Source organism: Corylus avellana, chromosome 2 (genome assembly GCF_965113065.1).
Source record: "Corylus avellana chromosome 2, dhCorAvel1.hap1.2, whole genome shotgun sequence".
NCBI lineage: Eukaryota > Viridiplantae > Streptophyta > Magnoliopsida > Fagales > Betulaceae > Corylus > Corylus avellana.
In genome coordinates this window covers 15130335-15191282 of record NC_142491.1, presented here as the reverse complement: position 1 = coordinate 15191282, position 60948 = coordinate 15130335, and the positions used below count along the sequence as shown (strand labels likewise).

The 60948-nt window shown below is 35.6% G+C and overlaps 3 protein-coding genes and 2 pseudogenes across 9 annotated transcripts; 4 read left to right on the top strand and 1 right to left on the bottom strand.

Annotated features, from left to right (window-relative positions):
• Positions 1-5868: 5868 nt before the first annotated feature.
• LOC132183973 (uncharacterized) lies at positions 5869-15489 on the top strand. 3 transcript variants are annotated; one of them, XM_059597453.2, is made up of 5 exons: positions 5869-6404; positions 8608-9322; positions 10566-10935; positions 14572-14975; positions 15141-15489. In XM_059597453.2, exons 1-4 carry the CDS (start codon positions 6134-6136, stop codon positions 14620-14622), a joined length of 1407 nt encoding a protein of 468 aa, XP_059453436.2. In that variant the 5' UTR covers positions 5869-6133; the 3' UTR covers positions 14623-14975; positions 15141-15489. The 3 variants fall into 3 exon arrangements, with proteins under 3 accessions (XP_059453436.2, XP_059453444.2, XP_059453450.2); XM_059597461.2 differs by having other exon boundaries at positions 15081-15489; XM_059597467.2 differs by lacking the exon at positions 5869-6404 and adding an exon at positions 7413-7550.
• Positions 15490-15895: 406 nt separating this feature from the next.
• On the top strand, positions 15896-16829 carry LOC148587398 (protein LITTLE ZIPPER 4 pseudogene; annotated as a pseudogene). Its single transcript, XR_015911493.1, has 2 exons — positions 15896-16489; positions 16590-16829. The product of XR_015911493.1 is annotated as a protein LITTLE ZIPPER 4 pseudogene (transcript).
• On the bottom strand, positions 16820-31475 carry LOC132190402 (Zn-dependent exopeptidases superfamily protein). 3 transcript variants are annotated; one of them, XM_059605382.2, is made up of 10 exons: positions 31209-31475; positions 31042-31132; positions 28601-28736; positions 27929-28201; positions 24558-24702; positions 21841-22080; positions 21133-21265; positions 19150-19331; positions 18180-18292; positions 16820-17223 (listed from the first exon to the last, which is right to left on the bottom strand). In XM_059605382.2, the coding sequence occupies exons 1-10, from the start codon at positions 31377-31379 to the stop codon at positions 17115-17117; spliced, it is 1593 nt and encodes a 530-aa protein (XP_059461365.2). In that variant the 5' UTR covers positions 31380-31475; the 3' UTR covers positions 16820-17114. The 3 variants fall into 3 exon arrangements, with proteins under 3 accessions (XP_059461365.2, XP_088369730.1, XP_059461372.2); XM_088513604.1 differs by lacking the exon at positions 21841-22080; XM_059605389.2 differs by lacking the exon at positions 31209-31475 and having other exon boundaries at positions 27929-28209; positions 31042-31131.
• Positions 31476-32023: 548 nt separating this feature from the next.
• LOC132187169 (oligomeric golgi complex subunit) lies at positions 32024-37631 on the top strand. 2 transcript variants are annotated; one of them, XM_059601389.2, is made up of 10 exons: positions 32024-32355; positions 32451-32577; positions 32678-32785; positions 33556-33623; positions 34378-34501; positions 34605-34751; positions 34878-35141; positions 35219-35494; positions 36432-36578; positions 36899-37631. In XM_059601389.2, the coding sequence occupies exons 1-10, from the start codon at positions 32078-32080 to the stop codon at positions 37418-37420; spliced, it is 2061 nt and encodes a 686-aa protein (XP_059457372.2). In that variant the 5' UTR covers positions 32024-32077; the 3' UTR covers positions 37421-37631. The 2 variants fall into 2 exon arrangements, with proteins under 2 accessions (XP_059457372.2, XP_059457363.2); XM_059601380.2 differs by having other exon boundaries at positions 32430-32577.
• A 17990-nt stretch (positions 37632-55621) lies between these two features.
• LOC132184157 (allene oxide synthase 1, chloroplastic pseudogene) lies at positions 55622-57398 on the top strand (annotated as a pseudogene).
• Positions 57399-60948: the final 3550 nt, after the last annotated feature.

Sequence of the window (60948 nt, the reverse complement as noted above, 5' to 3'; positions counted from 1 at the left end):
AACGTCAAGGACGTTGAAGGCCACAAGAAAGTGGCTCTGATACTATGTTAAATATATAACTTTGATACCATGTTGAAATAATGATGATGTGGGAATATTGAGCGGAAGCAAGAGAGAGAATGAACACAAAGAATTTACAGGTAGTCCGATGTTAGACACCTACATCCATCACTGGGAATATCCCTAAGGGCTACATTGTGCTCATTAATTTTTATTTGTCTACAATACAAAGGTCCCTATTTATAGAATAATGTCTAAATACAAGTATAGTAATCAAATCCCGTTGATTTGATTACAATCCCAATATATGATTACAATCAACAAATAAATAGAAAATATTTCAATATCAATGTAATTATGGAATATACGGAAAATATTATATATTTTCCATATATTCTAACAATAAGTATATCTACTCAATTTACTAATAATATATGTAATAATATCAGGGCATATACAATTTGTCAGAACATCAAACTATCAATGGTTTGTGCATATTTTTCTTGCAAAAACACCATCATCATGATTCTTAACCAAGTGTATTTTTGAATCATATGGTGTAGAGTCTATAGACATAGGTGTATAATAAAAGTGCTCAAATCTTTTAAGCATATTTTCGACATAATACATCCAAGATAAAATAATGCAATCTAATTCTCTTAACTTTAATGTCCAACATGAAATTACATTTACCTATGTCTTACATATCAAAATTAGATGAAAGAAATATTTTAGTTTCATGCACAACATCAATGTTAGTTCAAAAAATAAGCAAGCTATCAATATATCAAAAACAAATAATGACACATTCATTATTGTAAAACTTGCGATGCATTTACTTGCACCATTAATCAAATATGCATTAGACAACATCACCTTGTCAAGCTTGTCTTGCCATTGTTTAGGAGCTTGCTTTTATCCATACAAGGATTTCACCATTTTGCATATTTTGTGTTTTTTACCGTGGATGACTAGTCCTTCGGGCAGATCTATATATATAAATCTCTTCGCTACTTAAAAAAGCAACTTTGACATCCATTTAATGTACAACAAATTTATAAATATAAGTAATGACAAATCACATTCTAATCGATGCAATTTTAGTAACCGAAAAATAATTATAAAATAATCAACATTATGCATTTACTTGTAGTTTTTAGCTACCAAATCTACCATGTACTTATCTATTGTATCATTCGGTTCAAACTTCTTCTTAAACACCTATTTACAACCAAATAGTTTGGTCTTAGGATGTAACTCAATGAGATCCCAAGTTTAGTTAGACATAATTGACTCCAATTCAATATTTATAGTTTCTAACCAAAAATGCATCAAATAGATTTAATTGCTTCATCATAATATGTTGGATCATCATCAACAATATAAGCAATAAAATCATTACCGAGATTCCTTCCGTTCTAGCTCGCTTACTTCTTCTCAATTCTTACACATCATCAACAATTTATTAGAAGTAACAGAAAATTCATGAAATAATTTTTCCTTATTTTTCAAATGAAACACATGCTCAAGGAAAATAGCATTTTAGATTTAGTAATAGTATTGTAATCTAAAACACCACTCTTGATAATAAGGAATATATAGCATGAGCTATTACAAACAAAACCAATAAATCCCAATCACAAGTTCTAGAACCAAGTTTCCTCTTTTTAGGCCCAGGTAATATAACATCTGCCAAACACCCCCACACTTTGAGGTATTCCAAACAATGCTTATAAATGACAAACAAAATAATGGCTTCCCTCCATACTTTGTTGAATAGCCAAAAATTGACAATCATTGCATTCATCATTTATTTCAATATTCTAATTTCTTTTCATTCCCTTGATGTAGCCAAGATTTACATGTGTAAATCTATGATGCTAAATATTAATGGAATAAACCAATTAATCACAAGAAGATATATTTCCAATAATAGCACACAAATGCTTTAAGAAATGACTTTCATGAGATCATATTTCTCTAAGTATGATATGTCATTTACTATTCTTTCTTTTCTGTTAATTGAAAGATTTGTAAAGCTATTAAAAAAAAAAAAATACTAATCATCACTTGTGATTTTTAAACATAGTTCTTATATATAGGAGTCGCATATCACAAATTCAATCAAGATATTAAAATAAACTCTTTTTAAAGCTATCATGCTCAACCATATAATAATCAACTATTATTGGCTCATTGTCATAAATATGACATTGGTATCAATCTAATAATATGATAAATTTATTAAATATGAAATGAGACTTAATATATAAGAACATCAATAGTCACATATATTTTATTATGAATTAGCATGTCAGAGAAACTTGAAAGCTAAATGATCTAAAGATGAAGAATTACCAAATACTTTAAAGTATTTATGCCAATCTAACATGCCAGAGCTAACATAAATGCTAGATACTATTTCTTCTTTGAAATAGATAAATCAATAGAGGGCCACCACTTATCAGATACAATATTTATATAATTATAAAATTCAATTCAATCAAGGAGGACCTTCATCACTTGATTTATCTTTTAATAAATGAAATTATATATTATGTCTTAAAAAAAAAAAAAAAAAAAAGACCTATGAATCAGAGTTTAAAACTTACAGTGGAGTCAACAGCTTTACTCCAATATCTTCCAAAATAGTTTGTTGCCACCACACACCAATTAGTTGTCATGAGAACCGATTGACTCAATACACGCTACGTCTTTTCTCCTACAATATGCTTATCTGCAAGAAGCTTCAACAAAAATTGTATTCTCTGCACACAATTAGTAATGCCTATGTATTTTCTGCATCACAACATGAGTAACCACTCTTTTTGTTTTTATTATTATTATTAATCGACGAAAATGTTCTCTAACAAATGCAGCATATCACAATAGAAATTGCTAAGTTCTAAAAATCAGAAAAGCTCAACTCTTTTTGTTGCAAGATTCATAACCCAAAAATAAAAAATTATTTGACAATCAATAAATTGAGTTCAAATAATTGAAAACTCTTTCAATCAAAATATTTTCACTTTCAATAACTACATATGAAATTAAATTCTTTTTCTGATAAATGAATAAATTATCAGATATTTTTTCACAACAAAATTTTTCCACTCAATATTTGATTTCATCTTTCTCATATGTGAATTGCATACTGCAAACTCTTATACTATTTGACTTCTCATAAGTTTAAATACTATTGTCATGGTCTAATCAAAATATTTGTGCAACCATCACGAACTCAACCTTTAAGGTTATTGGAAATAATTTTGAATGGTGCACAAATTCCCATTGATATAAAATAATTACAATCTGAAAAATAAATAAAATATAAGATATGAAAAGTAGAGTATAGAAAGATCTTACAATATGCTATAGAATCACGTAAGAGAGTTGTCCTTAAAGGTTGATTCATACCTCCGGGAGTATATAATTCGGTGCGATCGGATCCTTTGACACGCAACCTCCTAGGATTAGACTATAACGTCTACCTTCGTTAAGGACATACTTCCAATAACGAAGAGTAATAGAACGACCCTTTTGATCAATGTGAATTATAAAATGCAACAGCAAAAAAATCGTTGCTAGTGGGACAAAAACAGAGAAAGAAAACAAAGATAAAAACCAAATATATGTAGCCAATATATCAAATCATTTGAACCAAAGAAGTAATTCTATATAATATTCTTTTGGTGATATATATAAATAAGAGTAATGCTAGGTACCATCTTTTTATGCTACTAAAATCCTTCTAAAGCTAATGTGGCTTTCAAAATCACCATTGGATCAGAATTCAAGTACGATTCATCTAAAATTTAATGGTGATTTTAAAAGCCATATCAACTTTAGAAGGATTTTAAAAGGATAAAAATATGGTACCTATCATTACTTTATAAATAAACATGATGTGGTTATCTTAAAAGTCATTAATAAGACAAAATAATTAATGACCATATCAATTAAAGAATCAAAAGCCATAAAATATTTTATTGACCATCGGTCATAAACGGTTAAAGTGAAAATCAATGGATTTGATGACTCATTGTAAAAACGTATGAAAAAAATTAAATGCTCCTTAATGACCAAACTATCACAAAATTATTTCTAGAAAACCACTTGCTGGATATTAAATAAATAATAAAAGGGTTTGAAAATAAAAGAAAAGAAAACAATTATTTTTAACACATATATTACAACATGTTCGAATATAACAATCCCTACTGTTCGAATAGGAACCCATAAGATCTATATATTCTATGTAAAACTTCTCCAGATCCTATTTCTACAAATCCCAAACTCTCCATACATATTAAACACCAAAAACAACCTATACACAATATCAAAACAACTTCTAGAACAATAAAAATCTCATTTTTGTATCGAAACTCAAACTTCCACTTTACATTTTCTTTTCTCCAAATCACAAAACCACTACAACAACGGCTTCACACACTCCATTAAGACAACACAACTCAACCAATCAACCCCAAATGATCACAATGAAAAACCACAACAAAATCAAATCCTAATATTACAACAACACACTATACCTTCAAAATCACAACCTTAAACATAATAACAACACTATTACCGTTCATACTCACCAAAATTGTAATGCCTCCAAAATTAATTGGTAATTAAATCGGTGCGCCTTCCTGAACCTATTTAGAAGTGAATAAGCCCCAAGTGATACATCTACTCCTCAAAAAGATAAAATTAAGTAGCAAAAACATGTGATTTTTCTTTTATTCCATTAACATTAATCATTACAACCAAAGTATTTACTAAGAATCATCATATTAACTTAAATCATTACATTATACACGTCATCAATATAAAGAAGATCCATTTTAAACATTAATAAAGAAATGCATCTCAAAACACTTAAGTGTGTAGTGTCACTTGAAAATATTGATTACCATGACTAGCTTGCGAAATTCTGCAATAAGTCCTCAAGTGATAACCAAATCAATATTATTACACCAAATGACCGCATCTGCCTCAAGGTCTTTCTTGCTCAAGCCATAGCTGACAGGTAGAAAGATTAAAGCATAAGTCCACAACTTAGTAATAAGAAAGCTAGTACTAGTGTGTAACTATGAACATTTCATCATTTAGATAGAAGTAGTTTTAATGCAACGTACTTTTCTAAAACTAACCTTTAGAAATATTTATCTTAAAAAAATTTACTCAAATAAAATTCCAGCAGGATACTAATAATCCACCCACATGTGAATGCTTTCCCCATCCCCTACCTCATATTTAAGAAAACCTTTAGCAATATCCCTCAGCTTGAAGATTTTTCTCTGGCCTCAAGAACTATTTTGAGGAACTCCAACACTCTAAAAACTTATTCCTTGCAACAAATTATCTTTAACCTAAGCCACCCAAATGGAACTTGACCGAACAAAAAAACTGCATACATGCAAATCCAAATCCCTTTCTTTCTTTTGTTTTGTGTTCTTGTTATTTCCCTTTTCCCTTCCCCAATCGAATAGAAAAAAAAAAAAAAAAAAAACCCTTCTTTCTTAGGAATTATTCCATTCACTGTTGTAAGAATTGAATAAAAAATTTTAACAAATAATATTTAAATAAAATAGATAATATAATAGAAAATTTATTACACTGTGTATTAAAAAAAAGTAATTAAAGTAAAAGTTTTTACTTTTTCAATAGTTATACTTATTTAATATTTGAAGAACCGTAACGAAAGACCAAAACAAGAACAAGGTATTGCGTAGAGTATCGAATGGATCTCAATCGTATGAGTGCATCCGAAGCGACCCAATACGCGCCGCACCCACCCAAACCTCTTCCTACTAATAAAGCATCGGAACCCCCACGCGCCAGAACGCGTGAGACGTATACCACGCGCTCACCCAAAAAAACGCCATCGTCAAACCCTATCCCAGTCTCTCATTCTCTCTCGTCTCTCCTCCTGATCACTATCTCTTCCTCTCAAAAAATCCTAAACCCTAACCCTAGATTTCTCATGAAGTTCGTCAAACCCTTCGACGACCCTAGGGTTTTCCTGTCGAAACCAGACGTCATTTGATGGTTTCTTCGGCACCCTCCAAACCCTAGGTTTTTTTCTTTTTGTGTTGTGTTTTTCTGTTTTCTTTAATCTGAGGCTATGGAGGGCTCTGTGGAGGATCTCGGAGCCCCGGAGTCGTGGGAGGTCGCCGATTTGGACGAGTCCATGAGCCGCCTCATACTCTCCTCCAAGAAAGACTCCAAGCCGGTTCAAGAGCTGAGCGATAGCTCAGCTTCAGTTTCGGCTTCATCGGCTTCTGTTGCTTCGAATTCGGTTTCGGCCGGTGGTGAGGATGCCTCCGACGATGTAATCAATCAGGTCGATCAGTTCCTTCGAGAAGCTCTGCAGAATCCTCGTGAGCGCTTGTCAAGTAAGCCCATACGCGTAAATTTGTTTTTGTAAGTGTGTGTGTACGTAGCGTTGGAAGTTCGTAATTCGTTCTGTTGTTTTCCATGGTTTTCGAAACATGAATTTTATTTTGTTTGGTTGGTTAGTTAGTGTTGCGTAAGCTGCGATGCTGTTATTTGACAAGAATGTAGGATTTTGAGGTTTCTGTAGCTTGTATTAGTGAGTTATTTTACGATGTTGAATGGTGAAGAGTGGTTGTATAAGTCTTATGTTAAAAGAAATGTATGTATATGTATGAGTTTTTTTTTTTTGATAAGTAAATGTATATGTATGAGTATATGTGTGTAGGAGTTCTGTATTGTGTTTTTGTGGTTTGTCTCAAGAATTTTGTGCCAAAATGATCTGTTTCATTAGAATAGGGTAATATTTTGGGTACTTGCTATGTTTTACAGGTTGTGAATGGTATAAAGTCTGTTGGTGGGTTGATTCTGGTTATTGTGGTTTTGTTTTGTGGTCTTCTAATGCTGCATGTTTATCAGTAGAAATTAGGACTACGACTCTGGGATGTTTGGTTCTACTATTCTAGGCAGCTTAAATAAGGATCATTATGCCTCAATCAGCTTAGGATGTAACATAAGATTGTCATGATGCTATGACCAGGAAGTGTCTAGCAGTCGGAGAAGCAGCTTCATATGGAACCTACCATTAGTGTCTCTTGTTTATCTTGCTTGATGTCTGTTGATCCTAGAATAATTTTTAGTCTAATTAATGGAATACTGTGATGTAGGTTTGTTGAGTGTTTAGCTGATGAGCTCTAAGCACAAATGGCAACCCTCCCCTTCTTAGAACACGGTAGAGGGTGAGGTCGTGAGTTCAAGAGCCATAGAGAGCTATTGTAAATTACTGAGCTAAAATTGTTTAGTGTTTGGTTGGTGGGTTTTTTTTTTTTTTTTAAAGATTATACTTGTTTTGTACTTAATGGATTTATTACTTTGCTGAAAGGTCGTGTTGTAGGTGAAGTCAAAAGTTCTTGAATGGTTACTTTGAATGAAGTAAGGCTTTACTTGAAGATTTTACCGTAAAAGAAGGAAACCTAAGGAAATTCTGGTGCCAGAACAAGTATTGTCGCTCAAATGAAGCAAGCTCAGTCCAAAGAATCCATGATGAAGTAATGTTATCGAAGTGAAAAAAGGTTCAATTGTGCTAGGATAGGAATATAAATTTAGAAATATGGAAAGAATATAGCCATTATTCTAACAGATGTGGAAGTTGAATGATAGAATTCAATTTGTCGTGCTTTTGAATGTCTTGGTCTTGAAAATAAATGTTATTGACAAAAAGTATGCATAACTTAACCCCAAGGGTTTGCCCAAGTGGTGAAGGCCTTGGCCTTGAGGGTTTGCTCCCTTCAAGGTCCAAGGTTCAACACCTCATGGGTGCAAACAATCCCTTGGGGCCACACCTCCTAGTGAAAAACCAGTGATTTAACCAGTTCAGTGTAGGAAAACTTCCGAGGGTGCGGTGCACAGGACCGGGATTTACTCTGCAGGGGTGGGTCCGAAGGGCCCTGCCTTGGAGAGGTTCCCTGACATTAAAAAAAAAAAAAGTATGCATAACTTTGCGAGGGACCCCCTGCCGGTAGGGAAGGGGAGGAATTAAATATGAGTCTAATTTTAGGCTCATGATGTTTAGGCTTGCAAACAGGATTACAGAAGAAAATTTGATGAACTTATAGGAATAGGCAAACAGTAAGGGCGAAGACTGTTCAAAATTGTCAGGGAAAATAAGAGAAAACTAATGAGTAAAGTTATCTATCCTGGAAGCATGAGGAAATAGAAGAATGGGGTGAATTTTCTTCAGGGAGGAAAAAAAGGGTCTACTAAGTATTATGTAAAATTAGCTCAGTTGAATGGTTGGCTTAATGGCTTTTTTATTTTCATTTTCACTCTATCTATATGTTCAGTGATGTGATTGTAGTTTTCACGCATATTCGGTTTTTGAGTGCATATAAGTCAATATCGTTATCATTTTAGTTGGTTATGCGTTATCATCATCGCCTTCATTGACAGTATTTTCATTTGTCATGTTGTTTTGAACATGATACATATCTATGTTTTGATATTCTAGTGTTCAAGAACGCTTTTCAATGCATCAGAATTAGATTTGTTTATTACCATTGCCTTTTACCTTCTCACTGAAAAAGACTTGTAATTTCCTTTGCTCAGTTTTACGGATGGAGCAAGATGTTGAAAAGTTTATTCGTGATCCTACTCAACAGCAATTTGAGTTCCCACAGCTGCCTACATCCTATTTACGGTTGGCTGCACACCGTGTGGCACAGCATTACTCGCTGCAGTCAATGGTTTTATTGGACAATAGTTTGCCTGACGGTACAGGTTCCAGAATTATTGTTCGCAAAACTTCTGAGTGCCGGCTTCCTCTGATTCGACTTGCAGATATCCCTATCAATTTACCATCAGAAGAGAGTGGTGTTATTAAGGTTGCAATCAAACAGAGACCACAGAAACGGTCACAGACTGTCAACAATGCAAATTCAAATTCTTTAAAGTCGGGCAATTCCAAAAGCGTCGAGGAAAGAAAAGAGGAGTATAACAGGGCTCGTGCTAGAATATTTAACTCCAGTAATAGTATTAGCAGTGTTGTAAGTGGGAAACCGGAAAATGAACCAAGGCTGCTGGAGAATTCCCAGCATGGTTACTTGGGGATTCCGAGGATAGAAGAGAAATCTGTTTCGGCCATTACTGATGTAAATTCTAGTAGAGGTCTGATCGATTCTTCGACAAGTAGCAGTAGATCAGCTAGAAGTAGAACAGAGAAGGAGCCACCAATTGGTCGGAACAAACCAAATAGTAGGGTGGCTATATTTAGGGACCGTGAGGTTGATCGTAAGGATCCTGATTATGATCGGAATTATGACAGGTATGCCGCTATTTTTTTTATTTTATTTTATTTTTTTTATTTGCCTTATCTGATCTTTCTATTGCCCTGCTGGGCCAACATGGGGGAGGGATTTGGGTCTCTTAATTGGCTCAAGTGGTAAGGACCTTGGTCCGGGTGGCATTTCCATAAGGTCTAAGGTTCGAAACCCTTGGGTGCAAACAATTCTTTGGGGGCCAATCCACCGGTGAAGCCTGAGTATTACCCAATCCATGTTAGATTGAGCGCTTTGCATGGGTCCAATATTTACCCGATAGGGGTAGGTACACGAAGTGACCATATCTTGGAAGGGTTCCTTGTCATAAAAAAAATGTACTGGAAAAATCTCATATGTTCTAATATAAAAATCTTTGAAGGCTTATTGTCCTCTAAATGTCTTTTATGAAATTAGTTTCCATGTTAATATGGCTATTAGGTATATAGCAAGGAAGCTTCTGTCCGTTCTTTGCTATGATGTCTGTCCATTTTGTGATAATTGTCATTTTTGACTAATTTTCACCTGCATGGTCCAACTTCTAATTATATGCTATTCGGCCTTTTCCTGTCTCCTGAAGCTTTGCTTCCCCCTTTCCATATTAGTTCTGCATGGCCCACAAAATTGTTCACCTCTTTCTATATTACTTTGCTGGTTATGTGGCTGCATGCAGCAATGCTTCATGGATCCTGAATCAAGTTTCCCCTGGAGATATGTGTAGCCATTGTTTGATTACTCTAGGAAGCATGCCTTGTCACAGCAAGTCAATCTCTTGAAGCTTCTATTCTTTTCTGTGCCAGTTGCAATTCATTGTATTATTCTTGAATAGCTGTAAATCTCTCCTGCTGTTAATGGAAAGATTGACTGCTGGCTGGAAGTGGGATGGTTTTAACCCAAATAGTTTGGTGATCGGAAAAGCTGCTTGGTTATGCTTTGCCATACATACTCCTTGAGAGGACATTGGAGGAGCTCAAGTCCTTTGTTCTCTTTTTACTTGGACAGCTGTGTTTTTAGCTCCTTTGGTGACTTGGGTTGCGCTTTGCGCTTTTAATGATAAATCAATTACTTATAAAAAATATATATGAAAAAATTGCAGAAACCCAAATGTTTTAACTGTTATAGAGTTTCAAGTTCTACATCACGTCCAGATTTTGCATTATTTTGTGCATATTGAGATGCTGATTAGCTGAAAGATAGTCTGTTTGTCTCTGGAGGATATCCCAAACGTTTTAAAAGTAAAATGTTTTTCAGGTATTTGCAAAGATTTGATCCTGGGTTTGGGTTCAACGGAGGACCATACACCATGCAGCCTATGTACACACCTGCATTGAACTACAACACTGAATTTCCACAACTTGGATCTACTCATAGGCCTCAGATTTCTCCTGAACACCAACCTCGGCCACTCCCTCAACATCTGCCTGGGCCATGGGCTGGACCATCAACCCCTACAGGAATTGGGTATGGCCATCCAGAGACAATGATGACAGCATTCAATCCTAATCATGTCAGTGCCCGCTCCACATCTGCCATATACCTGCATTCCTCTCAGTACCCTTGTCAGCAGCCAGGAATGCCCTTCATCCATCCTCATGAACAAGTTCACCAACCTTTTTCACAGGTATGATGACTTCAGCGGTTCACCTCTCCCATGTTGGTAAAATAGAAGTATTAAATATTTCTCAAACAGGAAGAGGCAACCTTATCTTTATGCTTGCTACTATAGTACGAGATGTCCTGCTTCAAGGGCAGTAGACACTGCTCCCAGATCTTATAAATAGCTTTGCTTTGTAGTGGAACAACACCATAAATACAATAATAATGGCTTGGATGGTTGCATGTCCACCCCCCCTCTTCCCTCCCTTTCAGAGACGCACTTAAACAAAATATATGCAACAACAGCAACGGACATGTCTAACCCTGTCCTATTCCTTGCTGTCCCACAGTCTATATTCATTCTCACTAACCTCTTACACATTTCACATGGTGTCCTAGACTATTAGTCGATATTACAACAGAAAGTATAGTATGATGCTTCTGTTATTTACAAAAGGGCAGTTACCACTTTAATAAACCATCTAATAACACAATTTTGTGGCTTATGATATTCTGGTGTTTTCGGAATAAGATTATGCTTTAGATTCTGGTAGGTGTTCTCTATATTGATCAAAATAATGATATTATCACCTGGGGAAGTTGGGAACAACTTCAAAGCAAAAAATTGATTCTAATAATACATGTGAGAATGCATGTCTAACTCTGTTTTAGTGGAGCAAACTTACTGGATTAAGCTTTGTATTTGATTCCAAGAGGTAACAGTGACTGTTGATAATTTGTCATCAGAGCCCTTTATTGCGAACTTTTTTCCATATTGTTCCTGTTTTAGCCATCAGATTGCAGCCTTATAGGCAAATGCTGTTATCTATTCTGGCAGACTTTTTCTGTCTTTTTTATCTTTCTTTTGTGCCATTAGGGTGGGGTGACTGACATGTTTTGTTTCTATTGCTCCCGTTGAAATGTTCCCACATGGTTTAGAAATTGACATATATATATATATATATATATCAATTTCTAAACCATGTGGGAACATATATATATATATATATTTATTTATTTATTTTTAAAGCAAATACAAGAAAAGTGCAAAGTAGAAGGACAAAAACACAACAGAAAAACACCAAAAGCAAAACACAAAAGAAAAGAAAAAACAGAAAAAAAAAAAAAAAAGATCTGCTGTAAAGAAACCAACAAGGTAGGAGGAAGCTCAAGGAGGGGCTAAGGTCACTGAGAGGAACAATAACCACAGGTGGGAGAGAATAAGTAGGAATGTTTCCACATGAGAAGGTGGATGCGGCTCATCTGTCTAGATTGTTCACAGACCAATTTACACTTATTTAACCTAATAATAGAGCAATCAGGGATTCCATCTTGGAGGAGAAGTGCATCTTTTATGATAGATTCAATTTTTCATTTGCATGATAGATAATTATTGGAGAGAAGAGGCCATAACAAAAGAATCGCCTTCTATGATGACATTTCTAGGCAAAGACGAGCTATGCTGGGCCCAAGAGAGCGTTTTTTGATTTTAGATATTTTTACAATGTCCTTGTTCCCCAGTCCTTGTTCCCCATGATAGTACTTCTTTCTCGTTGAAGAATATTTGGTGGAATAAGATCCCCATGAGAGCCGTTTTTCACTTGGTTGGCTGCCATAGTGAAGATTCTCATCATAGATAACCTAAGGAAGCAGCATGTCTTAGTGGTTGATTAGTGTTATGTGTAAGAGAGTGGAGAGTGTGTATTGTCTTCTTTTGTGTAATTCTTTTTTTAGTTGCATTGGGTTAGTTTGGGTTATGTCAAAACGAGTTCTAGACCTTTTCACTTGTTGGAGAGGGATGCATGGTAGTCTTTAGAGTGCTGTAGTGTGGAAGATGATTCTGTCTTCCCTAATGTGGTGTCTTTGGAGGAAAAGAAATGATAGAAGTTTTAAAGACCAGGAGAGGACAATGGTGGAATTAAAGTCTTTCTTCTTCAATACTTTTTACAACCAAACAACTGCTTTGGACCATCATAATTTGCCCAATTTTCTTGATTTTGTTTCTCGTTCTCACTAGGTGTATCTCTTATATACTTCTTGAGTACTTGAGTAGCACTGTTGCGCTTTTCTATTGATATTTTGATTTCTTACCAAAGCAAAGAAGTTCCAATGCTTTCCTCGAGGCAAGGAGGGTGGGCTGCCTTTGCTTCTCCAAAAGGGGGTCACATGGGAATTTTTACAGTGCAGGCGAAGATCCATTGATCTCTGTCTCTCTCTCTCTCTATGGATAGAAACATCCATCCAAGGAGGAGAGAGGAGAGCAAGGAAGAGGCCATTGGTTTAAAGCCATTCAAAATTGCATTTATGATAAGTAAGTCATATGCCGATACAAATTAGATATGTGTATTAGAAAGGGAAATGCATTAATGATGAGACTATATATTATTATAAAAATAAATAAATAAAAATAAAAAAATCCTAAATTTTATGTGTATATTTTTCGCAGTCTTCCTCTTTTTCCCCATTTCCTTCAAACCCTAAGCTCAACCTACCCCATCCCACTGCCACCAAACTCAATTCAAAGCATCAAACCACACTCACACTGTCATAGTTGGCATTTAGTGAAACCAAGTCCACCACCTCCTTTGCCAACACACCCATCCAAGTTCTGCAATATCATTCCTAATGACTTCTTTGGAGGCCTCCCTCTCTCTCTCTCTCTCTCTCTCTCTTGTTGATCCTGCAAATTGGTATCAGTTTGATTATAAAATTTACTGAGAGCCTCTGTATAGGCTTTTTTTAAATTTTTTCCTGTGGTCTTTGAGATTGGAAGACAAGATCACTGTACTTCATTGTGGAGCACTACTCCTTGGCATAGTTGTGCAAATACGCTTGCCTCTCTTTTTCGGTGAATGCTTTCTTTCCTTATCTTTGAACCTCAAACTAAAATTAAATTAAAACAAACAAACTCCTCTTGGTATACCAGTGTGTTCAAATTTATACAGATTTATATTCCTTTGCTTGGTGTTTGAGATCAGAAAGATTGAAATGATTTTGAGTAAGATTCTAAAGTTCAAGGAGAAAAAAAGGAAACATGTCATTGTAGTTAATAGGTATTGTATGTGTAAAAGGAACGGGGAGTCCCGGGATAATCTTCTTTTCCATTGTGAGCTTGTCAGTGCCTTATGAGATGAGATGTCTTCTTTAGTCGATTTGGGTTGTCTTGGGTTATGCCTAGACGAGTAGTCAATTTATATGTGTGTTAGTGGACTGTTGGGAGCGCCAAGAGTGCTGTTTTGTGGAAGATGGTGACTTCATACCTCTTGTGGTGTCTATGGAGGAAAAGAAATGATAGAAGTTCTGAGAACCGTAAAAAGACTTTGGAAGAGCTTAAGTCGTTATTTTTCTATACTTTGTATATTTGGACAGCAGCTTTTGTTTATCCTTGGTGATTGCTTACCATGATTTGCTTGCTCTCTTTTCTCCTTTTAGTTAGGTGTTTTCTCATGTATACCTTATATGTACTTGAGAGCGCCGTACGCTTATATTAATATATAAGCGTAATGATATATTGATTACTTACAAAAAAAAAAAAAAAAAAGTCCTTGGGTTTTCTTGTGTATGACATATCTCCTACATATTTTGGTAATTTGCCCTGTTTCCTTTTTGCAATTTGGATTTAAATCACTCTATTAACTGTTCTTGTGCTTACTTGATGCAGTCTCATCAACAGCAACCTGATGCAAGTTTTGGATTAGCCCGGCCCCGATGAGGGGCATGGGCCATGCCTGCACGCTGCCAGCTGGAGCCCAAAATATGATGAGGGGTTGCTACAGTTGCACATATTATCTTTAGCTGGCAGGAGTGCAGGCATAGAGGACCGAGATGGACCGAATTGGATGTATTAATTTCATGGAGACCAATATTTGATCCATTCGACCATCTTGGGTTTGATGGAGGCTTCTTGCATCTCTGATAAATGATGAAGAAGCTCATTGGGTTTACCATTTCCATCTCTAAATGAGGTTTTTGAGAGCCATGTTTTACAACTGATGATTGATGAAGAATGAGAATAGAAGAAGAATTTACCAGAGCTGGGAAAGTAATTGGTCGGCTTGGACACAGGTCTGCTCTTCAAAATCATCAAGCTCTGATTTTAGTTGAAGCAGCTTTCTTTTCTATTATGGCTTAATGTTGTATTTATCACTAAAGAAAAAAACTTGCTTACAGGCTTTGCTCATCTTTTAACTACAAGCAAAACTAAAATAGGTGTTTTCTTTTTGGCGACAGCACCACCAAGAAGAATCAAAGTGAACATGCATTGAAGGAATTCAGAAGCTTATAGGGATCTTTGGTGTGCCTCTGGCTTTTTTGATTTGTGAAAGCTCTGATCATCACTTGCTATGCTTCATTGGAACACTTTTTTGGTGCAGAAATAAGAAAGCAAACCCACATTATGTACCATATTAGCCGTTTGGGACTGTAACTATATTTTAGGTCACTCTTTAATTTATTTTGGATATATTACTCGTATCCATTGCAGAATCTGAAAATGTTGGTAGTTGTGAATACCTAAATTTGTATTTATGTTCTCACATGGTTAGCCTCTCTATTCAGGTTCCTTTGCTGGTTACACGCATTCGCTAAGCTGTTGTACAAATTATGTTTGGCTATCGCACTAAGATTACGTTAAAAAGCTTAAGTAATACTTTCAGTATTAAAAAGTTGTGCTAAATAAAAGGCTGGTACGTTTGGTATAACATTTTAAAAGTATTTTTTTTGTTTACTTTAATAATGGTTAAAATGCATTTTTTTTTTTTTTAAATGAAGATTTTTTAAAGATAAATATTTGGCTTTAAAAACTTTATTTTTTAATTCAATTCTAAACATGCTCTCTAACTAGACTAACTGTAAGCAGTATAATTTGCGAATGGGGAAACTGTAAAAGCTGTCTAGGGTTAAAATTGGTTTTTTCTGTAACTTCTAGTTGCCCATTAAAAGAAATAGTGATGGTTTTATTTCACAGTTGTCTCACAATACTGAGTGACAATCTCAATCCTAAATGTTAAACACAAATAATAAATAAAAACAGCAACCAGCTAAGCCGCGCTCTCATCACGTGAACATCAACAGCTCTCCTCTCGTTTCGCCTGCTTCACAGTCACGTGCAAACAGCCCGAACCCAGGCTTGCCCATCCATGGCTCCATGCTGTTGTTGCATTAGGAGCAGCGGCTTATAATCTCACACTCCTTGTTCCCCAAGCATCCATATTCCTTATTTTCAGCTCCTTCTTACGTGGATCCCTGCCATTTTCCCACCACTTTTACGTGCACCGCTCTAACAACTTCACAAAAAGTTGGTTCTTTTTCTCGAGAATGCTAATGATGAATCCGACGGTTAAAGTCTCATACAATCCCACTTCTTTCTGCAGGAAAAAGGCAGACAAGAAGGCTTTTGTGGGGGTGGTGGTGGATGTTTGTTTGTTGTTTTCAGGCACATCGTGTGGGTTTTCGCATGCTTCTTTTCTCTGTCGTTTTTGTACATTCCACCATATATTTATACCCTAAACCAAACCATATGCCTACGACCACCACCACTGCCTCTTCTGATTCCCCTCGAGATTTGAAAAGGATACAAGGTTGGTTCCAACTTAATTCCCTTTATGTCAATCATTTTTCTCTTTCTTTCTGTCTATCCCATTTCTTCTTCTTCTTTTATTTTATTTTAATTTTTTTCAGGAGGGGAGTACAATGGAGAAGTTGAATTCACAGCTATATTTGCAAAACTGTTACATAATCCAACAAAATGAGAGGCTAAGGAAGAAAGCACAGCTGCTAAACAGGGAGAATCAGGCGTTGTTGTCCGAACTGAAGCGGAAACTCTCCAAAGCAAACATGGATGCCAACCCTGGCCAGAACATCAGCTCTACTTCTGCCCCAGATACAGTTGCTTCCAACAAACATTAATCATGCGGAATACAGTTGATTCCATATCCACTAGGGTAGCTACATGTCCAGTTTCTGATAACTCTTTGTTGTAGGATTGAGAAAGAAAATAATGTTATGAGCTACAGATTTGTTACATGAAGAAATGAATACAATCCTCTCTCTCTCTCTCTCTCTCTCTCTCTCTGAATGAACAAATATAATTTCAAGAAGGACTATGCATTCATAGATAGATTATTCTTATTGACTTCTACCAACTAGGATAAAAGGTTGAGTTTGAAAAATCCTCCTATCTTCATGTACGTAACAGACTAGATCTTAAAAATCCACCTTCAGCTTCCTGTCTATGCTTGAGAAGGTTTGGTAGAATGCCTTGAAATGCTTGTAAGCAATGTCTACATCTTCCTTACCACATATCTCTCTCGCACTGCAGATGAACCGACAGCAAAAAACCAACTTAAGTCATACACCAAATGGAAGAAACAAAAAAACAGAAATGATTATTTGCCTTTTATCCAGCATCGGATTCTAATAAAAATGAACTCCAACAGATTTTTTTTTTTTTTTGACAATTGAACTCCAACAGTTTTTCTAATAAGGAGACTGATGGAACTATGGTGAAATGTGATGAGGTAGCTTCATAGATGTAGTGGAGCCAGTACAATCACTATATCATGCCATAGTATGGAGTGTGGTCACAGGTCAAGAACAAGCAGAGGCAAAGAAGGAAGCAGGCCTCTTGAAATGCCTGTAGAACACAATATGGAATTGGCCATAGCTAATTGGTATTGCCTCGTTAAGAAATAAATGGTCTACTTAAACCACTGCCAGACGCACTCCATAACTTTCCTCCCTGGGTCTACAACTAACAAACTTTACCAGGTGACTTTACCTGGATGAAGACAATTATTTGCCTGAACATTGGAACAAGGATCAAGCGGTCATTGTTTCCAACATCTGAATTTTTAAATTTTTAAGTCATCAAGTTTTTCCAATACCAATTTGAAAAGATTAAAGCTTAATAGTTTTAATCAAGTTCATTAAAATAATTAACATAAAATTTTTTGCATCAATTTATAATTTTTCCTATTAATTGCAGCTAATTAAGTGTTCGCATAGGAACTGGGGAACCTCCTTAGCTTGAACTTTTTATCCAATAACTTCGGCAAACCCAAAAAGCTCACAAGAGCAAGCATATTTAAGAAATCAGATATATATCCCAATGAACAATTCCTAACTCCTCCCTCTTGACAGTAGACATCCAAACTCTAGTAAGGTTGACTATTTTTTCCTTTTCTTCCTCTCGTGTGTGTGTGTGTGTGTGTATATGTTGATTTGAAGTAAAATGTCATAGAAATCAGAGAAAGTAATTCAATTTGTTACCTGTGCATCGAAAGTTGAGCAATGCCACAATCAACAGTACGGATGCCAACTCCTGATGCAAGAATTGGACCTATGGTGGAACCACATCCCATATCGTTTCTCACCACAAATTCCTACACGGAAGCAATTCATATGAAAAAGAATGTATATATATTCCCAATGTCTCAAGTAAAAAATCCAGGAACAAAAAACTAGATGTGCATCCAGGAACAAAAACTAGATGTGCATGGTATGCAACCTGTTGCTAAATTTTCTTCATTACAGATAACATGCCAATTAATTTATATAACCTCATCACATAAAGTTATAAAATTCTTACCAATACAAGAAGAGCTAGTCGTGAAGAATAATTGGAGATTTAGAATTATAACATATCATTCACTGTCAATGGGAATTTATGACGATGATTCAATAACAACTTAGCACAAACTGGTTGTTAATTGGGCAAGGGGTATAACTTTTGACCATACCTAAGAACCCAAGCTGGACCTAATCTAGCTGCTCTTGGGCCATGTTGAAGTTGTACACAAACAAACCGTAAACTTTGAATTTTAGGTTTAAAAGCCAGACCTTGAGTTATGACTTATTAGAACAAAAAAAAAACTAACTACATTTGAGGTTACAACTTGGTGATTACAAAAAGAGAAATATGTATTCCTTTCTATAGGGGATCCCTAGTGTCAGTGACCTTTTTAAATGAATTCAGTTTGTAATATATTTTTCAGGAATAATCCAATGGTGTACCTCATTCATATATGACTTTCCATGGGTGAATACATAACAGAAAAGTTAAATTTGTCCAACATCCAGAAACAATTTAGTAGCAATTACTATTGAGTGACAGGATCACTTCTTCCAAAACTTGTTAGAAGGTCAATTTCCAAAGTATGCAGAAAAAGCAAACTTATTAGTTAAGAAATTTAAGATGGGGTAAGCAAATTGAATTGGACAGACTATAAATGGTCAATACCTGAGTTGGAAGGTTATGGATTTTGCCAACTTCTTTGAATAGGAAAGCTGTGACACCACTAGTAGCATAGCGCTGGTTTGCATTGTGCTTGATTACAAGTCCCTTTTGCATTTCTGGCCGATGGTGTTCTTCATGCTTATCCATGAAATTTGGATGAACTCCATGAGCCATGTCTGCAGACACTATACATAGAAAGCATCCCTTAAAGATACTTTAGAAATTGCTTTATATGCACTACTAATAAGTAAAAGATAAAACAAATAATGCTAAACAAGTATAAGAATAAACAGACTTCTACAATTCTTGTGCATCAAACCCTTCCCTGTCATAAACTGTCACCAGTGCACTATTTTACTTTTCTTGGACAGATCCCATCTTGGTGTTCAGTATGTCTGACACCCTTCATCCATGTTATACACCAATACCAATGTTTTTTTTTCCCTAGTTAAAAAAGCAACTAGAGAAAAGCCTCAATTTTTGTACAGAAAAAAAATTGTTTTATCAGTGAAGCAGTAGAATAAATTAGAGAGGCTACAAACTGGGTAGAGTCATGGGAAACTTCTAGTTCCCCTCAAATGAATGACAATTATAAGAGATGACAAATACTATTTCACACTCCTCACCTGAAGTGAACATATATTAAATTTATCTAGCTGCCTAACAAATTTTTATTCTGGTCCATATGTAACAGTTGGTATTGAAGCATAACAAGTCTCATGCTGATTTATAAAATTTTCATCTTCTTTGGAATGCAACAGTTGGAAAAACTTATAGCACATCTTAACCAGCTCATTAAGTTGGCTTCATTAGCCTTATTGTTATCCTAGTTCCACCCTGTGGATGAATAAGCCAGGACATTATCTCTTGACCATTATTCTTAACTGCCATTGCAACTTAGTTCATTATTTTACAGAAACTGCATTTCTATACCTTGACTCAGTTTAAGATTTGAAAGCTTGAGGTATCCCTCAAACATTTTATTGTAACAGTCTCTGCTTTAGGATCATTAAATAAAATTGCGCATAAAATAGAGCATTAGGAACAAAAGAAAGTGTAAGCAGGAAGAAGTATCTTCTTTTTTTTTGTTAAGTATCTTCTTGCCAACAAACAAAAAGAAAATTTATTTTAAATCCATAAGCACAGAGAAAAGCAACACATATCAACACATAAGACAAGAGAACAAGAACTCAAAGCTAAGAAAAGGAATCCAAATGATGATTGAAAATCACAAAATTCTTCTCTCCTTCAGCCTAGAGTACTATAGCTCCACATTTGTATGTAGATCCACACCAACACCGATGTCTCAGGAAAGTGAATATGGTCCTCCAATAATGATCTCTAATTATAAGACCTCACCCTCCATAAGCCTAAGAAACTTCCGTCACTTAAGTATACGAAGGTCCGTATTAGGAGGGTTATCCAACTGACTTAAGCAACACCAACCAAGAACATTAACTTCTATACACTCAAATGCAGTTGAAGTCATTCTGTTACACCTTCAAAGGAACTGTTGCTAACTTTGTCATCTCTAGCAAATTGGTTGCCACATTCAACCAAATTATCTCAGCATAAATATGAAGACAAACACAAACAGACATACTGACACATTTTTAATGTCAAATTATTTTAGATCATTCAATGTATATGTCTATTTAGTCACAGGTCCATGGTACTTATATGAGAGTCTCTTTCTGTCAGATAAAGATTTGATACCAGAAGGTCCAATACCTTTTTTTTTTTGATAAGTAACCAGTAGGTCCAATACCTAGAATGACACATCACCAGGGTTGCGACTGTGATTCTAGTGATGGTTTGTTAAAAGGTAATCATGTTTCTTGGGGATTAGCTCTGTACTATGAATATTAACTAAATCATTGAATAAGATAACTCCATACAATAAGCAGATATAACATAATCAAGAACAGAAGAGTAATGAAGGGTCCAGCTGGCCCCAAAGCCAAAATTATATGAACTATATCATACCAAGAAATGAGTGGCGAATTGCACGCTCGAAAGCACCTTCACCAACATACTCATTAACTAAGCAACTAACGATGCGTCTCATAGCCTGAAACATGGTTGGTGCACCAGCTCCCTGAACTGAATCTGAACCCACCTAAAGAAGAAGAGTTTGAGAAACATTTGTTAAGTGGCTAACATAGCAAGAGCAAACACAGACATGAGATTATCAATATTTACAAATGTATTAAGAAAAACAAGCACAAATGTCCAGTAGAACTAGAAATAAACACAATTTTCAGAGACAACTGATTCTGAGTATTGATTAAGAAACATAGTATGCTGCTTATAAGCTAGTTACCTATTAGTCACTTATCTCCATAAACATCTGAAAAGTGATAACATTACTGAACATAAAACATTTTATACATGGATGGCAACCCTACTATTTCCTTCAATCCAGTTATAGTAGAGTTCATAGTAAAGTATGTCCAATAAATGGGAACAAGCTCCCATAACATAAAGAAAATTTTACATTACAAATTTGTACATATTGCACGTCCTATATGTGGCCATGGAAATTTTACAGGCTCATGATGATCCTTAGAAGTATGAATTGAGAAATGCATGTTTGAAAAGTGACATTAAATCATTACCATTATTATGACAAGCATACAAGATAGACATAAAACTCCATCCACGTGAAATTAACAAGCTATGGAAGATTATTACCTCTTCATTATCAAATAAAGCAATCATCCGAATTGCATGTTCACTTGATAAATCACTGGATAATTTACATGAATCAATAAGAGCCCGTAATGCACAATAACTTGAAGCAAGGTTGTCCAATCTTCCAGAGAAAATAAATTCATCATTTCCACCTCCAAGGCAGCTAGGCTGGGTATCACAAACACTTAACTCAACACTCACTATGTCATCAATGCCACAGTTCAACTCATCCGACAAAGCCTGAGAATTGAATTTAGATTAATTTTAAGAATGATGTTCTAACACATTGAACTACTTCATAGAAATTCATTTAGTGCACCATTACTTTAAACGATTATCTCAACAAATCGGCAAAAATATTTTACTTGAAAAGTTACCCATATAAAGACATAACACCAGTCCACTAACAAGTTAGTCAATAGTAATACGTGTTTCAAAGACACTAGTCACAGTATTGGTGGTTTATCAATGTGAAACTACATAAATTACAATGATTAAGTCTGTTAGATGAGTTGTTAGGGTTAGTAATTCATTAGGGTTTAGGGGTAGTTTGGTCATTGTGATATTTCCCCAATCTTATATATTAGGATGTTTGTAGTAGGTTAACAAAAAGCTAAATAATAGAACAGGCCTCCTCTTCTCCCTCTAAACTTCTTGCTACAAACCTCTTAACATAGTATCAGAGCGTGTTTCGATTCTTGGCTAATCCTTTGTTTGGTTTTCTCTCATTGGTGGCAGCATCGCCCGTGTGGGCTAAGTGCCTTCATAAAGCTCTAAAAGAGCTGAATATAGTCTATAGTAATCGGGAAAAACATCTCCGGTGAAAAAAAAGGAAAAAATTTGTTTACCGTGTGTTTTCACGGTGGTTGGTCGTCGTTGTGCCTTGTGCAGTGCCGCTCGGAGGTATTCCAGTGAACTGAAAGTTATTGGCAATTTCTAAGTCTCCGGCAACCTTTTGTGGTGTTTGCCAACACTGTCTGATCGTTTCCAGCGTATTTGTGGCTTTTAATGGTGTTTTTTGAGTTCTCCGGTGACCTCTATAGTGTTTTGAGGTGTTTTCAGCAATTTTGGTGGTCTTTGGCAGTTTTTCAGCGTTTCTAGTCGTCGCCGGTAGGTTTCCGGCGTGTTTGTTGGAGAAGATGACCCTATTTGGTTACAGGTGTTCCATGTCACCTATCTGGGATAAGGATATCCCAGTCTCAAAACCAGGATAAGCCTATCCGCATTACTGTTCATCACGGTTCAGACCAGTTCAGCCCTGTTCAGTCACATTTCAGCCCGGTTCAGCCCGGTTCAATCACATTTCAGACCAGTTCAATGTGTTTTCTTACCGGTTCAGTTGGTTTCTTCTCGGTTTATTGTGTTTAAGACCAGTTTAGTGGGTTTTATGCCCGGTTCAACATGTTCCAGGTCCGGTTCAGTATGCTTAAGACCGGTTCAGTGGGTTTTATGCCCCGTTCAGCTTGTTCCAGGTCCGGTTCAGTATGCTTAAGTCCGGTTCAGCTTGTTCCAGGTCCGGTTCAGTGCATTCCAGATCCAGTTCATTCTCTTTTAAACCGGTTCAATGGTTTTTTGTCCGATTCAGCCTCTTTCTTGTCCAGTTTAGTGGGTTTTATGACCGGTTCCAGGTTTCATGTTCGGTTCACTTTGTTTTGAGGATTGTAAGTGCTGTTTTAGCCCGGTTCATGTTGGTTTGGGCTACATGTTGCTCAAGGGAAATGGTTCCCATTCAAGTTTTTGATGTTGGTTGATCACGGGTAACGTGATCGTTATTTGTTATCGAGATCCAACCGGCCTTGGTTTTGTGCGGTGGTTTCCAACCGGTTAGTTGTTTTCCGACGAGATTCTACCGGCCTTGGTGTTTTGTGGGGAGGTTCGACCGGCCTTGGTGTTTTGCAGTAAGGTCCAACTGGCCTTGGTGTTTTGCAATGAGATCCGATCAAATCCTAGTTGTTGGTTGTTAGTTATCGGGATCCGACCGGCCTTGGTGTTTTTCAATGAGATCTGACCAGCCTTGGTGTTGTGCGGTGGTTTCCGACTGTTTGTTGTTTCCCAGCGAGATTCTACGGGCCTTGGTGTTTTGCGGTGAAATCCTATTGGCCTTGGTGTTTTTTGGAAAGATCCGATTACTCGTTGCAGTTTCCGGTGAGTTTTCGACCGGCGTTGAAATTTTAGCAAATTTTCATGTTATTTTTATATTTATCAGTCTTTGTATTGTGTGTTCCAAGCTGTCCCAGCTTAAAGGGGAGTGTTAGAGCATTTCTATGTGTTTTTCGCTTGCTATTTTCTTCCAAGTTGGATTTATATGATTTATATGATCCAACTTGAGGGGGAGTGTTAGAAGAGTTATTAGGGTTAGTAACTCATTAAGGTTTGGGGGTAGTTTGGTCATTGTGATATTTTCCTAATCCTATATAATAGGATGTTTATAGTAAGTAGGTTAACAACAAGCTGAATAATATAGAACCAGCCTCCTCTTTTCCCTCTAAACTTCTTGCTACAAACCTCTTAACAAAGTCATCTAACTTTGTCCTAAACAAATTTTAAAATGAAGTCCTTTGTTCCTAACATTGACATTCTAACACTTGGAATAATGTGAAAATGACATGGTACGACCATTTTACTTTTACATAGAAAATGCTTAATTCCCAATCCACATCAAAGAATTGATAAACATTCATTAATTTGCTTACTGTAGAAAAAACCGAATGAGATACCTGCATAAGCAGTGGATGATGAGCAGGTTTTAAAGAAGATGCTGTACTTTTCTCTTTTGACTCCAAAGTTTCCTCTATTTTTGTTGAAAGTAATGGAATCAGATGAGTCTCCAGATTTGGTTTAAATCCATCCTTATTCACTGTGCTAAACAACCAAAAAAGAAACAGAAAGAAAACCAGCAGATAATCTGAGTGATCGTGTGGTTTTGCTGCAAGTTCATAATGCAATAATAAAATACGTATGAAGCACAACATAAGAATCTGTTTTAAACTTCTTATCAAAAAGAAACTTTTAAAACTCAAGAAAGTGTCCTTAAAATATCAGTCACATGCACATGTGGCATGCATGTGAATGATCTCTTAGGGTACATTTGGATGGAGGGAGAGGAAAGGAGAGGGGGAAGAGATGGGGGTTGGATACAGGAGAGTCAGCAGTTGAGTTGTCAAATATCGAATTAATGGTGCTCGAATATCTTGATAGAGAAGATCAACACAAAAATGGCAAGAATCGGGCATAAGATTTGAGGATTGCTTTTCTAATAATATCTTTTTGCTTTGACTAAAAATTTAGGGTTATTTCGTATTTTATCCTTTCTTTTTTCAAGTATTTTACTTGGAAAGCACTCAACACTCGGCATATATAAAAGCATCTAGTTTGTATTATTTTTCAATTCTTTTTTGGAATATTAATAAAATTTTAGTCTTTCAAAAAAAAAAAAAAACTTTGGGGCAACTATGGTCTTTCTCTTTCCTAATTGTAATTTTATCTCTTCCTGAGTTTTCTTTACAGCCTTCAATTCTTAATTTATGCTACTATCATACATTGTCAGAACAATCTTAGTGTTTTTTTTTTTAAAGAGAAATGAGGGAATTGAGGGGATTTGGAGGCATAGCGTACCCCCTCGAATCCCCTTTTCCTTAATTTTCTCAAATTAGGGGTAATTTAAAGGGAGAGGACAAAAGGTTCTAAGGAATTTTTCTATAATTTCCTTTGCACCCTTCATAGTTCATTAAATTACCAGCAGTGCCTAAACAAAACCCATTACATTTATCTCACTTTATTGTCAATTTTAAAAGTTTCTTATCCTTTCCTCTCCTTTCCACCCAGCAACCAAACAAAGGGCAGGATATCTATTTTGTGTCCTATTATTTATTAATGCATCCAAACAAAGGAACCAATAACAGTTCCTTCTCCTCTCCTCTCCTCTCTTTTCCTCTCCCTCCAAACTTCCAAAATTCAAGATCAAATCTCAACAGATTAAACGGAAAATAAAAACTATAAACAGAGAAATTTCACATCATGGACAAGCATAGAATTATAAAAATACCCTAAAAGACATCTAAGGTCCCAAAAGTGGTTCCATAAATTGATAGGTTGGTTTCTTTCGGATATGGACATCTGGATCTTTCGTGCAACATAAACTGAAAATGAATAAGGCTTCAAAAATTCAAGTTCTGAATCCAAGGGTGAGCTTCACAAATGATCTTCTAGATCAACTAATTTTATTGGCCACACATGACAAGGTAAAGAATTTTTACTAACAATGAGAAGCATAGTACATTAGTACCTAAAGAGGTAAATCATCACACTATAATGTGCATTTGATAAAGGCTAGTTTTGATTTGAATAGTGTTTATTGATAACATAGACACCTTGTGTCTTTTAGTATACAATTGTTACTGGTCAATCTTCTAAAAGTTCAGGTGCATGTATCGACACCTCTTTAGTTCAGATTGTTGCCTTACATGAGAATACTGTATTGGTCCAAATATATATGTTTTTTTTTTATTTTTTTATAATCTGGATCTTGTGTATTGGCCCAAATATATTCATATCTTATAGGTAAAATGATTTATAAAAGGAAAGATAAGAAGGATGAGGACCCCAAAAAATAAAAAGACACAATTAGTTTAAAAATCAAAGGCACAGTTTGGGTGGGTAGAATGGAAGTGTTATCACTGGAGCAGCTGTTAGAAGAAGAAAAAGATTATATTAGAACTTTTGAAGTTGTGGCTCCACTGAGTATGTGATAACTTTCTTCCCACCAGTTTGCCATGTGCTTTAAAACACTACAATAGTAGATTGACTTCTAACAGGTTTAGTTTGAAAACAAAGTTCAAGGTCAATTCTCATTACATTGATTCGAAAAGAAGTACTCTAGACACAGCAATTTCATTTTTTTTTTCTATAAATAATCAAGATATCATTAAAAGAGTAAGGCACCCCGAGGTACATAAGAAAAAGCACCTAACTAGAAGAAGAAGAAAAAAAAAAGAAAATCATGAAAACTAAGCATCAAAGGAGATACAAATGTAGCTGTCCAAAGATAAAGAATATTGAAGAAAAAAAAAGACTTAAGTTCTTTCAACGTCCTCTTGTAGTCCTCAAAACTTCTATTATTCATTTCCCTTCAAAAACCCTACAAAAGGCAAGAAGGCACCATCTTCTACGACGCAGCACTCTAAGTGCTATCAGTAGTCCAACAAGCATATAAGTCAACTACTCGTCTAGACATTACCCAAGATAGCCCAAAGCGACTGGAGAAAGCATTCCGTAAGGCCCAAGTAACCTCACAACGATAAAGAAGATGGTATACAGTCTCCCTATTGCTCTTACACATACAGCACTTGTCGCCGACAATGACATGTCACTTTCTAAGATTGTTCATGATAAAGATATTTCCTAGGGGCCACCGACCATAACCTCACAATTCCGCCTTTTAAGATTGTTCATGGTAAGCATTCCATGACAAAGCAATTTCATATAATGGACAAGCATAGAACTACTCTAAATATACCCTAAAATACATCTAAGGTCCTCATTCATCCAAAGGGGGCCATATGGGAATGACCATAAGGGAAAACTTGTTTTTAACCTTGTTTTGGCTTGGTAATTTTAACTAACATACCTGGCGGGATTAGAACCCAAGACCACTCACCCGCCAATTGTAAAACTTAGTGTTAAGTTCTCCAACACCAAAATCTTAAACATCAAAATTAAAAAGGGAAACAACCTACCCAATTATTTGTCATCCATTTCTTTCTTAATCATCTATATCTCTATTGGACACACTTTGGAAACAAAACTACCGTTTAAAACCAGATATTCAAGTTGAGCTTCATATGAGAATGCCCCAAAAGTGTTGCAAAAGATGGATACTTTAGCTTTGTATGTGTGTCATGTCAACAACCATAACTCAGTCCAGTCTAAAGTTAAATTTTTAAAAAATTGATTCATAATCTATGAAGATGTTGAACTCTCATTTTCCTATATTATCACCAGCAATATACAATAACATATTTTCAACAGAATAATCATCAATTATGTTTAAATGATAAAGAAAATAAACTTTGAGGAAGCAGTGGCAAACCGGTCAAGATGAATGGCTAGTGTTGGTATCCTTAACAGAGGCCTCTTTACTTTGACAAGCTTGTGCATGAAAGAACCGTCACTACCTCTCACTATCACCCTTCCTGCAACACTTAAGTCTCTATCAAACCAAGTATGCCATAAACCACTACCATAGGTCTGCACATTGACCATTCGAAAACCAGACTTCGACGATGCAGATTTTGGTTTTAGTTTTAGACACGGGCTGTCTGTGTGCGCAGCAATGACATGAAAACCATTACCAACAGCGTACCTACATAACTAAGAAAAACCTTTTATTAAACAATTGTCAGTAAACCTATGTCGCATAAGGTTGGTAAACATAATGAAAAAAAAAAACAGAAAAACTTCAATATTTGATTACAAACAAGCTAGAAAGAAAATACTGGGAACTGTAACACTGTTTATCAAACAAAACAAGAAAGCATAAGGGAAAACTGGTTGACAAACTATGCCACAAGAAAATAAGGACCAGATAATGATGCCAGTCCAAAATTGGCAGTCAACAGATTTTAAAGATTGAATTGCTAATGAAGCCCGCCATTTTTTTTATTTTATTTTTTCTCTTTTTGATAATTTAATGAAGCCTACTTCATGATCATTTTTTCAATTACCAAGAGTTTTAAATAAAAGAGAGGATTATTCCACTCACTTTTCTCCAATGGCAAAAGCAACTAAGCAAGACATATTTCGAGTAAAGAAATATCGTCCACCAGGCTTTAGGTCCCATTCATCATTCTCATTTAACAAATGAAAACCAGCAGCAATTAGTTGTCGTTTTGCTTCGGCTGCAGAGAATGATAGCATATATTAGAGAAAAAGATTAGACCATGTACCTGATCACCTAAAAATTAAATTAAAGCTGATTCTACATTACCTTTCTCAGGACATAAGGATCATTTAGCCACAGCAGTGAGATTACTAGTACTAATTAAAATAAAATAGCAAACAAAACCAGACACTATTTTAGAAAACAAATGAAAGCGAATTCCAAACTATAAAATTTTATTCATACACCCACACTAATGCCAATGGTGATAGGTTTAGTGTATAGAAACTTCAGCCAACCTAAGCATCACTGATATCTTTACAAGGGAGCTGTACCATACCAGACACTTGGACACTCCCATTTATGTATGCAATACTTGTAAGATGTATCAAAAATTCAGAAATACAACAGATAATAGCAGAAATATATCAAAAACTATAAAACCCCCCGAGGTAAACCCCAAAGAAGCATCCAACGTTAGGTTGCATGCTTTAAGAAAAATAACATGTCTGTAAGAAAAAAATTAAGAAGTGTTTATAACATATTTTTTAACCATTTTTGAGAGAATGACTTTGTTTTACAGAGATACCTTATCAAACTATTATAGGTTACATAAAGGCAGTTTTCAACAATTTAGTTAAAAAGTCAATGTATGATAATTAATATTCTAGAAGCAAAAACAATAATGTAGCCCAGATTTCCTACTTCAGGATTTCCTACGTCATCATATTTGTAGCCCAGATCCCTATCGTGCTTCATACAAACTAATAATATTCTAGAAACAAAAACAAATGTTAGTACTATCAATCCAAAAGTTAAGCAATCAGGAAGTTTCAATAATGTATATCAAGCTAAAGAACACTAACTCTAACACCCACTCACAGGCAGGCCTAACTAAGAACATTGAAACAAATGCAGGCCTTACATGTGTAGAACCAAATAAACTCTTAACACCCACTCACAGGTAGGCCTGCCTAATAACGTTGAAACAAATGCAGACCTTGCATGTGTGAAGCCAAATAGAATCGGAAACTGAAACAGATAGAAATTCCTAGCATTCAAACACAAGACTTATCAACAAAACCAAGCACGATATTAAGTGAAGAGGCCCAACTAGCACATAAACCATATCAAGTCCACACAAACTCCCCCTCTCATGTGCTGGTGCAAGAGAAACCAGAGATAGAAGCTAAATGAGCACAACATCTTAACAGAACCAGAGAAAAATGCAAATAGACCAAGCATAAGGAGTCCAAGAACAAACAAACCAAGCTTTAACACCATGTTAGAGCATCCAACGTAAATATTAAGGTAGTAGGTGGAGAAGTTCAACCATTAAATAAATTCATATCAATGTGCACACAAAAGCTTTGCAAAACAGAAGCAGTCAATATAGTAGCTTTGCAAGCATCATTAGTATAATTGTCAGTAAACACAAAAGCTTGAAATCACACCACCTAATTATGGTTGATTAGCCTGAATGTGAACATAAAAGAATTGCCAATGCAAAACAAAGGCAGTGAATATAGTAGCTTTTCATGCATCATGAGTACAACTTTCGGTAAACACAAAAGCTTGGAATCACAAAACCTAATTATGATCAATTAGCCTAGAGTTATATGGGACATTCCCTAACTATTACCAACAGATGGTATCAGTAAATAATTTTTCCATTCATGCGAAAGCTTGTTAGGTTGCAATATTGACCTACCCTTTTTATCACCAATTAAAATGGATGACCGGGCTGTATCCCAAATCTTTTCAGCACTGATTCTTCTTAGTTAAAGCTGTCAACTAAATCAACTTTGTTTGTGGCTCAGTATAGGGCTAAATTAAACAATTGTTCAATGTTAACATTCTGCGTGGATCTGTTACAGCCACTGGATGCTGTGCGGACAGCCCTTGGCCTTAAGAATATGGCAATATATAGTCTGCTGGCATAACAATCCACGAGTTCCCCAAAGTTGAAAACTATGTTTATATATATATATTTGACACGTACTCAGCTAGAAAATCTTCCTTTCATGCTTTGTTTTGTATTGTATATGAACAAATTTAGGAAAAGAGCCCAACCGTGAAATGTTTAACTCTACATTTCGAACTGTGTGACCTAAGTAACAAAACTTGCACTCAGCAATGCCTAAACGTTATATATGAGAAGTTCCAGTGAACCGTCAACTTTCAAAAACATATTTCGAGAATTTTCTATCAAATTCTCACTAAGCAAACAAAGACTTGTTATAGAATCAAATAAATTCATCAGAAACCAAGAAAAATGAAGCCAAATAACACAGAACAAAATACAAAGAAAAATCCTTTTGTACCCGTAGCATGAAAGTGAGTCCAGGACTCATTGAGATAGTCCAGAAGATCCCCCACTATAGACCCTCTCGATCCATCCGCCGAAGACGAACTCTGAAAACGCACCGAATGAATTTAGCTTTAGACACAGAAAACACGCAGATACACACGCACACACAAAGATGGGGACCTGGTGGGTTGAAGCTGAGCTGGAGCAGAGAGGAGTAGCGGAGAATTTGCGGCGGAGATTGGTGTTGAAGGAGTGGGAGAGAGAGTGAGGGCATTTTGTTAGGAGTAAGGAGGGCTTGAGAGTCGTCGGAGAAGAGTGGTGGAGGAGGTGCAGCCGAGTTATCGCCGCCATTTTCCTTTTGTGGCTAGCGCTGTGCCTCTGTGTGTGTCAGTGTCGCCGCGCTGGTCCGCAAAGATTCGATGTTTCCATTCGGAACCAATTCGGTTATAGAAATGCGAAAAATACTTTTTTTTTTTATCTTATATTTATTTCATATTAATATGATAGTTTCAAATAATTCTTAATTTTTGTTTTAATTAAAACTGTACAGTAATATTGTAAAGAGAAATTATTATTTTTATTTAATGGATTCATAAGCGAGCTTACAAATTTAATAGTAAATTTTAAAAATAAAATGAAAAATAAATTCATAAGAAAATGATATCAGACACATTTGTATGCACATGTTGCAATTATTGGCTCAATGCAATTTAGGTCGAGTGCCAACGGGTTTCGGGTTGGTCCTGATCAGGTTCTTCTGGCGAGATTTGGTTAAGACACCTCTAAATTTGGTCGATACAATTTCATAATTTTGAATTTAATATAATTGAATAAATAAATAAATATATATATTATCATTTTTCGAAAAACATTTTAATTAGAAATAAAAGAGCATTTTGCTGCATTAGATAATCATCTTGGTGACATTCTAATTTTATTTTTCTTCTAATATATTAAGACTCTAAGTTTTGTATTATAGGGACCAATTTTTAGAACATATATGCTTTTAAAGTTTATTCAGAGAGAGAGAGAGAGAGAGAGAGAGGGAGATGGGGTCGTCGACGGTGGGGTTGGCGCCGGGGCTTTCTCGGAAGCTGAAGAAGGTGCTGGAGTGTCGGACGGACTCTCCGGATCTGGTGTCGTCCCTGAATACTATGTCGACTTTCTACTCGGAGAACGCCCCTCGGTCTCGGCGCAACCTCAAGTCTTCCATTGAGACCCGCGCCCTCCAAATCAACCTCGAGTTCCTCCAGGCCTCCAATGGCGCCCAGCAGGCCCTCGATCGCGTTGAGGACGAGGTTAATGCTCTCTCCGATTGTTGCGACAGGTAAGGCAAAATACCTATTTGCTTAAGATGAAATGAGATCTCACCATAAATGAACAAGTTTTGCAACATGCCAGGATTGCAAAGGCATTGAACAGTTGCAGCGCCAGCACGGGAGACATCATCAGTACCACCGAGAGGCTCAAACAAGAACTTGAAATTACTACTCAAAGACAAGAGATCGTTTCATGCTTCCTTCGTGATTATCAGCTCTCGAACGACGAGGTTTAATTTTGCTCCTTGCATGTTGTTGGTGCTTTGTCTTTGTGGATTGAACTCTTTCTTCTGTTTATGCTTAATTTCTAGCGGTTCTCACAATTTGTAGATAAATGCACTGAGAGATGAAGATCTCAATGAAAACTTTTTCAAGGCACTTTCTCATGTTCAAGAAATTCATGCCAACTGCAAGATGCTGCTGAGGACACACCACCAGGTAATATACTCTCTGTCGGTCTCTGTGCGTGTATGTGTGTTGTGTGAGATATATCACCTGGATCTCCAATTTATTCTTGCTTACTAAGGAAGAGAGAGGGAAATGTATGACACTCATTCTATGTGTATTCGTCTTAATGGTTTCTTGTGCCTAATGCCTGGTGTCAAGAAATGGTCTCTGTTTTGTCATCCGTAAGGATTGTCACCGTAACAAGACTAGCATTCCTATTGAGCTCTTTAAATTTGGTTTTTCTTCAAAAATTTGAAAAAACTCATAAAGAGTCATTTAACAAGCTCTCTACTCTATTTCAAATTTAACTTTGATCAACAAGGCTCTTCAAGTACCAAGTACCAAAAAGTGGAAGTTATTAATTTTTTAAGCTTATATATTCATTTTCCTTCTCTCTCATCTACCAAGAACAAAAAAAGAAATAAGAAATAAGAAAAAAATAATAGTTAGCAAGATATAGTGAGCTTGATATTTGGTTCCTTTTAAAAGTGACTCTCAAAATTTTAAAAAGTGAATTTTTCTCTTCAAATTTAACTTTTATTTGAAGAGCTCAATAGGGATGCTCAATGTGGCATGTATAATTGATTTCAGATTAGGGTGTGCCAACGGATAGATCTGAATGGTTGGAGATATGGTTCTTGTGTTGTTGGTTAATTTTTTATTTGTTGTGCTTCTTTCTTTCGTTTTATTGTGAGAGAGTAACTGTATTTTTTCCTGCTTTTATTGAAATTGAATCCATTCACATGAGGGCTTCTTTACAGCGGGCAGGCTTGGAGCTCATGGATCTGATGGCTGTATACCAAGAAGGAGCCTATGAGCGCTTGTGCAGGTGACTTCTCTGAAATAAATGAAGTTTCAAGACATATATTAGTTTCCACTTCTTCTCCACTTCCAAACTGGCACAATAGATAAACTTAGATCTAATCTATTTTTCTTTATAAACATTATACCTCTAGTTCATGGAACTAAGCTACTGCATCATCATGTAGGTATTCCTTTGCTTAGGTGCATTAAATGTGTGGCTACTCTCTTGAAAAGGTCATGGGATAATTATGATTTGCACAATCGTTGTATTGAAAACCATGTATACGTTATGATTAACGCCTTTGTGGTTGACCATGGGTAACCTAATCCACCTAAACTAGAGTGAGTTTTCTCTAGTCCAGAAGAAAGTGCCCTCAATCTGCAGGATAGAGTTTTGCAGTTGCAGTTTGAGGACACTACCAAGATCCGTCACCTGTTTGAGTGTGAATTAAATCCCTAAGTTAGTTGGTAAGACTTGAGACTGGTTATTCATTGTTGATCTACTTTTTTACCCTTTTGTTTTAACTAACAGTGCTTGGTTACACTTGGACCTGTAAGGCATTCTCTTCACTGCTAATATTGCTCTGCAGTATGATCTTCTTAGGCTGACTGTAATTGTCATATGTTACCGGTTTACTATATAACAATCTTGAAGCAAAATCATTTTTTTCCCTCTCTTTCCTAATCTTTCTTCAATTTAAAGTCTCATTCAATCTTTTTAGCTATGTTGGCTTCGCAGCTCTTATTTCTTTCTTTCTTGTTTTTTCCCTCCCACCTAGGTGGGTTCAGGCAGAGTGTAGAAAATTAGGTGACACTGATAATCCTGAAGTTGGTGAGCTTTTGAAAACAGCAGTTTGCTGCCTCAGGGAACGGCCCGTCCTTTTCAAGTACTGTGCAGAAGAGGTAATTCACTGGATAGCTTGATGGTCAAAAAACTTGAACATGTGACTTGCCTCATAGTTTTTCTAGTAGCTTGTCATAAAGTATTTATTTATTAATCTTACAGGTGGCAAATATGAGGCATAATGCATTGTTTAGAAGGTTTATAAGTGCCCTTACACGTGGAGGGCCTGGTGGACTGCCTCGGCCAATTGAAGTACATGCTCATGATCCCTTACGATATGTGGGGGACATGCTTGGGTGGCTACATCAGGTGTGACATGAATGCCTTCTGGTTTTTGGTTCTGGCCTTTGTAATGCTGCATTTTAAATATGTAGTTATTTATTTGTTGTGTGTGTGTGTGCGTGTATTAATTGTGTTTTCTTGCTCTCTAAGCAGGCCTTAGCATCTGAACGAGAACTTGTTCTTGTATTACTGGATCCAGATGCTGTGGTAGATACTGGATCAACTGCAAACCGATTTTTAAAGAGCCCAGCTGGTGATTCTGGGAAGCTTGAGTCTGACTTGATGTTTGTTCTAGATAGAATTTTTGAAGGAGTTTGTCGGCCGTTTAAAGTGAGAGTTGAACAAGTTTTACAGTCTCAACCTAGTCTTATAATTTCATATAAACTCAGCAATACCCTGGAGTTCTACAGTTACACAGTGAGTTGAGCTCTTTTTCTGTTATGATATTTTTAAATGTCTTAGTTGCCATGTTATAACTATTTATTGACTTCTAGATATCAGATTTACTTGGGAGAGAAACAGCTCTCTGTAATACACTTTGGGCGCTCAAGGATGCAGCTCAGAAAACATTTTTCGATATTCTGAAAACTCGAGGAGAAAAGCTTTTACGGTATCCTTCCCTTGTTGCAGTTGATCTTTCCCCTCCACCAGCAGTAAGAGAAGGAGTTTCCGTGCTTCTTGAAATAATTGAGACCCACAACAGCATGATGGTTCCTGCTTCAGGGAATTTTGATCCAGTGATATCTGCTTTACTTGATCCTATTATTCAGGTTGTTTTTGCTTGATATTTTCTTGTAGATGTCATATGCAGATATGCTTGATAATTTGCAGGATGCTATAACAAAAGTTGCAGAAGTTTTCAAGTATGCTTGATGTTTCAATAAAATGTCATTATATGGAGAGCATTTTAAATGTACAGGTGTACTTGTCCCAAAAAAAAAAAAAAAAAAAAGATTAAATGTACAGGTGCATATTGCTGTGGGTTGGGGTGGGAGTCGGATAATTCGGTTACGAAAATGGGGTTTTCGCATTTCGCACCGCCATTGTCGGTAAAGTCGAAATTTTCACCGACTTATTCCGCCAACTTATTGTTCCATTACCGAATGGTGGTCGGTAATGTCAGTAAGCAAAGAAATGGAAAATTGGTCAGCAAAGTTGGTCGGTGTCGGTCGGTAAAGTCGGTTCGGTTAGAAAATGTTATTCCGCCTACCGAACTGAGTTTGTCGGAAATAGAAAAAGTCTACCATCTACCGGCCATCGGTTAAGTGGTGTCGGTCGGTTCTCAGTCGGTAGGCAGTTAATTTGCCCACTCCTAGTTGTGGGGTAGTGTAATCCTGTAATCAAGTGCTGCCTATGAATAGGATAGTTCACTTAAAGTAAGAGGCTCAGGTTCGCATGCTGAGCCTTGTCAGCAAAACTGGTTGAGTCAACCTGTTCTATTATGTTACCACAATGCAAATGTCACAGTGAGCAATTTCTTTTATCAGTACCTTCCTTTGTTAAACTCATATTTCTGGACTTGATCTGGTTGAAACTATGTTACTCAGTCTTTCAAAAACTGGTATGCTAATTTAAAACATATTGAAATACTAAATTAGTTCTTCACTATATGTCTTATCAGTTCAGATCACATTTGAGGACTTTTGTAATGTCTTCTTTGGTATAGGCAATATTTGAAACAAAATTTATTACTTGTGATCAATGCAGTTGTGTGAGCAAGCAGCAGAGGCACACAAATCCAAGGGGGGCAGTTACTCATCAAGAAGAAGTAGAATGAGCTCTGACTTAGGTCAAATAAGTAAATCATCAGTTGATGCTATCTTGTCGAACAACAGCTCTTCTTCATCTTCCCAGGTTCGTACTTGACTGTGTTCGTCCTCTTCAAGTGTTTCTGCTTGCCAGTTTTCAAAATTTTCCTTTGCCAATTTTAGTTTGTGGTTTTCAACTCTTCTCCTGTCATGATTTTTGGTGGATATGAATGAACATGCATGCTACTTTCTGAATTAACATGCATAGCTTTTCTACCCACGAAGTGGTCTTATATATTAATCCCTATGCTGTTGACAAGTTTTTTTTTCTTGTCCTTTCTTTTTTTCTTTTGAATGTTCAAAATAATGTGATGTTCTTCTTGATTGCTTGTGCATAATAGTGCCTGATATCATGGATTTGTGCAGAATAACGAAACTCCTTCCAAGATCTTCCTAATCAACTGCTTGTGTGCCATCCAACAACCATTATGTGGACATGAGGTTGCAGCTGAATATGTGAAGAACCTGGGGGTGATGATAGATAATCACTTGCATGTGCTTGTGGAAAAAGAAGTTGATGCCATCTTAAGAAGATGCGGCTTGTCACAAAAGATGCATCACTTCCACAGTTCACTCAACAAGGAGGCTGGCAATGCGGTTATTGGGGGCCCATTAGCAGACTTAGAGGACACATCTCCTTCCTTTCTTTCAGAGTGCTTGAAGACTTTCTTTGGGCTTATTTTGGGAAGTGAGAGTTCTCTGCCAGAATTTGAGCAGATGCAGGTTCCTAAGCTACGCTCGGAAGCTTGTATCCAGGTGGCTAGATCATTGGCTGAAGCTTATGAGCTTATATACAAGGCAATCATGGATCCTGAGAATGGCTACCCAGACCCTAAGTCACTGGCGAGGCATCCTCCAGATCAGATAAGAACCATTTTAGGAATATGAAGCTCTATAAACTCATAAATTTCCATCTACTTCTTTATTGTTTTCTTGTAGTTATAAAAATGCATTTTGCTTCGTGTTATTTTACCTGTGGTTCATACGGAACAACCCCTTTTTCGCAACAAACAAGTTGTATTGCCCGTTTGACTAGTATTGCGTAGGCAGTTTATAGATGAGTTGTTTGCACATAACGAATAAATTGGTCATTTATTTATTTCTTTTTGTGTGAAACTGATGGATCTGCTGTTGCTAGTGTAAATTTTGGTACATGGATAACATAGTGATTGTAGACATTCATCTTCTGTGGACTTGGATGAAGCCTTCTCCCTTTTCTTTTTCGTTTGGTTACTCCAGTTCTCTTAGCGAATTATCCAACTAAACATTAGCGATGCATATAAAAGAAAAGAGAGATTGTCCCAGAACATTCTTCTAGGAAAACAACCAAAAAAAGAAAAGAAAAGAAAAACAAAGGTAAGTAATGTTCTTTGCCAGTAGAAATTGCTCTTGCATAATCAGGTATGACGGGATAGTTTGAGAATGGGTTAGCTAAGACCGACAAGTCACTTCATGAACTGATCATTGGAGGTTATCCTTTGAATTACCATGCAATTTGAAAAACTTTCCAAATTCTAAAACATCTCAATTTCGTCATCCGAACTTTCAATTTAATGCAATTTACGTCCCTTCGTCAGTTTTTGGACGTTAAAAAGTAATAAAATGAACTTTATACTTCTGAAATTTTTATAAAATTTCAAATTTACTATTAATTTTAAATTTAAAATAAAATAAAAATTGAAGAGTAATTTTGTCTTTTTACTGGTTTTTGTTATGGTTTAATGGTAAAAATTGACGAAGGAAGTCAATTGCGTCAAATTGAAAGTTTTTAAAATTTGGAGTTCTTAAAACGCGTAGTAGTTCAGGGGTCCTAAGTGAAATTATTCATTTATTTTTAAAAAAAGACCAGTAACTACTAAACCTTGTTACGTCAGCTTAATGGGGCATTTTATAGGATGTTTGTGTAGTATGTAGCATTTCATCAATAATAATCTCTATCGTTTATTTATACATTCCATAATGAGCATATACTTGGAATTGTGATCATGAAGGTATGACATTAGTTGGTATATACAACCATATACCACCCTTGTTGGATGTGGCCCTTTGAAGCACCTCTAGAGGCTCTAACAAGACTTTTGACTAAAAGCTCCTTCAAGAAATGTGAGGTTCAACATAACGAGCGCCCAAATTCAAACTGTTTATTTCAAATTGCTTGGAGAAAGAGACTACTTTCTCAAGCAAACTATCCCAATCTTCATTTCTTAATTTTTTGAGGAATGCTTTTGTATTAGAAATTAACTACATAGCATTCAAGATGTCTTGAGATTTTTATTGCAAATGTTAACAAAGACAATCAGTAGTACCCATGATTTTCCTCATCAAATGTAAAATGAATATGAATTTGAGTGATGTAATCATTTTATAAGTAGCATTAGCATCCCCACGTTGAAAGTAAATAGATCATTCTTTTATAATCTTTTTAAGCACTGAACAAGCAGGATTAAACAGCCTTCTCCTTAGTAGGCTACAAAAAGAATGAAAATGAGAACTCCAATGAGAATGACCAACTTGTTTCAAAGTATCAATTTAGTTAACTCATTTTCCAGTTTCAAGTTCATCATTAGATATCAAATGTATGATATCTGCTTTTTGAGCATCTTGCAGTTCACGATGACATTTACATGAAGCACTAACTACAATGATAATGAAATTAAATTTTAGAATAACTCATGAACATAAGCGTTTATGTTCATGAGTTTAAAGAATAAAATATCTTATATTCTTTCTCAAAATTGTCTTGATATTCAAAGTATTAGGATATCCTTGTGCATACTAACCGATGTATCTTTAACGTATACAATATCAAATAAACGTTCTTGTATAAAATCATCTTTGTTAACAAATCTCAAAACAATAGACATTTGTTTTCTTTTAGAATTATCTCGTGCCTCATCAATAATAATGCAAAATTTTGAATCACCAATTTCTTCACAAATTGCATCTCCCACCCTTTTTGCCAAGACATGTAAAATATCGTTTTGGATATGATGTGAAGTATATTTTGCATTTTGTGAAGCATTTTCTAAAACAACCTTAGCAAAATCCTCGTTGTAAATGGACACAAGTTTTATCAACTTAAAAAAATTGTCACGATTTTTTGAATCGGAACCTTCATCGTGACCTTTAAAAGCACATCTTTTAGATGCTAAATACCGAATATAATTGATTGAAGTCTACAATCGCAATCGATTGTTCAATTTTTTTTCCGAAGTTTGCTTATCTATCACCTTATCAATATGTTGAGATTGGTCCATCAAATTGTCACAACACTTAACAGTATTATTATGAGGTGAACATGTCTCATTTCCCATATGGACCAAAAAAGAGCAATGCATACCATCATTAACTTTCTTCCAATTACGAAATCCTTCAATAGTAAATGCACTACCTCCAAACCACCCCGTTGGCTTTTTAACAAAAAGATAGCAAGGTAAACAATAAGCAGCATATTTTTCAAAAGAATATTCTAACCAATTAAATTTCTTATACCAAGATGATTGAAATCTTCAGCGATTTTTTTCAATTCCCGAAAACGGATATCCAAAACTATTAGAAGGAGTGAACCTATATAGACCAACTTTAAGATAAGCACATATAATTTCAACATGTTGATTAACAGGATATTCTAATATTTGAGGATGTAACCCTGGATTATGTTGTAGAGTAGAAATGTCAAGTGACTCAACTATTTGAGATTCAATTCTTGGCATCTTAAAAGGTGATGCAACCTGACTTGGTCGGATGCAAAGAAAATAGTAACAAAAAGAAAGATAATTAATTCTAGACCTTCAGTCTATCAAAGATCTAAGAATTTTTCTCAAAACACAAGAGTCTATCTAGGGTTTAAGGAAAAAACACAAAAAAAAAAAAAAAAAAAAAAAAAAACTCAACTCTGAGTATTCTTATTCAACAAAACTCAAATAATATCAAAAGCTGCCTCTTACATATTAGGTCTGTTGTATTTATAACAATAAGCAAACTTGAAGCAAAAGTAAACCTAAGCATATTATGGAAATTTTTAGAATAATAAAGGAAAATTACAATTAAATAAAATTTTAATTTAAATAATGTAAATAATAAAATAAAATAAAATATCTTTGATTGCAGGATTATTGATTTGCTGGGATAAAATCTTCATTATAGTCTCCAATAGAGCAATCAAGTCTTTCCTTGTTGGATTATTGCCTTTATTTCCGTCCAGCTTGTCAATCTTCTCTTTGCAGCCCGCTTTGATCTACTAAACGTCCGAATTAGCCAAACCTCATGAAACATGACTTTGTAGATATTTGAATTAGCTTTCCAACGCCACTAAGCTTGCTCAAATCCAATATCCAAAACTCGAGATATAACGTTTTTAGTAAAACTCGTCAGGTGCAAATTTAACCAAAATAGCTAAAACTAGCTTGCATCTTTCTCACCGATTTGGAGAGAATTCATCCAAGAATTCACACCCTCATTATTGCAGTCTGTAGGGAGTAAGTTCCACCCGTTCCCCCCTACATCATTCTCCCCTTGTTGGAGAGAATTTGTCCTCAAATTCGAAAAGTTCTTTCCATGATCCTTCGAATGCCCTGTCAACTCGTTCCACCCTCCCGTCCTCAAGATCAAGATATACGTGATGCCCCTAATCATCGGGAGACTGTGATGATTATCTTGAATGCCCCGCGCATCACTTTTCCAAACACCAGGCTTGTCGTGCTCTTCTCGTCTCTCCTCCGCCATACAGATATCATCATAAATTTGGTTAGAAGAATTTGACAAAATAGCATCTACTACAGGGGAAATCTACTTTCAAATCAAAGACCTCTTTTTTAGGGATTTCATCAAGCACTTGATGTATAGAACTCACCTCTTCATCGGAATAGGTGTCATAGTTTGGTGGAATGCCCAATCTACCAAGCAATCTTCCTCAATAAATCCATCTTCCTCCTCCATAACCGATTGACTCCTAATCACCGCCTCCTCTTTAGGCACCTTCTTTCTGTCAATTTTTTCTGTCACAAGGAACTCTTCGAGTTACAAGCAACCTTAGAATTCCGACATATCGAGTTTGAACTCGTTCACCCACCGATTGGCATGAGCTTGCACAAGGAGCTGAGGTCTATGTGTTCGGCGCTCTGCAAAAGGGTTCCTGGATCCATTCCCATTGTGACCACCCATGTTGGATAATCGGGTAGTGAAAGCTTCGATTTGATCCCTCATAGCCTCGAATTGATCTTCCACATGTTGCCAACGTTCAGCGATAGATTTGCCTTCCGCCACTGCGAATCACGGTCTTGGTTGGCAACGACAACCGTTCGGCCCACCACTCATGTGTCGCAAACGAATCGCCGGTTGCTCCTTACGTGCTGGCTCCGTGCGCACGTACACTTCGTTCATACTTGCACAATGATCACCCCTCCCCATTCATGGAAGGTAACTTGGGCTCTGATACCAACTGATGCAGCGTGACTTAGTGGGCTACAACAAATAACATCAAGAAAAGAACGGATAAATAATTCTAGATCTTGAGTCTATCAAAAATCTAAGAATTCTTCTCAAAACTATAGAGTTTATCTATGGTCTGAAGGAAAATATGAAGAAAGCTCAACTCTAAGGCTTCTTATTTATCAAAACTGATTCATAAACAACAACTGCATTTCTGGAGGCTATAAACATGTATGGGGAAAATGTAGTTTACCCTCCTGAAATTTCAGGAGTTTTTCAATTCTAACCCCCAAAGTTCAAAAATTGGCAATCTACCCCCCTAAAGTTTCAAAAATTGGCAATTTAAACCTTCCGTTTAATTTGTCCGTTAAATTGGACGGAAATTTTTTTAAAAAAGCCTAAGGGTAGTGATGTAATTTTATAGATTTTCGTCTATTTTGACGGAAAGATTAAACGGATGATTTAAATTGCCAATTTTTGAAACTTCAGGGGGATGGATTGCCAATTTTTAAACTTTTGGGTTAAAATTGAAAAATTCCTGAAACTTCAAGGGGGTAAACTGCATTTTTCCCAACATGTATTTATAGACCCTCAAAACCCAAAACCTAATAAAACATGAAATATAGACTCCTAAAACCCTAAACATAATAAAACACGAAATAAAGTCAGTTTACCCTAAACAGCCCTATGTGTTCGAACGGGACATAATACCGTTCGAATGGGACTTGACTTAAAACATAGAAAATGTGCAAATAGCATAGGGCTATTCGAATGGGGTTCGAACGGTTCGAATGGAGCCTTCTGCCAGCTTCATCCGATCTGCATCATTCTCCTCAGGTTGGAGAAAATTCGCCCTTGAATTCGCATCCTCATTATTAAGCTCGTAGTGGTAAGGTCCACCCGCTTCCCCTTACATCATTCTCCCCCTGTTGGAGAGAATTCATCCTCGAATTCGGATGGTCCTTCCCGTGATCCTTTGGATGGCCAATCAACCCACTCCATTCCTTCCTTTTCAATATCACTCCAATGTAGCATCCTACAATAAGACTCCTCTAATCACCATAGGGTTGTGACGATCATTTTGAAGGTTTTGCTTGCTATCCCGAGATGGACCAAACTTCGGATGTTTTGCCTTCTTTGCCTCACACACTATGAAGATCTCCAAAGAAAGATCAATGACCCCTTTTTGTTATGGCATAAAATCCTCCTCTACCAAATAAAGCTTTTCATAAGTATTGTTAGAAGAATTTGATAAAATAGTATCTATCCTAATGAAATCAACATAATCAAGTTTGCCAACATTAAAATCAATGACTAGGCTCTCATTAAGCATATGGTGTGTTGAAATGTCAAGCAAAAAGCTTTGATACCCAAGCATATCAAAGCTTTTTGCTTGACAGTTCCACACATTATATGCTTGATGAATAAAAAGCCTCATAGTGAGCTTTCTTCATATTTTCCTTCAAACCATAGATAGACTTAAAGGTGTCAACCCAGTCCGGTTTTCCACTTTTTGGCTAAAACTAGAGACCGCAACCGGGGTACCCCGGTTTTTGGTTTTGGGAAACTGGAACCGGGAACTGGGTCCTAGTTAATCGAGGTTCCGGTTACCGGCCGGTTCCGGTTTGCACCCGGTCCAGTAACCAATTTTTTTTTAAAAAAATTGTTTTTTTTTTTCGCTTTGTTAAGCGCCAAAATATTCATATTTTTGCCCTTAACTTATCTGTATTAATTCCTTAGTTTTGTTACTTTGTACAATTTTATTTCATTTTTGTATTTTCATGGTTTTATAGGTTTTTGGAAGAAAATGAAGTAAATCTGAAAGTATCAAGCTTAAAGAGCAATTTTGGAAAAAGCTGGAGGCTTTGGTAGTGCAATTGATCACAGTGGAGCTACAATTAAGCGCACTACAAGCAAGGACTAGACAAGCGCAAGGCATGCGCTCGTGCACACAAGAAGAAGCCTTGATCGCATTTGCGATCGAGCGCCCAACACAGAAGATCGATCGCAGTGATGCGATCGATAGCACATGGGATGCGATCGATCGCACACAGGATGCAATCGAGCGCACCCGTGAGTGAGGCGCAAGTCAGTCGCAGCCTTATTCTAGAAAGTGTTTTCCTTTAGGGTTTTGAAGCCTTGTGCGAACTATGGCTCAAACCCTTCAATTTTTAAGGTTTCTAGAGTGTTCCGAAGGCCTATAAATAGATCGTTAAACCTTTTGAATAGGCACACCATTTCCACGGAGAAGACTTGGAGCTCTTCAAGTTCAAGTTTCGAGTTTATTCTTTTCCTTTTTATTTTATTTTATGAAGATGTTTAACATCAAACTCATGTGTAACTAAATTACTTAGTAGGGCTAGATTGAAGCCCTAATTATGTTTATTTAATGTTTCAATATTGGCGCCTTTGTGATGATAATGTTGTGATATTTAACTTTATTAATTCTTATTTTCTTAAATTCCTCATATATGTTGTTTGATCAACATATGCATATAGTATGGATTAGTTAATAAGAGTAGACCTATACAAACCCAAAGCTTGCAGAAACAAGGATAGGATGTAAAGTAGTTATGGGTTTAAAGAAATAGGGGTTAAGATTGACTGTATGTAAGTTCGAAACTGGACTGAATCATGAGTTCCTTAGTCCTAGAAGTACAAGTTTGCTTCATGGACATAGAGTGGTAACACGTGCCCAAAAAAATCTTATAGACACGCTTAATGAATCTGGTGTGCCTCCAAGGAAGATAATGTCAGTGTTGAGTAAAGAATCTGGGTGTGATCATACTGTTGGTGGTATTGAATGATGCGAATCTCAATTGACGCGCTTTTGAGACCCAACAAACAATATTGGAATAGGGACCCAAAAAAGCTAAAATTCAGATTTTTGATAGAAAACCTCACCCAACGTTTATAAATGAAACGCGAACCAAAGGTATAAAGTAACAACCATCAACCCAATGATTATAATTGAATCACGAATTGAATGTATAAAGTTTGAATGCCACAAGGAAGAATCCTTGATAAGTTCACAAGTTCTTTGAATAACCAAAAGAAGACGCAAGCCTCACATTTTTTTTTAATTTTCAGTCATCATGTCCGTTACAATGAGTGCATGCTATTTATAAAGCATGGCTGAAAATATGACTACCTGCTTGCTATGGAAAGGAAATTAAATTAGTTCCAACATTGGAAAGTAAATAAAGTAAAAAAAGGACTAACTAATAAAGGCCTAAAATTAAGGTTGATTTGGTCTGAAATTAGCAGCTCCTCCATACCAAAAATAGACTGAAATTGGCAATTAAATCACGCCTAAGGAAGGTCTTGAAATAGGTAAGTCAATCAACCAATTAATTGGCATGTAATTTGGCAAGTCAATCATCCAATTAATTGGTATGTAATTGGAAAGTCAATCAGCCATAATCAAATATTAATCCATGCCATTGCTAAGGAAATTATGCGCAATCAGCTCCATCAATAGCTTGGATCAAATTTATTACGCCTTCATCTCCCTTTGGGCCAAGCTTGAAATTCTCCATTTTAGAACTAGCTCAAATCTCTTGAATCAGCCCATTAAGTGCTTCTTTGATCTTCTTGGATCTTACTCAAGTAATAGGCCCAACTGGAACATGCAATGGATCCTTTAATGGTGCTTGTTAATTCTCATCATTCCCCTTCTCTTCAAAGGATTCGTCATCGAATCATTAGCTACATCAAAAGGAAGAGGACAATTGTTTTGTTTTTTTTTTTTCTTTTCTTTTCTTTGCTGACGTCTCCTTTTTTTTTTTTTTTTTTTTGACCTTGGTGCACGATGCAAAACAACAAGAAGGAATAATGAACACAAACGGAACAAGATAGGATGATAACAATAAACAAAAGATAAAAATGATAGTAAACCTGATTTGAGAGCATGTGCTCTGATACCAAATGATGCGAACCTCAATCGACGCGCTTTTGAGACCCAACAAACAATATTTGAATACGGACCCAAGAAAGCTAAAATTCAGATTTTTTTTTTTATAGAAAACCTTGACCCAACGTTTATAAATGAAACGCGAATCAAAGGTATAAAGTAACAACCCTCGACTCAATGATTATAATTGAATCACGAACCGAAGGTATAAGGTTTGAACACCACAAGGAAGAATCCTTGATAAGTTCAAAAGTTCTTTGAATAACCAATAGAATAAGCAAACCTCACTTTTTTCTAATTTTCATTCATGATGTCCATTACAATGAGTGCATGCTATTTATAAAGCATGGCTGAGAATATGACTACCTGCTTCCTATGGAAAGGAAATTAAATTGATTCCAACATTGGAAAGTAAATAAAATAAAAAAGGACTAACTAATAAAAGCCTAAAATTAAGGTTGATTTTGTCTGAAATTAGCAGCTCCTCCATGCCAAAAATAGACTGAAATTGGCAATTAAATCACGCCTAAAGAAGGTCTTGAAATAGGTAAGTCAATCAACCAATTAATTGGCATGTAATTTGGCAAGTCAATCATCCAATTAATTGGTATGTAATTGGAAAGTCAACCAGCCATAATCAACCATTAATTCATGCCATTGCTAAGGAAATTATGCGCAATCAGCTCCATCAATAGCTTGGATCAAATTTATTACGCCTTTATCTCCCTTTGGGCCAAGCTTGGAATGCCCTATTTTAGAATCAACCAAAATCTCTTGAATCAACTCATTAAGTGCTTCTTTGAACTTCTTGGATCTTGCTCTAGTAATAGGCCCAACTGGAACATGCAATGGATCATTTAATGGTGCTTGTTGATTCTCATCATATTGCTAAAGATGTTCAAAGTTATTTGGGCAATAGAAGAAGATTTCTTTTTGGAGAGGGAGACACACAAAAAATATACAATTATTTTCTTGAAAGATATCAAAATTCAGGTTTTGTTCACACAATCCAAGTGGATGAAAATGGATGCATGAACAATTACATTTGGGCAGATGCTAAATCACGAGTTGCATACCAATATTTTAGGGATATTGTTACTTTTGACGTTACCTACTTGAAAAATTGTTATAAGATGCATTTTGTTCATTTTACTAGAGTTAACCATCATCATTAATTTGTGATGTTTTGATGTGCTTTACTCGTGAATGAAACATCTAAATCTTATATACGGTTGTTGAAAACATGGCTTGAGGCAATGCTTGGATGTGCTCTCTCTACAATTATTACAGATGATGACAAGGTTATAGGTAAGGCAATTGCAAAGGTACTACAAAATATTACTCATATATTGTGTTTGTGGCATATTTTACAAAAAATTCCAGGACATTTGGCTCATATATATAACAAATGTCCATCTTTTCAAAGAGAATTTCAACATTGTATTCATAATACAATCACAATTGAAGAGTTTGAAATGGAATGGAGTAAAATTGTTGGCAACTATAAGTTGGGAAAGAATGATTGGTTAAAATTTTTTATATGAGGCATGAAAAGTAGATATCGGCTTACTTGCGAACCACACTTTGTGCCGACATGTCTACAACTCAACAGAGCGAGAATATGAATAATAAGTTTTTAAAAGATTATGTCCGTTCGAACACAAAAGTGAGTGACTTTGTCTATCAATATGAAAAGGCCTTGGATACAAATTATTTTAAAGAGAAAGAAACAAATGTCAAGACAAAAACTTCGAGACCAATTTTGAACACATGTTACAAGATGAAAGCAAAGACAACAAAGATTTAAATAAGAGCATTTTTTTATATTTCAAGAAGAGCTATTTAATATTCAAAATTACAACTCATCTAAACATCGGGAAGAATGAGAGACGAAGATATATAGGGTAGCCCTTCATGGGAGAAAGTCCATTTTATGAAGTTGCATTAAAGTTCTTGAGAAGAAAGCTACTTGCAAATGTCATAAATTTGAATTTGTTGGAATTCTCTATATGCACATTCTTAAATTTTTTTTGAAGAAATTTTTTGTGGACACTATTCCCCAACATTATGTTTTAGAGAGATGGACAATCAATGTCAAGAATCGCAATATATATGGCATATCTAGTAATGATATACAAGCAGAAACACAAAATTCTTTCACCTTGACGAGAAATAGCTTAATGTTCCAATTTTATGATAATAATTTCAATAGGGTCTTGGCACAAACCAAGACCTCTTTGTGCCCTCCAATGAGAGCTTGACAAAATCAACATAGAATACCTTAAGATAAATAAACAAAAACACAAGATTTTTATTCTTATATCCCTCATATGCGTTAAAAGTAATAAAACATTTTGTTCACTTCTTCCTATTCATCTACTCAAACCTTTGTGCCGCCAACAACCAGAAGGCTTCTCCGGCCACGATGCCGGTCAGCCTAGATGACGCTAGCCACGATGCCGACCAACCTAGATGACGCCGATCACCTCTACAACTTCATAAAATTGCAAAATTGAGCTATTTCTCATCAAGATGGAAGAATTTTGTGTTTCTACTTGTCTATCATCACTAGATATGCCATGTATAATGCGACTCTTGGCATTGATCGTCCATCTCTCTAAAACATAATGTTAGGCAATCATGTCCACCAAAGATTTCTTCAAAAAAATTTGAAGAATGTTCCTAGACAGAATTTCAACAATTTCAAACTATGACACGTACAAGTAGCTTTCCTCTCGAAAGCTTTAAATGCAACTTCATAAAATTGACATTCTCTCCCATGAAGGGCTACCCTATAAATCTTCGTCCTTCCTTCCAGATATTTAGATGAGTTGTAATTTTGACTACTAAATAGCTCTTCTTGAAACATAAATAAAAAAAGTTAAAAAATAAAAAAAAAGACTATCTTATGTAAACCTTTGCCGCATCTACTAACATCTTGTAACATGTTTTCAAAATCGATCTTGAAGTTTTTGTCTTGACATATCTTTCTTTTTCTTCAAAACAACGTGCATCCAAGGCTTTTTCATATTGATAGACAAAGTGACTCACAATTGTACTCGAATGAACATAATCTTCAAAAAAACTTTTTCACACTCTCACTCCGTTGAGTTGTTGACATGCCGGCACAAAATGTGGTTCACAAGTAAGCTGACATCCACTTTTCACACCGCATATAAAATTTTTTCAACCAATCATTTTCTCCAAACTCATTCTTGCCTACAATTTCACTACATTATGTCTCAAACTCTTTAATTGTGATTGTATTATAAATACAATGCCAAAATTCTCTTTGAAAAGATAGATATTTATTATATATATGAGCCAAATGTTCTTGAACTTTTTGTAAAATATGCCACAAATACAATCTATGAGTGGTATTTGGTAATACCTCCATAATCGCCTTACCCATAGCCTTGTCATCATTTATGATAATTGTAGAATGAGCACGTCCAAGCATTGCCTTGAGTTATGTTTTCAATAACTATGTATAAGATTCAGTTGTTTCATTGACAAGCAAAGCACATGTAAACATCACAGATTGGTGATGATTGTTAACTCCAGTAAAATGAACAAAATGCACCTTATAACAATTTGTCTAGTAGGTAGCATCAAAAGTAACATCTGTAAAATATTGGCATGTAGCTCATGATCTAGCATCTGCCTAACAACAATTGTGTATGTATCAATTTTCATCCACTTGGATCGCATAAACAAAACCCGAATTTTTGCTTTATTTCTTGAAAAAATAATTGTACATTTTTTTGTACATCTCCCTCTCCAAAAAAAAAAAATCTTTTACTGCCCAAATAACTTTGAACATTAGCAATACAACCAACATTATGGTCATCATCGGATTCTTTACTTAGCACCAAGATTATCTTCCTTGGAAGTACATTGAATTCATTGAGTGTTTCTATAAGATGTTTTTGGGCATGTGTTACCACTCTTATGTTCACGAAGCAAACTTGTACTTCTAGGACTAAGGAGCTCATGATTATGTTCAATTTTGAACATACATACAGTCCATCTTAACCCCACTTTCTTTAAACCCATAATTGTTTTATATTCTATCCTTGTTTCTGCATGCTCTGGGTTTGTATAGATTTTCTCTTGATAACTTTTCTGACGAAATCCTACCTTTGATCAAACATATTCCATCAAATTTATTGACTTCTCATTCGCTAGTCGAGAATGACTTCTTTGAATACTAAAACCACTTCACCTTGTATAAGCATTATAACATGCATGAGCATCTTCCAATTCATCAAATTCCATACTAAAACTTGGTTCATAAAGACCATTATATGAAGCAAAACTCACAATTGCTTACTTCAAATGATTTTGAACTTCTACCATTTCGTTGTCAACATGCCCATCTTCAGCACACACATACTTAATTTGCAGCTTTAACCTAAACTAGACAATAATAATTTTTTACAAGAGATCGAAAATTTCGCTAAGCTCAGAAATCATCTCCAACACCACAGGTAGTAAGTTACCACCTCTAATTCATTTAACACGCAAATTATGTATAGGAGGAGTTTAAAATATAAACTCTACTCAACCGTATTCCCACTAAGTTCAACTATCACTATGTAATTCTAAGCATACTAATTTATTCCTCAATATTATGGAATAAATTATGAACAAACATATTAATCTCATATGGAATTACACAGAATATAACATGCATACCAAAAATTCAAATAATGGCATATTTCAATATTTCTCAATATATATATAATTTAAAAACACATTGAATTTAACAAACAAAAATCCAACATTTTAAAATATATCAATCATATTTATGCATGTTATTACATGGAATAATCACACGAAATATTCCAATCGTAAACTTATATGGAATAATCACATATAAAATTTCATTCATAAAATCGTATGGAATAATCATAAAGAAAATTCCATTAAAATAGTTTCATGCCAATTATATTCCATATAAGACATATTTATTTACAATATAAAATATAGTAAAGAATGTAGAGCGAAACCTGTTATATTCATGTGCTGAAGATTTTGAGCCCAAGGCAGAGGTTCTAACCACAACCTTGCACGTCTCTGCAACAATTTTTTTCTTTTGCGGGGTTGACCCGTTTGGATCAGTCCGCGGACCCGAATGGTTTGCTCAGGTTAGCAGGCATGGGCTGACCTGCTTGGGTTGGGACATGTGCTCCAATGAGCCTGTTTGGGCTAGCAACTTTTTAAAAACAATTTTTTAAAAGGGCTTCCACCATTCGGGTTAAGAAACCCAACCCAAGACCAATCCACTTGACCCGAAAATTTTTCTCTGTCAACTCCCAAGCGCCGCCATCGTCGCTGTCATGCACGAAGCACTAGCGCCTCCAACCACCACAGCAGCGTCATCGCCAGAACCATGGCGGCTACGATAGTCAGCCATCCAACAGTGGCGGCCTGATCTGCCCACGCGTAGCGGCCCTTTAGCAGCTCTGCTGGGTGTGGTCTTAAAGCCACTGTTGCGGCTACGCATGGGCTACAGTGCACTGGCGGTACTGCCTTTATGCGTGGCGGTGCTTCCACTTTTCTGGCGGTGTAGCCACTACTAGTACCGTGCTCACAAGGTAGATGCACGTTCTCAAAAAAGCTCAAGAATTATTTTTCTCAGAAGAATAAACACACAGGAACAACAATGTTATACGGGAGGAATTGACGGATGAAGGTTTAAACTCGAAACAAATTTAAGAGAAAACTCCACTTTGATCCCCTGAACTTTGAGTCGATTTTACAAATTCTTTTTGAACTTTCAAATCTCTCACTTTGGACCCTTGAACTTTCAATTTCTATCACTTTAAACCCCTCTATTAGTTTTCAACGTTAAACTTAAACGGTTTGACTTTTTATGCCCCTTACACCCCCACGTTAAAACTACACGGTTTTGGGCCCCAAAACTATAACACCCACCCAACCCAAAACGACGTCGTTTTGGACATTAAAATTTTAAAAAATAAAATAAAAATAAAAATAAATAAAAAAATAAAAAAATATCGGAGCCACCCCCTTAGCCAAAATGGGGTAGCCAGCACATCAGACCTAGGATCAAGCGTTGGAGCAAAAAGACATGCGACCAGACTCTTTTTTCACATTAAATTAGGTTAGTTGGACTAGGACTTAAACCTCAGACTTTAGTAGGGTTTCTAAGAATACTAAGGTTTTTCTAAACCTATAAATAGATCTTTAGGCCTCTAAAAAAATATTCAATTTTGGAGAGAGGATAAGGAGGCTACTTCAAGAAGCGTTTTCCGGTTTCTTCTTTCCCTTCCCTTTTCTTTTTAGTTTTAGTTTAATTATGTGTAACTAAACTCATTGTTAGGGCTAGATTGAAGGCATAATCATGTCATTTTAAGTTTAATACTAGTGCGTTTGTTTCACTCATATTGTGGTTTATTTTAATTGATTATGTCTATGTGATTGAATTTCTCATATTTTATGGTATGAATTTGTTAGTTAAGTCAATTTAAATGACTGAATTTTGGGCTTAATAAAGTGACAAAAGAACCTCATCATGGATTCTTGGCTTAATCAACATGAGAACTAGAAGTAGATACCATGCCCTTAAGTTGGCAAGCATTAATTATACCACATGATTGGAACATTGGTCTAGTATTTTCTTAATTAGTCGGATTAGTGGTGGATATCAAAACCCTAACATTTTCATTATCTTTATCTTTTTCAACATTGCAAATTTGTGACAATTTGGCATTTTAATTTGGAGAATTAGTTTTAAACAAAATCATCAATCCTCGTAGGAATGATCTCGTACTTGTATCATATACTATCGTTTTGATCTCATGCACTTGCAAGTAAAACATACCAATTATTTGTCTATTAATTTAAATAGGTATTTGGCACAACACTTCCCTACAAGACAATGATTCCCTTTTACAGAAATCCCTTCCACCTCCTCTTCCACGGCTTCGAGGCCCTCATGCTCTGCCTCCGTCAGTGTGAATTTCCCCCATAAATCTGCTAGATCATCCTCCATAATTCCCACCATTGGGACCCTTCTCCTTTTTTCAACTACACAGAGATACGTAACTATGCCTTTCCGCCCACAAACACCGACCAGAGTTTGTGTTGAAAGAATGCTCTTCTTCCTATAGGTTATCGAGAGAGCCCTAGAGAGGATATGCATGAGTTGGCTACATCTTTTTCTTTCTTCACTTGAGTACAATAAAATGAAATATTTATAGTTGAATGAAATTAAGAATACAATAATTATATAATTAATATGCAACTTCTGAGAATTAGAAGAGTTAAATAATTAATATATAATGTATGAAAATTATAAAATAAATAATACATTACATTAATTTAAATCAAAATAACTATTTCACGTTGTCTTCGGTTGTCTTAACACCTATTAGAAATTTAAAAAATAATCGTGACCATTTTTTCATTATATGTTTATAAACTTTTTTTTAAAAAAAGTGTAGCTTGTTTTTTTTTTTTTAAGATTTATCTGGTCTTCTTTTTTTTTTTTTTGTAACAATCTGGTCTCGTTATTTGAATAGCGACACACTCGACAGTCTCTCAATCGGAAACAGATCCTCTCCATTTCACTTAAAATGAAGAGGGTCCATTTGGTGTATTTAGAGGGGCATAATTGTCCATTTAATTTTTGAATAAATTTTTTTGGACAACTATGCCCCCTAAATTTAGTAAATGGACCCTTCTCCCTCTCGGTCAACTTTATCTTCAGTGTTATTCGTTCACCTTTAAGAAAAAGAGAAATGGTGTCTGCTTCAGCCAATGGACCAAAAGTTTAGTGTGTGCTTCTGATTTGTGACACATTACCTTTACAGCCCACAATTTGTTTTCTAGAAGACATGCAAATTTGACATAAAATTAGTGAAATAAGTGTTTGATATAGTTGGTTTTGTCGGAGTAATAAACAGATTAATTACGGTCAATCCGCTTGACTCATAAGTGACTCGTTTAAGTTGCTTAACCAGTTTATAAATTTATTTTCTTGAAAAAAAAAAAAAAAAGACCTTAATTGGGTCAAACATGTCAAATAAGTTGTAGTTACGGTTAATCCGCTTGACTCATAAGTGACTCGATTAAGTTGCTTAACCGGTTTATAAATTTATTTTCTTGAAAAAAAAAAAACCTTAATTGGGTCAAACAAGTCAAATAAGTTGTAGTTGAGTCAACTCAATGTAACATGTTTATTAAATAAGTTGTGTTTGGATCAAACCAACATAACCTGTTTATTAAATGAGTTGTACGGGTTGGATTTGGTCAACACGATATGACTTATTTATCAAATGGATCAAGTAATATTACCTTCTTATTTAAATAAATCATGTCAAGATGAAAGAATTTGATCCGTTTAGTAAAACAAATTGTATTAGGATCGACCTTTAATGAGTTGACAGGTCAAATAAGTTAACACGAATCTAACCCACCAACCCGAATTGTAAGTCTTAATTAAATCACATTGGTTTATAAGAACAACATGGGTCAGGGGTCTAATCTTTTTCAGAAAAGCTAACAATTATTATAACATAACTCTTACCTTACTGAAACAGTCATACGGCTCAAAATAAAGCAAACATATTGAATGATTTTTGGTATATTATACAGGGCCGGCTCAATCTATTTGGGGGTCTTAGGTAAAATTTTGAAGTTGGACCTTATTTTTTTAATATTTAAATATTAATTAAATAATATTTATTTTAATAATATTATTATTATTTTCATTCTCATTGTTGTTTCATAACTTTTAAGTTTAATTTTTAACTAGTTGTCCAAAAAAATTGATGTGGCATATTTATTTTTTTAAGTTAATTGGTCTTATTTTACAATAGGCTTATTATATTGGGGCCATATTTTAGAGGCCTTAAATTTTTATGAGAAAAAATTTTGGGCCTTATTTAAAAAAAAAAAAAAAAAAAAAATAGGCCTTAAGTTAAAATAAAATTAAAAATTTTTTTAGGCCTTATTAAAAATTTTTTAGGGTCTTATTAAAATAATTTTTGGGTCTTACTAACTAAGGGCCTTAGGCAACCGCCTCAATAACCTAGACATTGAGCCGGCCCTAATATTATACTATATTTAGGGCATGTTCTAAGTTTTTGTTGCACAAAAAAACCAGTTTTTTTAACACAAAACTGAACCCTAAAATCTCATTAGTGTGATTGGGTCCCACAAAGCCCTTAGTTGGCTTAAAATATTGATTTTCCTGCTAATTCTTGAATATATTGGCAGTAAATCCCCAGTCAATCCCTCTTCACCTAACACCCACCTAACAATGCGACTTACATTTTTGACGCCGTCTCTGTGGACCGTCCGATCAAACCCATTTCTCATCTTCCTCAAGGATCATTTTTTAGTTTTAGGGTTATACCTTCAAAATATCTGAAACTAATAAAGACGCTCTTGTTCAACGGCTCAGATCAAGTGCATGATGGATAGCGAAAAGGCACTTTCCAGAATTTTGAGAAAATAGGTAATCTCATGAAATCAAATATTTCACAAGAATTTTACATACATAATACACCTGTCCACTTTCTTATTTCTTATTTCTTATATTTAGGAGTAATGCAAAAGTCTTCCTAGAGTTTTTTTATAATCATTTAAAATGTGACGTGACGTTTAAGATTATTATTAAATTTAAGATATAATTTATTAATTTTTAATCTATTAATGAAAATCACGAGATGAATCCAAGAAAACTTTAAAAGAATTATATCATTTCTCCACTTTTAGTTTTTCATTTTCTTTAAAAGAAATTCTAAGAAAACTATGTGGTACAGTGGTAGTGCAATTAACTGATATAAAAGTTTTCTTGCAGCAAAACCAATAGTCAAAGCTTCCAACCGTTCAACAACAATGGCGTCCGCTTCTCTAGCTTTTCCGTCCTTGCAACCAAAATTTCAATCACCCAGAAGATCATCACCAAGGCCTTCCACGCGTCGGATCATACCCTGTACGATCTCTGCGTCGGTGTCTGAAACGCCGCCTGTGTCGGTCCAACCGGTTGTGCCGCCTGAACCCACCAAGCTCCCGATCCGGAAAGTCCCTGGAGGCTATGGCTTACCTTTTATCGGTCCAATCATCGACCGGCTTGACTACTTTTACAAGCAGGGTCGTGAAGAGTTCTTCAAATCACGCATCCAAAAGTACCAGTCAACGGTATTCAGAGTCAACATGCCACCTGGCCCTTTCATAGCGTCTGACTCGCGGGTGGTCGCTATACTCGACGGCAAGAGCTTTCCGGTGCTCTTCGACGTCACGAAGGTCGAAAAGAAAGACGTTTTCACGGGGACTTACATGCCATCCACGGAGCTCACCGGAGGTTACCGAGTCTTGTCGTATCTCGACCCGTCGGAGCCGAGCCACGGCAAGCTCAAGCGGCTCCTGTTCTTCCTCCTCAAGTCCCGTAGAGACCACGTCATACCGGAGTTCCATTCCAGCTACGCCGAGCTCTTCGGGGGCCTCGAGAACGAGCTCGCAACCAAAGGAAAAGCCGCTTTCGGAGACGCCAGCGATCAAGCCGCTTTCAACTTCCTGGCTCGCGCACTGTACGGCGCGAACCCGGCTGAGACCAAGCTGGGGCTGAACGGGCCAAAGCTGGTCCAAAAATGGGTCCTCTTCCAGCTGGCACCTCTGCTCGCCCTCGGCCTCCCTGTGGCTCTCGAGGAGCTCCTCATCCACACCGTCCGTCTCCCTTCATTTCTGATCAAAGCCGATTACAAGATTCTCTACGACTTCTTCTACGAGTCATCTGGGTTCGTCCTCGACGAGGCGGAGAGATTAGGCGTCTCCAGAGACGAAGCTTGCCACAACCTCCTCTTCGCCACTTGCTTCAACTCCTTCGGAGGCATGAAGTTCTTCTTCCCCAGCATGATCAAGCTCATCGGCCGCGCAGGGGTCAAGCTCCACACCCAGCTGGGGCAGGAGATCCGATCGGTCATCAGATCCAACGGCGGAAAAGTCACGATGGCCGCCATGGAACAGATGCCTCTGATGAAGTCCGTCGTGTACGAGTCGCTCCGGATAGAACCGCCGGTGGCACTCCAATACGGGAGAGCCAAGCGCGACCTCATCATCGAGAGCCACGACGCAGCTTTCAAAGTAAAGGAAGGCGAAATGATATTTGGGTATCAACCATTCGCCACCAAGGACCCCAAGATATTCGACAGAGCCGAAGAGTTCGTGCCGGACCGGTTCGTCGGAGACGGCGAGAGATTGCTCAGCCACGTGTTGTGGTCCAATGGGCCAGAGACCGAGGCATCAACGGTCGAGAATAAACAGTGTGCCGGGAAGGATTTCGTGGTTTTGGTGTCGAGGCTTCTTGTCGTGGAGCTGTTCCTCCGATATGATTCCTTCGAGATCGAGATCGGTACGTCGGCGTTGGGGGCCTCCATTACCCTAACGTCTCTCCAAAGAGCCACGTTTTGATTGTTGTGATTACTTTCCTGAAACTTTTTTAATTTTTGACAATAATTTTGTTTTTTTACAAGAAATAATAGTCTTATTGCGTAGAATATATATATATATATATATATATATATATATATATTATTGTTTGTGCACGTAATGGTATTTTCCAATTTTTTTTTTTTCTAATCTATTAAATTGTTGTATAATATCACATGCATTTTTATAGGGTATACACAAATGCACACCAACCAAAGGGGATTGGCCCGATTGGGGTCATTTCCCCTTTAACCCCCTTTCACCAAAAAGTAAAATTGTTAAAAAAAATAAATAAATAAAATTAAAAAATAATCCTTATATATATATATATATATATAAAGAAATCAATATAATCTAGCCTTCTAAAGTTAAATTTTTAATTTCATCCTTTCATTTAATAAATTGAGTGAAGAAAAATGAGTTATTCTACAACAAAATTTTTTTATGAACTCATGTAACAGTTTGTAATTCACGAAATAATTAATGAATTGTCGCATAGTTTGTAAAATATTTTGTAATAAAATTTTCAAGCATTCTTGGAAAAAAAAATTCCAACCAAAATTTCTATGTATACCAGCAGATTATTAGATACTTTGTTCCCACTAAAAGAAAGTATATGCTGTGAATTGAAATTTTTATAACCAAATTTTCCATATTATAATGAGCAAATTATTAGATATATTGTTTGTTTGTATTTTTTTAACATGTCCACACAAAAGAAGAAAAGTGAGAAAAGAGATTTGAGCTAGTTACATTTGCTTCATGAAGAGCGATCCCAACCACTCGAGGTACTCATTAGGAACAACTACATAGTTACCTGAAAAATGAAGAATATGTTGTGAATTGATTTCTCAAGAATGTTGAAAGCTTTTAGCCCCACATCCAACCACGCGTGTATATATATAAATAAATAAATGAAAAAAGTTAACTTAAAAATAAATAAATAAATAATTAGAGAAAGTTGACATACTTTTCTCAAATTATCACATAATTGACAATGTTCCCTAAAACTTTCAATTGAGATAATCTCTCCCTCAAACTATTAAAAATTGTCAATGTTTCTTCATTGAATAAAATATCCTTAATAAAATAAAAATTCAAATTAAAACTACTTTTTTATTCGGAAAATTTAACTTACTCCCACAAATTACCACTACAAAAAAAATAGCATTTTCTGACGTGATTACAGTACAAGTTTTGTTACCATGTCATTAATTTTCTAACATGGGAATTATACCACTCAATTAACAATGTTCCCCAATGCTAGAAAAAAGACAAAATGAACCTTTTTTTTTTTTTTCAATAAAACAAAAATACTCTAATAAATTTGAAAGAAAAAAAAAATTTAAAAATTAAAATTTCCACACATTGATTTTTTATTTTAAAAAAAATAGAAGTTAAGCTTTTTATTTTTTGAATTTTTTTATTTTTATTTTATTAAGGGTATTTTTGTTATAGGGATATTCAGGGGCGGAACTATGTGTATGAGTGGGGGACATTCTCGAAATTTTCTATAAAGTACATATATTTTATATATCTATCCCCAAAATTTAGAAATTTGTCCCTCCAAATTTTTTAAAAAATGTCTCCCCAAACTCTCTCTCTCTCTCTCACCAAACTCTATCTATCTAAGACTAGAAAAGTCTTACCACTGGCCGTAATTTGTTGTGTTCGCTCTTGTCACCTGTGCCTTACTGCTTACAGTTCATCTGAACGAAGTCTTGCTGTTCAGTATTCACCTCGGTTCTCAACAAATAATTGTGTAGGCTGTTCGTCACTTTATCTTATCTCAAGGTTCCTTTAATCATTTGTCTTTGTGGCTTAAATGCATTGTTAATTTGTTACTTTGTTAGATATATATATATATATATATTTTATTCATTAAAAAATACTTTCAGTATTGCAAATTGCAAGTTTCAATGTTGCAGAGAGAGTGGGCGTGGAGTGTGAACTTAGTGGCCAAGTGTCCCAAGTGTAAAGTGAGTGTGTGTTAGTGGCTTAGTGAATTAGAAAAATATTAAATTAAATAATGACTTAGACGCTTGGGCCTAGACTATTTAGTTAATAGTTATTAGTTGGCGTGGGTAGTATGGCTTAGTTGTTAAAGATTAAAGCTAACATTTTGATTCAACTAATTTTTAAGATTTTATAAGATTAAAATTTGGGTTATTTTTATTATTGTAGGCCGCAGCATTGTTTTGGCTTGTCTCATAATCTCAATATTATTGTTGTTGGGAGCTTTAGGAGAAACAATTCATACATTTTTTTCTTGAACCATATAGATTGTGATTAGTTTATATTGCTAATAATTTATGCTATTGTGTGTTTTGATACCATAAGAATAAGATTTTGAATAAGTATTTACTGTATTTTGATGTAGAAAAATTATACAAGTTTTGGTTTTTAGCTTTCATTGTTGTTAATTGACTTAAATATTTGATGGGTTTGAATTCATTAATTCTAACAAAAATCACTTGTGATTTACTATTAAATTATATCTCACCATATGTATCTACTTATTTATATAAGTAGGTACTACTATGGTCACGCCCAAGTAGGATAGCCACAATTGATCTCTCTGGCTTACTTTTTTAATTAGAAAAAAAAAAAAAAAATCGTCCCCCACACTCAATATCCTGGTTCCGCTCCTAAGGATATTGACAATTTTTTGTAGTTTGAGAGAGAAATTGTCTCAATTAAAAGTTTAAAGTGAATATTGCCAATTGTATGGTAGTTTAAATTTTGAAGGGTATGTTAAATTTTCTTTTTTAAAAAATAAAAAAATAAAATAAAAGCAAGGTGAGGAAATTTTTAAAAGATATCTTTGTTTTTTTTTTTTTTTTCAAATTTATTCGAGCATTTTTACTTTATTAAAAAAATTAGGATATATATATTGCTAATCGTAAACAACATTATCAATTTTTTTAGAAATTTAAAAGACATATAGTTATAATTGAAAGTTTCAAAAAAAAAAATAATAATAATAATTTGAGATAGCAAGTGGGTTTTTTTCATTAATAAACGTGACAGACAATGAAATCAATCAATCAATCATGCCTCGGAGGAAAGTTTGATGGTGGATTGAATAATTATGAGATGGCCGGCTTTGAGGTAAAAAGTTTGAGCACGTGCTGAATTAAATGGACTGTGATTGGACAAAAGTGGAGCACTTCAAAGTGTGTTTTTTTTTTTTTTTTTGGAAGAATGTTTTTTTTTTTTTTTAAGTCTTCAAAGTGTGGTTACTGTCATTCCTGAATCCAGATCTATAAGAGTGAGTGGGATGATGTGCGACAATGACGTGGCACATTGGACCCTACTCCCTAGTAAGAAATTGATTGGCTGGCCGGCGTTACTTTCTCTTGTCGATTATTTCTTTATATATAGTGGGGAGGACCACCTCTTTGCTCCCTTTTATTCGACTTTTCCACGAATGAACACGGATGACGATAGTGATTGTTTGCAAATTTGCTAATGTTATTGGAGGATTCAATAAAAATGTTACTATTATTTATAGTATTTTTGTTATGTGAAATGTTAGGAGTAAATATTTTTTTTTATATTTGACCAATCTCATCTTACAAATTAAATATTAGCTTTGTGAATTTATGTA

Bases quoted from the DNA above. Each gene is read 5' to 3' on its own strand.
- LOC132187169 (XM_059601380.2), top strand. From the start codon at position 32,078: ATGGGGTCGTCGACGGTGGGGTTGGCGCCGGGGCTTTCTCGGAAGCTG. The intron at 33,624-34,377 runs GTGACTTCTCTG...CCTCCCACCTAG, and splicing joins GCCTATGAGCGCTTGTGCAG to GTGGGTTCAGGCAGAGTGTA. The intron at 35,142-35,218 runs GTGAGTTGAGCT...ATTGACTTCTAG, and splicing joins TGGAGTTCTACAGTTACACA to ATATCAGATTTACTTGGGAG.
- LOC132183973 (XM_059597453.2), top strand. From the start codon at position 6,134: ATGGAGGGCTCTGTGGAGGATCTCGGAGCCCCGGAGTCGTGGGAGGTC. The intron at 9,323-10,565 runs GTATGCCGCTAT...AATGTTTTTCAG, and splicing joins TATGATCGGAATTATGACAG to GTATTTGCAAAGATTTGATC. The intron at 10,936-14,571 runs GTATGATGACTT...TACTTGATGCAG, and splicing joins TTCACCAACCTTTTTCACAG to TCTCATCAACAGCAACCTGA.
- LOC132190402 (XM_059605382.2), bottom strand. From the start codon at position 31,379: ATGGCGGCGATAACTCGGCTGCACCTCCTCCACCACTCTTCTCCGACG. The intron at 28,737-31,041 runs GTACAAAAGGAT...CATTCTCTGCAG, and splicing joins GACTCACTTTCATGCTACGG to CCGAAGCAAAACGACAACTA. The intron at 22,081-24,557 runs GTATCTCATTCG...TTCAATTCTCAG, and splicing joins ATCATCCACTGCTTATGCAG to GCTTTGTCGGATGAGTTGAA.